The following is a 72,089-nucleotide window of genomic DNA, read 5'->3' on the forward strand; positions in this document are numbered from 1 at the left end:
GACATGCATTTTTCTGGATTTTGTTGTTGTTATTCTGTCTCTCACTGTTCAAATAAACCTACCATTAAAATTATAGACTGATTATTTCTTTGTCAGTGGGCAAATGTACAAAATCAGCAGGGGATCAAATACTTTTTTCCCTCACTGTATATGAGCAGAAAGCTTAACTTCTTGTTAATCTAACTGCACTGCAAATATATAAACGCAACATGCATCAATTTCAACTATTTTATTGAGTTATAGTTCATATAAGGAAATCAGTCAATTGAAATAAATTCATTAGGCCCTAATCTATGGATTTTACATGACTGGGCGTAGCCATGGGTAGGCATAGGCTCCCAAGTGGGTGGCATAGGCCCACCCACTTGGGAGCCAGGCCCAGCCAATCAGAATGGGTATTTCCCTACAAAAGGGCTTTATTACAGACAGAAATACTCCTCAGTTTCATCAGCTGTCCGGGTGGCTGGTCTCAGATGATCCCGCAGGTGAGGATGCCGGATGTGGAGGTCCTGGGCTGGCGTTGTTACACGTGGTCTGCGGTTGTGAGGCCGGTTGGACATACTGCCAAATTCTCTAAAAACAACATAGGAGGCGGCTTATGGTAGAGAAATTAACATTAAATTATCTGGCAACAGCTCTGGTGGACATTCCTGCAGTCAGCATGTCAACTGCTTGCTCTCTCAAAACTTGAGACACCTGTGACAAAACAGAAATACTCCTCAGTTTTAGAGTGGCCTTTTATTGTCCCCAGCACAAGGTGGACCTGTGTAATGATCATGCTGTTTATTCAGCTTCTTGATATGCCACACCCATCAGGTGGATTATCTTGGCAAAGGAGAAATTCTCACTAACAGGGATGTAAACAAATTTGTGCAAAACATTTGAGAGAAATAAGCTTTTTGTGCGTATGGAACATTTCTGGGTTCTTTTATTTCAGCTAATGAAACATGAGACCAACACTTTGTTGCATTTATATTTTTGTTCAGTATATTAAACGGAAAGATTTACAACTATTTGCAAGTGTAGTATGACTCCTTTTTAGGAACTGCTCATGATATACATTTTACCGGGAGCAAATGAAAGTGGTGTTTATAAAGATTTATGGTGTTTGTAAAGATTAATAATAACATGATGTTTAGAATGAGTATGTTGTTGCTGTTCTCTCTGCAGTAAAACAGCTAGAGTTCCTCTCTATAAAGGACGTCAGTAAAATACCTCTTGCTCGAGGGTACCGGGCCACCAATGGTTATTGTAATGTGCTCTGGTAACAGACCTGGGTTCAAATAGTATTTGAAACCCTTCAAATGCTTTGAGTGTTGACTTGAGCCTGCCTGGAGTGCCGAATGGTCAGGGTTTGCACTTTTGGTATTAATCAATTGGTTATATTGCACCAGGCAAGCTCAATCCAGTACAGCTAAAGTATTTTGAAGAAAACAAATCCTATTTGAACCCAGATGTGTCTGGTAAATAGAGTGCAGAGAGGGCCAGGGGTGACAGGGGAGAGCTCTGCTAGTTGTTAGGGTGGTGTCTGCTCTGCTGTGGTGGGAGGCGGCTGGAACCTTCCTTGCAAGAATGTGGGTCCCTCTCCAAAGAAGCTGACGTCGGACGTGGCCTTGCACAAATAAAGAAGCCAGGATGATCTGACATGTTGTTTTGTATCATTTGATCATTTGTAGGATTGTAAACCCAATCTCTTTGATGCTTTTGGCCTTTTGAAAATACTAGAATGCATACTAGACGCATACAAGAATGTGGTAACTGAAAATTATGAAGAAAATAAATAATGTTTTGCATGCAATCACTTGAAAATAGTGGACTTACTGGACTGTTCACTGGTAACCTTTAAGTCTAATGTCAAGAAATCACTTTTATTTTGGTCTATGCATAGTTATGCATTGTCCATTGCCCTTTAGCGGGGTATTTACCATTATTACTTGGCATAACAATCATACATGAACCATCCATACCTGGGTGGTTCATCCCATTAATACCATACCATTGTTTATTTATTTTAATTAGAGTACTTCTTTTCATCACAATGAAGTCAATTCACTCATAACCCTGAATAAATCTTTTGGTTCTATATGGCAAAAGCTGTTCCATAGCAGCTCTGTTCTAAGGTCTGTAGTGAAGGAAAATAGTGAATAGGTGTGAAGAGACATACTGTATAGCCAGTGATGTCATCCGTGGCTGGGCTCCTCCCAGGCTGGTGTTGTTAGAGTAAACAGCTGTGGCCATTTAGCCAAGTGCAGCAACAACACCTGTTCAGGGCGGTTGGAAGTCTAGGTCTAGACAGGTGTGTCACCCAAACCTACACAGCTGTGTCTTACCAGACAAGGTACGAGTGATTTGGGCAAACGTTGTTATTTTTCTTTCAATCAGTCTTGTCAAGATGCATCAAGGAAATATAGATTGACTGGCCCACCTGTAAGAACGTACTCACACAGGAAATTAATTTGAGTTGTTATTGGTGAGTATCTTAGCGAGGCAAAAGGCATGACATTGTACAGTATGTCGACTTATTTTGAGGTTATGAGGTCAGTGTTATAAAGTGTAAACATACAGCAGCGAGTGCAGGGTAGATAAACACCATACTTGAGAAAATGCAGTGTTGGTGGGAGGGCAATGAGTTGATCCACAATGGGCTGTATGTACTATGAGGAGAACTGTGCAATGGTGCACTGAGACTGGATCAACTCTATTGCCTTCGATCAAGAGAGAGGACAGAAAATGCTTTCTCCCACTGCAAAGTGTAACTTCACTTACATAAGTCAGAGCGCCAAGAAACATCTGGAAATCAACTACTTCATGATCGGGACGGTGCCAGTAGTTTGAGAAGCAGCTGCTTCTCTGTGAACAGGCAGGCCTCACAAATAGCCCTAAACACATTGTTCTGTGCAATTCACAAACCTCCAAAATCCAACCAAATCAAATAAATATACAACAGAGATGAAACACAGAAAGAAGAATGTATCGATCTGTTACGTGGGACCTGCCCACCATGCTGGATATGTAATGTTCAAAATATTTGTCTTTGTTTCTGGATGTCCTGATTTCAACTCAGATTGAGGATTCTAAGATGGAATGTATTTTGAAGCCTGGCAGAGAAGAATGAAACTGTTTTACCATTGCAAAAACAAGCTCACGCGTGTGTGGCCATTCCAGTAATCAATCATTTGAGGGGAAGAATACCAGAGCCTTTGTTGTGACAGATCACACATGGTCATTACTGTACTGTATTAAAACGTATTCATGATTAAGTTAAGATTTATATACCCCGGTAAGGGAATAGCTACTAAATTAGTTAATGGAAATTCTGACAGTAGTAAAGCTACAAATGCTATGCTTAATACAGTCAGAGGAACAGTGGAATGATACAACGTTTTTAATGTTATTTTCAATGGCATCACACTGCCTATGTTATTGGCTAATTAATAAAGTTGGAGACAAACAAAAGGCTACCATTTATAATGTAACCAAACAAAAGCCAGATTGGCCTACATGGACTCCAGTCCTGCGGGATTATATATATATTTTTAACATTTCAATTGGTCTTCAAAACTATTTTATGGACAGAGAAGTATAGAGACAAAGAAAGCAGGAGAATAAACTGATAGCAAACGCCCAACAACCGTCGGTCCTTTCCCACAACTTATTACTATGAAGAAACTAAACCGTTTCTGGAGGATATGTCTTGCCTGTTCAGAGCCCATCAACCGGTGGCCACTGGGTGGCCAGAATGGATTAATTCACTCATAGGCCTTTCACACAATTATCCATCTTGAATCATCACAATTGTGAATGAATGCATGAACACTTCAAAGGGCCTTTGGTGGAATAATACAATAAAATTCATGGGAATCCAACCTGTCACATTGAGTGCACCTCATACAGGGGGTTGCTGGCGAAATGGAAGTGAGGACCCCTGAAATAAACTTAGAACACCTTAACTGGCATAAAAGATAACTAGGTTTTGTATTACAGTAAATCTAGCTGATTATAGTTACTTCTTACTTACGTATCATGTTTAAAGTTACACTTTATGTTATCATGCCTCTCCATGACCTAAATCTCTAAGCTTGACTGACGAAGCAAACTCAATCTATTACCTCAACTTGACCAAATAGGCTTTTACCCCCTCTGTGAACTGAAGGCAAGTTCATGCCTGATTTGATCATGATCATGACTTTGAGGGGGGATTCGTGCTGAGCGCATGTAGACACCCCACACTAATCCACTAATTAGACCAGCCCTGGAGGAGCCTGGGTGCTATGGCCTTGAAGGACCAGGGCCAGGGGTGGCTGGAGGGACTACTGGCTGCTGTGGGTGGCTGACATTCCCACAGTGTGGGCCAAGCTGGCTGGTGTTGGTGTGGTGGTTCCCACGTTAAGCCTGTCTGTCACATTGACAGCTGATGTGAAAAGGAGACTGGGGCCACAGGGCTTACTATTGGATCTCTCTCTTTGTCAGGAATCAGGTGGGGGGTTCTGTCTTTTGGATACTGGGGGTTGGGGAAATGGCCTAGAGGCCATTCTTAAGAATAACATGGAAACCAGATGCAGATCCTTAGCTTTTCTTCCATGTAATGAACATTGGATTTTTCAGTGATAATTAACTTGCTGTTTTAATTTATAACAACAATTTCAAATTGTATTTTTCAGTGGTAAGAAAAGCCTCTGATTCAGAGGGGTTGGGTTAAATGCGGAAGACACATTTCAGTTGAATGCATTCAGTTGTACAACTGACTTGGTATCCCCCTTTACCTTTCCCTTTCCCATATCACAACGATTTATTTACTTTTAGCTAACAGGTTCATTTGGCAGCCCGAGTTGATGTCTATAGGGCCTGAGTGAATGAGTTCTGAGCTGAGGGAGATGGCCCCATAGCCCAGTTAATATGGGGAGCAGAGGGGACGCTGGGGGATGTGACCTCTGGTTACCCATAGTTCCTCTCTCTAATTACCAGTGCCGACAGCCTTCATTCACTGCTGCCACGTATAGAAGAACGGCCTCATCAAAGGCCATCTTTGTCCCTGACTGACACCCTGTTCTCAGAAGAGATTATTGAAGGTTCCTATACCGCCTCTCCTGGAACTCATTGTGCCCCTGTGACACTACAGCCGCAGGTCATGCAAAGACAGAGAGAGATCCCTGCTAAATTCTTATCTCTGCAAAGGAATAAAGGAGAGCTTGTTTAAAAAGTCCTGAGGAGCTGTACTGGGTTCACTTGCCTTGATTTGTTTCTGTGTTCTTTGCCAAGAGTTGGCTACTGAGTCTGTGTAATGTTATCATATACTGTTCAGAGGACACTAGGACTTAATTCAAATGGCTACTACCCCATTCTTCATTGTCTTCTTTAGTGTGTGTGTGTTTGTTTATGGTTGTGAGTGTGGTGTGTTTGGGGGGCTCTTTCCACCAACCACAGAGACCTCACTTGAACTGGAAGAATAGAATAGGGAAAGTTGACATGGAAGGAAATGTGTGCCCAATTTTCGCATTTGTTCGAGACATCGGGAGCTTTCTACTCGGACAATCACCTTATTGTCTAGGAGATGCTCGGTTTCCATGGTGCTCCGTCCTGCCAGCATCTTAATAACCCAAGGAGAAGTGTCTACTGCCAAGGCAATCTCTTTTTCTCTTCTACGATTAAACAAGCCAACCGTTTTGTCATCTATTGAGAGATGAAAGCTATGAGTGGCACCATACCTGCCACTGACAGCTTTTAACTATCAGTTACATTCACAGTCAATACATGTATGTGTTCAACCACTACATTCACCAGAATGACCAACTAGAGTTAAACTGATAATGATTGTTGTCATTTGTTGTCATTAAAATAAAAATGGTAGTTACTCTCTGTAAGGTAGTATCCATTATTAAATGTAACAGTATGATTAATATAATTAGTAAGCTTTGATTAAGAACTTCATCATTATCTTACCAAATGGCTTTGCAGGTATGTTATGTATTTATATTACTTGTATTATTTTATTATTTCTTTGTACTGTATTTGTCTAAAAATCATCTGCATGTATTTATGACTTTCTACTGCAATGGAAATGAATTGCCCCAGGGTAACACAGATGCTCTACTCCAATGTTATGGTGCAATATAATTGAATTGCTGCTCATGCAACATATCACATGGATAAACATTTAGACTTCCCCACTCAGCATAATACCTCATACAGAACTCCTCAAGAATCTAAAGTATTCACTCAAGTGTGACTGAGCAATATAACCCAGAATATAAAAAAATACGTTATTCGGCCGAGAGTTATTTGAGAAATACCAAGTTTTACAAGGTGGAATTTCCGAGAAGAATCCCTACAGTGGGGAAAAAAAGTATTTAGTCAGCCACCAATTGTGCAAGTTCTCCCACTTAAAAAGATGAGAGATGCCTGTAATTTTCATCATAGGTACACGTCAACTATGACAGACAAATTGAGAAAAAAAAATCCAGAAAATCACATTGTAGGATTTTTAATGAATTTATTTGCAAATTATGGTGGAAAATAAGTATTTGGTCACCTACAAACAAGCAAGATTTCTGGCTCTCACAGACCTGTAACTTCTTCTTTAAGAGGCTCCTCTGTCCTCCCCTCGTTACCTGTATTAATGGCACCTGTTTGAACTTGTTATCAGTATAAAATACACCTGTCCACAACCTCAAACAGTCACACTCCAAACTCCACTATGGCCAAGACCAAAGAGCTGTCAAAGGACACCAGAAACAAAATTGTAGACCTGCACCAGGCTGGGAAGACTGAATCTGCAATAGGTAAGCAGCTTGGTTTGAAGAAATCAACTGTGGGAGCAATTATTAGAAATGGAAGACATACAACACCACTGATAATCTCCCTCGATCTGGGGCTCCACGCAAGATCTCACCCCGTGGGGTCAAAATGATCACAAGAACGGTGAGCAAAAATCCCAGAACCACACGGGGGACCTAGTGAATGACCTGCAGAGAGCTGGGACCAAAGTAACAAAGCCTACCATCAGTAACACACTACGCCGCCAGGGACTCAAATCCTGCTGTGTCCCCCTGCTTAAGCCAGTACATGCCCAGGCCCGTCTGAAGTTTGCTAGAGTGCATTTGGATGATCCAGAAGAGGATTGGGAGAATGTCATATGGTCAGATGAAACCAAAATAGAACTTTTTGGTAAAAACTCAACTCAGTCGTGTTTGGAGTACAAAGAATGCTGAGTTGCATCCAAAGAACACCATACATACTGTGAAGCATGGGTGTGGAAACATCATGCTTTGGGGCTGTTTTTCTGCAAAGGGACCAGGACGACTGATCCGTGTAAAGGAAAGAATGAATGGGGCCATGTATCGTGAGATTTTGAGTGAAAACCTCCTTCCATCAGCAAGGGCATTGAAGATGAAACGTGGCTGGGTCTTTCAGCATGACAATGATCCCAAACACACCGCCCGGGCAACGAAGGAGTGGCTTCGTAAGAAGCATTTCAGGGTCCTGGAGTGGCCTAGCCAGTCTCCAGATCTCAACCCCATAGAAAATCTTTGGAGGGAGTTGAAAATCCGTGTTGCCCAGCGACAGCCCCAAAAGATCACTGCTCTAGAGGAGATCTGCATGGAGGAATGGGCCAAAATACCAGCAACAGTGTGTGAAAACCTTGTGAAGACTTACAGAAAACGTTTGACCTGTGTCATTGCCAACAAAGGGTATATAACAAAGTATTGAGAAACTTTTGTTATTGACCAAATACTTATTTTCCACCATAATTTGCAAATAAATTCATAAAAAATCCTACAATGTGATTTTCTGGAATTTCTTTTCTCATTTTGTCTGTCATAGTTGACGTGTACCTATGATGAAAATTACAGGCCTCTCTCATCTTTTTAAGTGGGAGAACTTGCACAATTGGTGGCTGACTAAATACTTTTTTCCCCCACTGTATCTGTACATGATACACCCAGGAACCACAGACTATAATTCCAATACAGAGCTCCCCAGAAGACATAATTCTTAGCCTGCTGGAAAATTCCACTACATGATGACAAAAGAATGTCCTATGATAAGAGATGTGTTATTCTTGATGGCGAATAACTGTTTATAATTTCCTTTTAAAGTCAAATGGGATTTTTATGATTTTTCATGTATTTCGCTCATGAACAATGACATATGAACAATGACAAGCACAACCATTGAAGATCAAAGCATTCAGTTAAAGATATAGGTCTATCATTCATTCACAATTACACACCTCTCTACCGAGTTAGCCCTAACCCTAACACATTATAAATGTTATAGGCAAACATCCCAAAGCACCTGCCTTGTGTTTGGCCTTGAAACATTAGCCAATGGAGACAAACAAAATGTCTGGCAGAGAAAGAGAGAGAGTCTGACCTGTTCAGACAGTCAGACTCAGGATCTATCCAATATGGCACCCTATTCCTTATCTTTTTTTACATTTACATTTAAGTCATTTAGCAGACGCTCTTATCCAGAGCGACTTACAGGAGCAATTAGGGTTAAGTACTTATACTGTATAGTGCACTACTTTTGACCAGAGCCTATGCTCTATATAGGGAATAGGGTGCCATTTGAGAGGCAGCCTCAGTCAGTTCCAAGTCAGACAATGAACTTAGGCTGAGGTATCTCCTAGTCCTTGCATCCAGGCCTTATATAACAGTGGAGTTGGGGGAGTATGTGAAGCTTTTTGCCAGAGGAGCATCTCTTCCCCTCTACAAGCTGAGGAGAGGAGAGAGCGGAATGTGGACAGGCTGTTCCCTGTTGACAAGAGGGGGAAACAGGGAAAACATGGAGGATCAGAGCCACGGCATGGGATAATGAATGATTCACCAGCATCATTAATGGAGCTGTCACTGAAGACTGAAGGGAACCAGGGGATGAAAGGAAAACATTCTCCTGTCTCTTTCTCTCTCCCGCTTTCTTTCTCTTTCTTTCTCTGTTTTCTGTCTCTCTTACAATCTTTCCCTTTCTCTCTCAAATTACTTCTTCATTTCTCTGTCTCTTTCTCTTTACAGATGAAATATGCCCATTTTACACAATGTGCCATATGAAAGATTTGTTGTACACAAGCTTGTACACACAGTCAACATAATATAGATTTCTCAATATCTCAATATTACAAATCAATAGCTTTACTCCATGTTTTAGTAATCTCATAATTTTTATCTTATCATTTGCGTGTAAAAGATTCAAGATTGAATTGGGAGATACAGTGGCTGAGTAGACTTTTACTGCCCTCTGGTGTATCAAAAACAACCTACTAACAACTGCCATATCTAATGCATTGTCTGTACTGTAGTAGAAATGTCGCTATTTATGGAAGTCTATCACATAAATACAGACCCAATCTGATTTTAAGATTATATTGCAGAAATCAGAGGAGCCTGGTGGGAGGAGCTATAGGAGGATGGGCTCATTGTAATGGCTGGAACGGAATACATTTGACAATATCAAACAAATCAAATATATAAAAACCATGTTTGACTCTGTTCCATTTATTCCATTCCAGCCATTACAATGAGCCTGTCCTCCTATAGCTCATCCCACCAGCCTCCTCTGGCAGAAATCCACTTTGAGGAGCTGTACCTTTCCAGGTGTAATGTCCAAAGGTTTCCACTGGAGGTCAGATTTGACAATCTTTTCAAATTTAGTGGGTACAGAGTCATACACACTTTAGACACACCATACAACAATGTGACTCAAGAGACAAATGTTGTACTTCTTTATTTGCGCACATAGGTGAAAATATGATATGTACAAAAATTATACGAAGATTTGTACTCCGAGCAAGTAATAAAACAATATTGGTTGCTATTGGCTACTTCAAATTTCAGGTGCTTGTTGAGTGTTTAAAAAATGTTTACCCACAGGAAGGAGATGCTGGGTTTGCATTACTTTGGGTTTGCTTTACTCTAATATCCCAGAGCCACGTAGAGTGTGAGTCAGCCAGTAGTAATTCCTGGCAGGTCTTCAACATCCCTTCCTGTTGCCTATTAGGTGTTGGGTGTTCAATGAAGAGCCGTGCACCAGGCCACCAGCTTATCTCTCTGGTAGCAATGAGTCACTGATAACGCCACACAACTGTCAACTAGCAAAACAACATCCCACCACAGCAAGACCAGCTGAGCTAACACAGTCTCACCATAGCCGCGTGATGGTACATAGTATTATCTTGTTACAGACAGACTGGTTAACAAGACTGTACAATAGCTATCTATCACCCAGAGTTGTTTTTCCTGGTAAGGTCACATGGTCTAAAAAGACGCCAGGCCCGAACCATAGCCATATAGCCTATCATCACTTTACTGTAGTCCAACGGTGTAACAGATCCTCACACAGGTAACAGGTATCTAGGCTTACAGTAATTAAGTAATACGCTAATTGTGATGTAAAGCTTTACTGAAATACTTAATCTTCATTATTAGGACTTGTGCATCCATTCAGTGAGAGAATGTCCACAATATGCTTTATCACATTTCAATAAGAATATGTTCCAGTTTCAACCTACAGGGTGGAGGTACCTCTATTCTGTGAATTATGGTAGCCATATGATTGTGAAGGGTGAGGTAATTGGTCTGTTTTAATTCAGAGTTTGTCTTCTCTGATTGGTTGCAGCTGTGACTATAGGCAAAGATAATCTATTATATTGACAAGATAGCCAAGTAACCGCTCTATCAATGGAAATACATGTCCTCAATGATTGCAGGCGAGATCAGGTGGGACCATTCTAGCCAATGAGAGGGCAGATATGTGTGTGTGAACAACAGGCACAACTAAGTTGTTTTTTCTCAAAGTTGCCGGAATGTCACGTGCATCCATATATATCAGTACACATTACAAAACTTCTACTCGATCAAATAAGCCTCACGTAATTCGACACTCTCTCATAGACCTCCAAACAAAAAAGGGCTTATCTCACTCGGACAGGTTTTGGGCAGAGTAAATCCTCTCGCTTCGCCTCTTCCTCTCTGCTATAGGGAATGCGTCTCCATCTGTTTCCTTCCAGATGGTGGTTCAGACAGGGACAGAGCTGCTGCTTTCCAACACCACACCTAGCAGTCAAAACAATGTTCATTCACGGTATCGGGGTTCTAAAAAAACATGAACAAAGGCTCCAAAAACACCCAACAGAGGAGGCTGGTGGGTGGAGCTATAGGAGGACCGGCTCATTGAAATGGCTGGAATGGAATACATTTTCCGGTATCAAACAAATCAGACATGGAAACCACATGTTTGACTCTGTTCCATTTTTTCCATTCCAGCCATTACAATGAGCCTGTACTCCTATAGCTCCTCCCATCAGCCTCCTCTGACACCCAAATACTGTGAATTCGGAAAGTATTCATACCCCTAGACTTTTTCCACATTTTGTGACGTTAAAGCCTTATTTTAAAATTGATTATACCCCATAATGACGAAGCAAAAACAGGTTTTTAGACATTTTTGCAAATGTATTAAAAATAAAAGCCTGAAATATCACATTTACATAAGTATTCAGACCTTTTACTCAGTACTTTGTTGAAGCACCTTTGGCAGCGATTACAGCCTTGAGTCTTCTTGGGTATGATGCTACAAGCTTGGCACACCTGTATTTGGGGAGTTTCTCCAATTCTTCTCTGCAGATCATCTCAAGCTCTGTCAGGTTGGATGGGGAGCGTTGCTGCACAGCTATTTTCAGGTCTCTCCAGAGATGTTCGATTTGGTTCAAGTCCGGGCTCTGGCTGGGCCACACAAGAACATTCAGAGACTTGTCCTGAAGCCACTCCTGCATTGTCTTGGCTGTGTGCTTAGGGTTGTAGTACTGTTGCAAGGTGAATCTTCGCCCCAGTCTGAGGTCCTGAGCGCTCTGGAGCAGGTTTTCATCAAGGATCTCTCTGTACTTTGTTCCGTTCATCTTTGCCTAGATCCTGACTAGTCTCCCAGTCCATGCCGCTGACAAACATCCCCACAGCATGATGCTGCCACTACCATGCTTCACCGTAGGGATGGTGGAAGGTTTCCTCCAGACGTGACGCTTGGCATTCAGGCCAAAGAGTTTAATCTTGGTTTCAACAGACCAGAGAATCTTGTTTCTCATGGTCTGAGAGTCTTTAGGTGACTTTTGGCAAACTCCAAGCGGGCTGTCATGTGCCTTTTACTGAGAAGTGGCATCCATCTGGCCACTCTACCATAAAGGCCTGATTGGTGGAGTGCTGCTGAGATGGTTATCCTTCTGGAAGGTTCTCCCATCTCCACAGAGGAACTCTAGAGCTCTGTCAGAGTGACCATCGGGTTCTTGGTCACCTCACTGACCAAGGCCCTTCTCCCCCGATTGCTCAGTTTGGCCGGGTGGCCAGCTCTAGGAAGAGTGTTGGTGGTTCCAAACGTCTTCCATTTAAGAATGATGGGGGCCACTTTGTCCTTGGGGACCTTCAATGCTGCAGAAATGTTTTGGTACCCTTCGCCATATCTGTGCCTCGACACAATCCTGTCTCGGAGCTCTACGGACAATTCCTTTGACCTCATGCCTTGGTGTTTGCTCTGACATGCACTGTCAACTGTGGGACCTTATATAGACAGGTGTGTGCCTTTCCAAATCTGACCGGTCGCTCCTACCAACTGGCGTGGCGAGAAGCTGTCTCCGCATCACGTGCTCTCACCACTGGTGTCCCCCAGGGCTCAGTTCTAGGCCCTCTCCTATTCTCGCTATACACCAAGTCACTTGGCTCTGTCATATCCTCCTATCATTGCTACGCTGACGTCACACAACTAATCATCTCCTTTCCCCCTTCTGATAACCAGGTGGCGAATCGCATCTCTGCATGTCTGGCAGACATATCAGTATGGATGACGGATCACCGCCTCAAGCTGAACCTTGGCAAGACGGAGCTGCTCTTCCTCCCGGGGAAGGACTGCCTGTTCCATGATCTCGCCATCACGGTTGACAACTCTGTTGTGTCCTCCTCCCAGAGTGCGAAGAGCCTTGGCGTGAGCCTGAACAACACCCTGTCGTTCTCCGCTAACATCAAGGCGGTGACCCGATCCTGTAGGTTCATGCTCTACAACATTCGGAGAGTACGACCCTGCCTTACACAGGAAGCGGCACAGGTCCTAATCCAGGCACTTGTCATCTCCCGTCTGGATTACTGCAACTCGCTGTTGGCTGGGCTCCCTGCCTGTGCCATTAAACCCCTACAACTCATCCAGAATGCCGCAGCCCGTCTGGTGTTCAACCTTCCCAAGTTCTCTCACATCACCCCGCTCCTCCGCACACTCCACTGGCTTCCAGTTGAAGCTCGCATCTGCTACAAGACCATGGTGCTTGCCTACGGAGCTGTGAGGGGAACGGCACCTCCGTACCTTCAGGCTCTGATCAGTCCCTACACCCAAACGAGGGCATTGCTGGCTCCCCTACCTCTGCGGAAGCATAGTTCCCGCTCAGCCCAGTCAAAACTGTTCGCTGCTCTGGCACCCCAATGGTGGAACAAGCTCCTTCACGACGCCAGGACAGCGGAGTCACTCACCACCTTCCGGAGACATTTGAAACCCCACCTCTTTAAGGAATACCTGGGATAGGATAAAGTAATCCTTCTACCCCCCCTTACGCCAACGCCCCCAAAAAAAAATAATAATAATAATAATAATAATAATAATAAAAAAACATTTAAAAAAAAAACATTGTAAAGTGGTTATCCCACTGGCTATAAGGTCTGCTAAATGACGTAAATGTAAATGTAATGTCCAATCAATTGAATTTCCCACAGGTGGCCTCCAATCAAGTTGTAGAAACATCTCAAGGATGATCAATGGAAACAGGATGCACCTAAGCTCAATTTCGAGTCTCATAAGTGTATGATACTTATGTAAATAAGGTATTTCTGTTTTTTATTTTTTATAAAGTATCAAACATTTCTAAAAGCCTGTTTTCGCTTTGTCATTATGGAGTATTGTGTGTAGATTGCTGATGGAAAAAAACATATTTAATCCATTTAAGAATAAGGCTGTAACGTAACCAAATTTGGAAAAAGTCAAGGGGTCTGAATACTTTCCAAAGGCACTGTATGTATTTTTAGAAACGGCAAAGCTCTCAGTATAGTGATTCAGGTCTTTAGATGTTGTCGGCCTACACATGAAATTGTGTCATTCTGAACTTTATCCACAACGTTATATTCCATTTTGTGTGATTGAAGTTGTTTCCCGGATAGCATAGCACCGCCTGGAATTTGATAAAAGGCATTGGCACTTGAATTGGAACCGATGCTATGGTCAGTTGACATGAAAATAGAGCCCTTTGCCATGCACACCAGTGGTGGGTTTGGCGTTGAAAAACAGAAGCTATGCAGAGAAGTACCTCATACCTATGGTCAAATATGGTGGTGAATGTTTTATGTTATGAGGATATTTTGCTTCCACTGGTCCTGGGGCCCTTGTCAAGGTCAACGGCATCATGAACTTTATCAAGTACCAGGACATTTTAACCAAAAAACCTGGTTGCCTCTGCCAGGACGCTGACACTTGGCCGCAAGTGGATCTTCCAGCAAGACTATAACCCCAAGCACTAATCAAAATCTACAAAGAAATTGTTAATTGACCACACAATCCAAATTTTGCAATGGCCATTTCAGCCTCTGGACTTCAACCACATTGAAAAAACGGTGGTTTGAATTGAAGAGGGCAGTCCATAAGAGCAGACGAAGGATATCAAGGATCTGGAAAGATTCTGTATGGAGGAATGGTCTAAGATCCCTCCCAATGTGTTCTCCAATCTCATAAAACATTTCAGAAAAAGGCTCAGTGTCACTATCCTCGCAAATAATTTTGACCCCTATTTTTCTATTTGATTTTTTACTTCTTAAACAAAATCTCTTTCTCTGAGCAATTGTATTAGTATAAAAATAATTAAATCTCCCAATTTTTTGGAGCGTAAAATATAACGTTTTATTTGTATAATTTTTTAATAAAGTATTTCAGTAAAGCTTTACATCACAATTAGCGTATTACTTAATTACTGTAAGCCTAGATACCTGTTACCTGTGTGAGGATCTGTTACACCGTTGGACTACAGTAAAGTGATGATAGGCTATATGGCTATGGTTCGGGCCTGGCGTCTTTTTAGACCATGTGACCTTACCAGGAAAAACAACTCTGGGTGATAGATAGCTATTGTACAGTCTTGTTAACCAGTCTGTCTGTAACAAGATAATACTATGTACCATCACGCGGCTATGGTGAGACTGTGTTAGCTCAGCTGGTCTTGCTGTGGTGGGATGTTGTTTTGCTAGTTGACAGTTGTGTGGCGTTATCAGTGACTCATTGCTACCAGAGAGATAAGCTGGTGGCCTGGTGCACGGCTCTTCATTGAACACCCAACACCTAATAGGCAACAGGAAGGGATGTTGAAGACCTGCCAGGAATTACTACTGGCTGACTCACACTCTACGTGGCTCTGGGATATTAGAGTAAAGCAAACCCAAAGTAATGCAAACCCAGCATCTCCTTCCTGTGGGTAAACATTTTTTAAACACTCAACAAGCACCTGAAATTTGAAGTAGCCAATAGCAACCAATATTGTTTTATTACTTGCTCGGAGTACAAATCTTCGTATAATTTTTGTACATATCATATTTTCACCTATGTGCGCAAATAAAGAAGTACAACATTTGTCTCTTGAGTCACATTGTTGTATGGTGTGTCTAAAGTGTGTATGACTCTGTACCCACTAAATTTGAAAAGATTGTCAAATCTGACCTCCAGTGGAAACCTTTGGACATTACACCTGGAAAGGTACAGCTCCTCAAAGTGGATTTCTGCCAGAGGAGGCTGGTGGGATGAGCTATAGGAGGACAGGCTCATTGTAATGGCTGGAATGGAATAAATGGAACAGAGTCAAACATGGTTTTTATATATTTGATTTGTTTGATATTGTCAAATGTATTCCGTTCCAGCCATTACAATGAGCCCATCCTCCTATAGCTCCTCCCACCAGGCTCCTCTGATTTCTGCAATATAATCTTAAAATCAGATTGGGTCTGTATTTATGTGATAGACTTCCATAAATAGCGAAATTTCTACTACAGTACAGACAATGCATTAGATATGGCAGTTGTTAGTAGGTTGTTTTTGATACACCAGAGGGCAGTAAAAGTCTACTCAGCCACTGTATCTCCCAATTCAATCTTGAATCTTTTACACGCAAATGATAAGATAAAAATTATGAGATTACTAAAACATGGAGTAAAGCTATTGATTTGTAATATTGAGATATTGAGAAATCTATATTATGTTGACTGTGTGTACAAGCTTGTGTACAACAAATCTTTCATATGGCACATTGTGTAAAATGGGCATATTTCATCTGTAAAGAGAAAGAGACAGAGAAATGAAGAAGTAATTTGAGAGAGAAAGGGAAAGATTGTAAGAGAGACAGAAAACAGAGAAAGAAAGAAATAAAGTATTTTTTGCACATCTTTATCGAGGGTTCCAATATTTATGGTCCTGGCTGTATATTCTCTCAATTTGGAAGGTATCATGTGGAGGATATGCAACCTCCTGAATGCAGAATGTTATGCTGATCGTGCAGCTTGTGCGGACATTGTTTCTCCTCTGACTTTCTAAGTGATTTTTCTTTAATGAGTTGGATGAGAGGGATTTGCTCCAGACACCCAATAGGGCCCTCATACCCGTCATTCGCAGTAGAAAGAAAATAAGATATTGTGGAAGGAGATCGGGGTGCCATCGATTCTATTGACCAACATATAATCGCTTGATAATAAAGTGGACGAACTAGAAGCTTGTATATCCTACCAACGGGACATTAATAACTGTAATATCTTATGTTTCACCGAGTCGGGGCTGAACGACGACATGATTAACATATAGCTGGTGGGTTATACACTGTATCGGCAGGATAGAATAGCAGCCTCTGGTAAGACAAGGGATGGCGGTTTATGTATATTTGTAAACAACAGTTGGTGCACGATATCTAAGGAAGTCTCGAGGTTTTGCTCGCCTGAGGTAGAGTATCTCATGATAAGCTGTAGACCACACTATCTACCAAGAGAGTTTTCATTTATATTCTTTGTAGCTGTCTATTTACCACCACAAACCGATGCTGGCACTAAGACCGCGCTCAATGAACTGTATACGGCCATAAGCAAACAGGAAAACGCACATCCAGATGAACTGCTCCTAGTGGCCAAGGACTTTAATACAGGGAAACTTAAATCAGTTTTACCTCATTTCTACCAGCATGATAAATGTGCAACCAAAGGGAAAAAAACTCTAGACCACCTTTACGCCACACACAGAGATGCGTCCTCGCCTTCCATTTGGCAAATCTGACCATAATTCTATCCTCCTGATTCCTGCTTACAAGCAAAACCTAAAGCAGGAAGCACCAGTGACTAGGTGTCACAGTCGTTGAGAGACGGGTCAGACCAAGGTGCAGCGTGGTATGCGTACATGTTTATTAAGACGAATAAACACTTGACAAAATAACAAAACAACGAAACGTGAAGTCCTATGGGCTATACACACAACAAGCCTAACAGGAACACAAACAAGATCCCACAACTAAGGTAGGCAACCAGGTTACGTAAGTATGATTCCCAATTAGAGACAACGAGCGACAGCTGTCTCTGATTGGGAATCACACCCGGCCAAACATAGAAATACAAATACTAGATCATAAACATAGAATCTAATAACATAGATCTCAAACAACACTCACACCCTGACCCAACCAACAAGAGATCTCTCGATCAGGGCGTGACAGTACCCCCCCCCCCAAAGGTGCGTTCTCCGGCCGCACCAACCTGACTCATTAGGGGAGGGTCCGGGTGGGCATTCAGCCTCGGAGGCGACTCCGGGCGTGACGACCTCTCCCTCTCTGCCTCCCCGTTGCACCCCTGGTCTGGTCTGGACCTCGGCGCGATGCTTCCCCTCTCCTTCCTCCCACGATGCACCAAGCCCTGTCTGGACCCTGGTGTGGGAGGCCCCAAACCTGGAGAGGGGCTGACATCTGGGCCTGGAGTGGAGCCGCTGACCGGAGCTGAACTGGACCCCGGTGGAGCGGACGGCCCTGGTTCCGGAGTGGAGCCGCTGACCGGAGCTGAACTGGACACTGATGGAGCGGACTGCTCTGGCTCCGGAGTGGATCCGCTGACCGGAGCTGGACTAGGCACCGGTGGAGCGTACTGCTCTGGCTCCGTAGTGGAGCCGCTGACCGGAGCTGGACTTGGCACCGGTGGAGCGGACTGCTCTGGCTCCAGAGTGGAGCAGCTGACCGGGGCTGAACTGGACCCCGGTGGAGCGGACTGCTCTGGCTCCGGAGTGGAGCTGCTGACCGGAGCTGGACCGGGAACACGCATCACTGGTCTGGTGCGAGGAGCAGGCACGGGTCGTGCCGGACTGGAGACACGCACCACTGGTTTGGTGCGAGGAGCAGGCATGGGCTGTGCCGGACTGGATACACGCACCACTGGTTTGGTGCGGGGAGCAGGTACGGGGCGTACCGGGCTGGCGACACGCACCACTGGTTTGGTGCGGGGAGCAGGTACGGGCCGTACTGGACTGGATACACGCACCACTGGTTTGGTGCGAGGAGCAGGCACGGGCCGTGCCGGACTGGATCCACCACTGGTTTGGTGCGGGGAGCAGGTACGGGGCGTACCGGGCTGGCGACACGCACCACTGGTTTGGTGCGGGGAGCAGGTACGGGCCGTACTGGATACACACACCACTGATTTGGTGCGGGAAGCAGGCACGGGGCGTACCAGGCTGGGGAGGCGCACTGGTGACACAGTGCGTAGAACCGGAGCAGGATATACTGGACCGTGGAGGCGCACTGGAGACCAGGAGCGTTGAGCCGGCACAACCCGTCCTGGCTGGATGCCCACTTTCGCACGACACGTGCGGGGCACTGGCACAGGGCGCACTGGGCTGTGAATGCGTACTGGCGACACAGTGCGTATCTCCGCATACCTTGGTTCCTCAATGAACACACGCTCCTTTTGTTGCCTGACCAGCTCCTCTCTCCGTGCATCCACTACTTCCTTCTCCCTACGGGCCTCCTGCAGCGCCTCCTCTTGAATGGAGCTCTCCTGCTCTATTCTCGCTATCAGCCCCCGTAATGTGGTGGCCTCCTCTCTTAAACTGCAGATCCGCAGGTCTTGGAGGACCTCTAAAATAGCGGCCTCCTCCTCTACAGTCAGCCCTTTCACTGCCTCCTGCTGCCTCGTCGTCCACCCTGTGTGCCCCCCCAAAATGTTTTATTGGGGCTGCTTCTCGGGCTTTCTTCGTGACCGAGTCCTTTTAAGTAGCCATTTCTCCTCCCTTGCTGCCTCTGTCTGCTCCCAAGGAAGGCGATCCATCCCCGCCTGGATCTCTTCCCATGTCCATGATCCCTTACCATTTAATATCTCCTCCCAAGTCCATGATTTCTGCTCCTCCTGGGCACGCTGCTTGGTCCTTGTTTGGTGGGATCTTCTGTCACGGTCATTGAGAGACGACTCAGACCAAGGTGCAGAGTGGTATGCGTACATGTTTTTAAGACGAATAAACACTGGACAAAATGTGAAGTCCTATGGGCTATACACACAAAAAGCCTAACAAGAACACAAACAAGATCCCACAACTAAGGTAGGCAACCAGGCTACCTAAGTATGAACCCCAATCAGAGACAACGAGTGACAGCTGCCTCTGATTGGGAATCACACCCGGCCAAACATAGAAATACAAATACTAGATCATAAACATAGAATCTAATAACATAGATCTCAAACGACACTCACACCCTGACCCAACCAACAAGAGTTCTCTCGATCAGGGCGTGACACTAGGTCAATAAAAAAGTGATCAGATGAAGCAGATGCTAAGCTACAGGACTGTTTTGCTAGCACAGACTGGAATATGTTCCGGGATTCTTCCGATGGCATTGAGGAGTACATCACATCAGTCACTGGCTTCATCAATAAGTGCATCGATGACTTCATCCCCACAGTGACTGTACGTACATACCCCAACCAGAAGCCATGGATTACAGGCAACATCCGCACTGAGCTAAAGGGTAGAGCTGCCGCTTTCAAGGAGCGGGACTCAAACCCGGAAGCTTATAAGAAATCCCACTATGCCTTCTGACGAACCATCAAACAGGCAAAGTGTGAACACAGGACTAAGATCGAATCGTACTACACTTGCTCTGACGCTCGTCGGATGTGGCAGGGCTTGCAAACTATTACAGACTACAAAGGGAAGCACAGCCAAGAGCTGCCCACTGACACGAGCCTACCAGACAAGCTAAATTACTTCTATGCTCGCTTCGAGGCAAGTAACACTGAAACATGCATGAGAGCATCAGCTGTTCCGGACGACTGTGTGATCACGCTCTCCATAGCCGATGTGAGTAAGACCTTTAAACAGGTCAACATTCACAAGGCCACAGGGCCAGATGGATTACCAGGACGTGTCCTCTGAGCATGCGCTGACCAACTGGCAAGTCTTCACTGACATTTTCAACCTCTCCCTGTCTGAGTCTGGAATACCAACGTGTTTCAAGCAGACCACCATAGTCCCTGTGTCCGAGAACACTAAGGTAACCTGCCTAAATGACTACCGACCCGTAGCACTCACGTCTGTAGCCATGAAGTGCTTTGAAACACTGGTCATGGCTCACATCAACACCATTATCCCAGAAACCCTAGACCCACTCCAATTTGCATACCGCCCCAACAGATCCACAGATGATGCAATCGCTATTGCGCTCCACACTGCCCTTTCAGACCTGGACAAAAGGAACACCTATGTGAAAATGCTATTCATTGATTACAGCTCAGCGTTCAACACCATAGTGCCCTCAAAGCTCATCACTAAGATAAAGACCCTGGGACTAAACACCTCCCTCTGCAACTGGATCCTGGACTTCCTGATGGGCTGCCCCAGGTGGTAAGGGTAGGTAACAACACATCCGCCACGCTGATCCTCAACACGGGGGCCACTCAGGGGTGCGTGCTCAGTCCCCTCCTGTACTCCCTGTTCACTCATGACTGCATGGCCAGGCACGACTCCAACACCATCATTAAGTTTGCCGATGACCCAACAGTGGTGGGCTTGATCACCGACAACGATGAGACAGCCTATAGGGAGGTGTTCAGACAACTGTGATGCCAGGACAACTACCTCTCCCTCATCGTGATCAAGACAAAGGAGATGATTGTGGACTACAGGAAAAAGAAGAGGACCGAGCACGCCCCCCTTCTCATCGACGGGGCTGTAGTGGAGCAGGTTGAGAGCTTCATGTTCCTTGGTGTCCACATCACCAACAAACTAATATGGTCCAAACACACCAAGACAGTCGTGAAGAGGGCACGACAAAACCTATTCCCCCTAAGGAGACTGAAATGATTTGGCATGGGTTCTCAGATCCTCAAAAGGTTCTACAGCTGCACCATCGAGAGCATCCTGACTGGTTGCATCACTACCTGGTATGGCAACTGCTAGGCCTCCAACCGCAAGGCACTACAGAGGGTAGTGCGTACAGCCCAGTACATCACTGGGGCCAAGCTTCCTGCCATCCAGGACCTCTATACCAGGCAGTGTCAGAGGAAGGCCCTAAAAATTGTCAAAGACTCCAGCCACCCTAGTCATAGACTGTTCTCTCTGCTACCGCATGGAAAGAGGTACTGGAGCACCAAGTCTAGGTCCAAGAGGCTTCTAAAGAGATTCTACCCCCAAGCCATAAGACTCCTGAACCTCAATTACCTCGACTAACTGGTGCCCCCGCACATTGACTCGGTACCGGCACCCCCTGTATATAAAGTTGAAGTCGGAAGTTTACATACACCTTAGCCAAATACATTTAAACTCAGTTTTTCACAATTCCTGACATATAATCCTAGTAAACATTCCCTGTCTTAGGTCAGTTAGGATCACCACTTTATTTTAAGAATGTGAAATGTCAGAATAATAGTAGAGAGAATGATTTATTTCAGCTTTTATTTATTTCATCACATTCCTAGTGGGTCAGAAGTTTACATACACTCAATTAGTATTTGGTAGCGTTGCCTTTAAATTGTTTTACTTGGGTCAAACGTTTCGGGTAGCCTTCCACAAGCTTCCCACAATAAGTTGGGTGAATTTTGGCCCATTCCTCCTGACAGAGCTGGTGTAACTGAGTCAGGTTTGTAGGCCTCCTTGCTCGCACGTGCTTTTCCAGTCTTGCCCACAAATGTTCTATAGGATTGAGGTCCAATACCTTGACTTTGAGCCATTTTGTTGTCCTTAAGCCATTTTGCCACAACTTTTGAAGTATGCTTGGGGTCATTGTCCATTTGGAAGACCCATTTGCGACCAAGCTTTAACTTCCTGACTGATGTCTTGAGATGTTGCTTCAATATATCCACATTATTTTCCTTCCTCATGATGCCATCTATTTTGTGAAGTGCACCAGTTCCACCTGCAGCAAAGCACCCCCACAGCATGATGCTGCCACCCCCATGCTTCACGGTTGGGATGGTGTTCTTCGGCTTGCAAGCTACCTCCTTTTTCCTCCAAACATAACGATGGTCATTATGGCCAAACAGTTCTATTTTGTTTCATCAGACCAGAGGACATTTCTCCAAAAAGTATGATCTTTGTCCCCATGTGCAGTTGCAAACCATAGTCTGGCTTTTTTATGGCGGTTTTGGAGCAGTGGCTTCTTCCTTGCTGAGCGGCCTTTCAGGTTATGTCAATATAGGACTCGTTTTACTGTGGATATAGATACTTTTGTACCTGTTTCCTCCAGCATCTTCACAAGGTCCTTTGCTGTTGTTCTGGGATTGATTTGGACTTTTCGCACCAAAGTACGTTCATCTCTAGGAGACAGAACGCGTCTCCTTCCTGAGTGGTATGACGGCTGCGTGGTCCCATGGTGTTTATACTTACGTACTATTGTTTGTTCAGATAAACGTGGTACCTTCAGCCATTTGGAAATTGTTCCCAAGGATGAACCAGACTTGTGGAGGTCTACCATTCTTTTTCTGAGGTCTTGGCTTATTTCTTTTGATTTTCCCATGATGTCAAGCGAAGAGGCACTGAGTTTGAAAGTAGGCCTTGAAATACATCCACAGGTACACCTCCAATTGACTCAAATGATGTCAATTAGCCTATCAGAAGCTTCTAAAGCCATGACATCATTTTCTGGAATTTTCCAAGCTGTTTAAAGGCACAGTCAACTTAGTGTATGTAAACTTCTGACCCACTGGAATTGTGATACAGTGAATTATAAGTGAAATAATCTGTCTGTAAACAATTGTTGGAAAAATGACTTGTGTCATGCACAAAGTAGATGTCCTTGCCAAAACTATAGTTTGTTAAGAAGAAATTTGTGGAGTGGTTGAAAAACGAGTTTTAATGACTCCAACCTAAGTGTATGTAAACTTCCGATATCAACTGTAGCCTCGCTATTGTTATTTTACTACTACTCTTTAATTATTTGTTACTTTTAGTTCTTAATTTTTTTTAGTTAATGTTTTATTGGTAGTATATATATACATATTTCTAATTTTTTTGTGGTATTTCTTAAAATTGCATTGTTGGGCTTGTAAGTAAGCATTTCACTACACCTGTTGTATTCGGCGAATGTGACAAATACAATTTGATTTGATTTGATTTAATACCATCCTGCAAGTACAGACAAACCTCTAACACTTGACTTAAAGCTGACGGGTATAATGCATTATTACATTACATATTATTATGAGACTTTATAAAGTCTCAAACATGCTCATAACAAAATAGGGAATTAAAGCATTACACCTGTTGCCTTTACTTAAAGTGTGACTGAAACTTATTTGATATATAATTTCAAGCTTTTACTGTACATTGATAGCTTGAGGGAAAATTTGGCAGTGTGAAAAAATTGTTGGAGCCCAAATAGGCCTAAAGAATTATTAAAACATGTTTCAGTGTAACAAAATAGAATGCCTTCCGATGTGTCTCGCACAGATGCTCTCCTCTAATCTAGACTGTAGATGCAAATAGTCGAAAAACGTCCTACCAATTATTTGCATGGAAAAAGGTCATTTGAAAAGCTCCATACATTCTCCATCAGTGGAGCGTGTGAAGGATTCCGTAAAAGTTTCCAGAGGTGGAAAAGGCTTGTCTTTAGTATGATTTTGAGCATAGGTACATCTACACTTTCACTGGAATAGAGGACTGGCCTCCTCAATCTTTGTAGTACCAGACCTGAAACTGCAGCATCATGGAAACCGGTAAGGTAAACTGCAACCATAACACTGATTCATAATCATTTATGAAATACTTCCATAGTATATAGTTTTGACAAAACTTTCATCATCCATAAACATTTTATGCCATCTTCTTTAAGGTGGTGATAGTGACATAATTAAAAATATATATTTAGTTTGTTTTTGGTTTATGCTGTCAACTAGCATAACAATCTAGTTTATGCCATTGTCATTTGGGGAAATGACTAGTATCCTTCAATATAAAAAAGTGAATGAATTAAATTAACTGTAAAACTAACATTGTGCTTTGTAAGGTATTGGATTGGTGTATTGGATTGTATTTTTCATACTAACAAAACTGAAAGTATAGTACTGTAGAGTACTGCATCGGGAAATATGGTAACAGTGTGTCATTTGAACATAAATATGATTGTTTATTAATTATATCTAAAGATGGCCATGCTTAGCTGTGACTAGTGCAAAGCATAAAGGACATGATGAAATATTGTTTTGGTGTTTGGTTTCCGGTATCCAACCCTCTTTTCAATTAATAAATAATTAAGTTGGATATCAAATATAGCAAACTGAAACACCTCCAAAACGATATCATTATAATCCAACATCCATTTCTGAATTTCAACATTGTTTGGCCATATGATGATCAACATGACTATAGTAAAATAGGAACTTATCTTACGACTCCATTCATAAAGCTGGGATCTTTTACATACTGTACCGTTTTTTTGCATGTGATTTCCTTTTGCATGTTAAAGTGCAAATATAGTCTATAGTATGCTCACTAGGAATATGTTCATGGGGGATTTGCCTACAAATCTGGTTGGAGACATATTTGCTGTTGAGATTTATGATGTATTTACAAATAAATATTGATACTTTGATACTTCTATCACTAGGCCTACTTAAAATGTGTGAGGGGCTATCCAGTGTATAAAAATGACATCACTGTTAGACAATGACGCTTGTACTAAATTGCTTTTTTTCAACAGTCAATTTGCATTGACCAAAGCCAAAGACAATTTCCATGCCCTTTATACGTATCCCAAAAGGCAATTCAGCTATGCATAAAACTGTGAAAATTCAAATGAATATATGATTGTGGGAATGAATGAGGACTAGCGCTAAGCAGGAGCAGTATATTATCTGTAAAATACATAGCCAGCAATATATTGTACTTGTGTTATATTTGTATTTTACTTTGAGTAAGTACAATTTGAAGATACTTACTTCAAGCTAAATTCAAAAATACTTACAATATAAGTGAGCCAAAACAGAGAATACAATAAGTGCATAGTATGTTTAATTTAGGCCTTGTGTGGAGGCACAGATTAGGGGAAGGGTACCAAAAAATGTCTGCAGCATTGAAGGTCCCCAAGAACAGAGTGGCCTCCATCATTCTTAAATGGAAGAAGTTTGGAACCACCAAGACTCTTCCTAGAGCTGGCCGCCCGGCCAATCGGGGGAGAAGGGCCTTGGTCAAGGAGGTGACCAAGAACCCAATGGTCACTCTGACAGAGCTCTAGAGTTCCTCTGTGGAGATGGGAGAACCTTCCAGAAGGACAACCATCGGGTTGTTATGGTAGAGTGGCCAGACGGAAGCCACTCCTCAGTAAAAGGCACATGACAGCCCGCTTGGAGTTTGCCAAAAGGCACCTAAAGGACTCTCAGACTATGAGAAACAAGATTCTCTGGTCTGATGAAGCCAAGATTCAACTCTTTGGCCTGAATGCCAAACGTCACGTCTGGAGGAAACCTGGCACCATACCTACGGTGAAGCATGGTGGTGGCAGCATCATGCTATGGGGGTGTTTTTCAGTGGCATGGACTGGGAGACTAGTCAGGATCGAGGGAAAGATGAACAGAGCAAAGTGCAGAGTGATCCTTGATGAAAACCTGCTCCAGAGCACTCAGGACCTCAGACTAGGGCGAAGGTTCACCTTCCAACAGAACAATGTCCCTGAGCACACAGCCAAGACAACGCAGGAGTGACTTCAGGAAAAGTCTCTGAATGTCCTTGAGTGGCCCAGCCAGAGCCCGGACTTGAACCCGATCGAACATCTCTGGAGAGACCTGAAAATAGCTGTGCAGCAACACTCCCCATCCAACCTGACAGAGCTTGAGAGAATCTGCAGAGAAGAATGGGAGAAACTCCCCAAGTACAGGTGTGCCAAGCTTGTAGCGTCATACCCAAGAGGACTCGAGGCTGTAATTGCTTCTGTAAATGATATATTTCTGTTTTTTTATTTGTAATAAATTAGCACAAAAATCTAAAAACCTGTTTTTGCTTTGTCATTATGGGGTATTGTTTGTAGATTGATGAGAAGAAAAAAAAATATATATTTTTAGAATAAGGCTGTAACCTAACAAAATGTAGAAAAGGTCAAAGGGTCTGAATACTTTCAGAAGGCACTGTACTTCAAGAGGTTCATAGAATTTGTTCTAGCAATACACTTGAGGCATACATATAGTCCCGTGTAGCTCAGTTGGTAGAGCATGGCGTTTGCAACGGCAGGGTTGTGGGTTCGTTTCTCTCGGGGGACCAGTATGAAAAAAAAAAATTATAATGTATGCACTCACTAACTGTAAGTTTCTCTGGATAAGAGCATCTGCTAAATGACTGAAATGTAAAATGTAATACAAAATGTTAAACCTTTGTTTCAAAATAACTACAATTTTAGGCTATCCTTGTTTTAGGGTTGTATGGAGATCTTTTTAATGATGAGAATGATCTCATAATTTTCAATAACCACCATAGAGTAATGAGTGTAAAATAATGTATAAACTTGTATTACTTCACACTCAAATAATGAGTCAATTGTATCTCTGTGTGCTCGTGTGTGTGTGTGTGAAATATTTCTCTCACTTTTTCTCCAGAGTATTCTAAAAGGGTCTATCAAGGGGTTAGGGTCAAGCACACAGTGAAAGATCTACTGGCAGAGAAACGACAAAATCAAACAAATGGACCAAGATATAATGTGAGTACTCCAAGTAAATCTTGTATGACTCACTTTTGTATTATCTTCTTTCTTTCTTTCTTTCTTTCTTTCTTTCTTTCTTTCTTTCTTTCTTTCTTTCTTTCTTTCTTTCTTTCTTTCTTTCTTTCTTTCTTTCTTTCTTTCTTTCTTTCTTTCTTTCTTTCTTTCTTTCTTTCTTTCTTTCTTTCTTTCTTTCTTTCACTGACATATAACCAGACAGTTGATGTCTGTTGGTGAGACAATAGGGTGTTTTCCTTCAATCTTCAGCCTTATTTACATTTGGGCTTATTTTTTATACTAACGATTCATGACCATATTGCCTACCTATAAGTCCCTCGGCTGTGTATCTTTTTTTCTCCACTTCTCAGCCATGAGTGAAAGTTAAGCCTATGGGTAAATACCAGAACATGGGGTTTAAGAGAGAAAAACAAAGCCAAGCAGACCCATGAAAACCCCACAATGCTCAGGACAACAATAATACCCAATGGCTAATGGTCATGAACTCTAGGAGTCGTGAGGACGATAGCTAACACAAACCCTTTTTGGTCTGCCAGGTTGGTCTATGCAAAGTCAGATTCTTGCACACCTGCCGACCGATATTGTTCTCCATGCAGGCCACAGACAAGCCAGCCATTGTTGCCTCAGACACAGCGAAATCGGCCTATGAGACATCTGCCTGAGCAAACAGGAAAAGCTTTTCATCTCCCAAGCTACCTGTCAATGCCCTTTACAGGACTCATTTATTTTCTGTTAAAATTGGCTTGTCCACTCACTAGACACTAACTACACTCTTCATGGAGAGATCCTGATGAGGGATAGACAAACAGTGAGGTAGATGCCATTAGTTTCAACATAGTAAACCATAAGACATGCTTTCACACTGTGACCATCCTTCCATGCCTGGACTGTATGGCCCTTTTGAAACATCAATATTTATGTAGAAATAACAAACACTTAAATTCATGTTAAATCTCCACAGACTACAGTTTGTTTTGGATATCAAGAAACAACCTTTGTGACAGAACAATACTAAATGTGGTGTTGAATCTAGTTCTAAAAGGAAGATTGCGTTAAATGTGATATGTAATTTATCCCCCCCCAAAATGTGAATGATAAATTAATAATAACGTTATGCATTGCTTTTGCAAAAATGTCACAGGTTTGCCAAAGCCAAAACCAAAACCAGGTTGGAAAGGTTGTCTCAGGGTTCAATGGGTCCAAAGCAAACAGCAGCAAAGATCACAACACCAGGAAGTACTGCTCTTATTGCTTAATAATGATGAGTCACTGTTTTCCTAAACAAAACTAGATCGTTGTTGCCAACATCACCACCGAAACCTCTGCTTGAAAGCAAAAATCTAATAGACTTGGGTTCTGTCATTCTTAATTCACAGTATTAAGTTAATACTACTAACTCAGAGTTACCGGTATCATCTTGTGGATGGATTGGTAAGACCCCAGTTTTAATAAGCCATCAACAGTTTTTGACTTAACGCAAAATTAGATTGGATTTGTGTGATTAAAGACAAAATTATACTCTATATCCAATGATACTGTGTGTTTATGTTTTAATCTAGTAGATTCTCTGTCTTCCTTTGTAAACATGAGAGGTGTATACCCAGGTTCATGGGTGTACTATACGGACTAAAGACACACAGATTTAAAAGGGTAATGGGCCACACTATCTAAAGGTTGCCTAGACTTTCTCTTATGCTCTCTTTCTCTTTCTCTCTTATTCTAGTTTGCAGTCTTTTATCCTAGAGAGAAAGGCCATTGATAGACATTTGCAAACTTTAGCCACAAAGTGATTCAATTCAAGTCGCAACATGGACCCATAGAAATCAAAGGGAAATGTATTTGACAACAGGCATGCTGCCTCAATGACAGGACAAAAAACATCTTACATAATCTCAAGTAATAATGAACTTCAAGTTTTATAATGAAGAATATTAAAGAGATATAACCATACATACACTGCTCTATTAATTTGTGCATTATATACTATATAATATACTATATGCAAAACTTACTGAGGTTTGGCCATTATTAGGGCCAGCCGGCCAACCAGTGTACCTTCACTGTTGTGTTATTGTGGAGGAAAGAGTACTTTTCAAGGGTCTGTTTTTGTTTTATTTGTTAACACTCGGGCATGCACACATCCTTAAAATAATTAATTAGAGTATATATTAATGTAGAACTAAAATATCTGCACACTAGTATGCTCCCAAATGCTCGATCTTATAAGGACAACATTTTGACTGGTAACTGGTTTTCCTTTAGGACAGCCTTTTCACCAAAAACACCTGCATATAAAAACGTAAAGAATGCCAACTTTTCTTTAGCAACTGTCATACAACACATTGCAGCCCAACATGCTTCACAGATCAGCTCTTTATGAAGACCTGTGGCTGGTGATGTTGGTTGGTAGTTGCAGTACCGTTTCAAGGCATTAGCGACACCCCAATTATTATACTTTTTTTGGTTGTGCATCAGCAGTTTTCCTTTTATGTGGTGTCCCTCAACAAAATCTTGCTTAGGGCCCCCAAAATGCTAGAAACGGCCCTGGGTAATTGTTAGCCTCCCCATGCAGGTTTATCGTGTCTCACCATCAGGTGCTTTGCTGTGAACTGGGATAACATCAGGCTTTAACAACATGATTTCCATACACAGCCTTCAGAGAAGCACTGAGGCATAGACCTGGTCCACATGGGGAAGTCTTGGCATGGGCAAATTGCATTCAAATCCAACCCTCAAAATTTGCTTGCCTTCCAGCCAACACAGCCTTAATATCAACTCTTTCATGTTTGTAATATGCAAACAAAAGAGAGCTTGTCCTCCTTTCTAACCCTCGCTGTGTGTGTCTCTCTTTAAAAATAATCCCTGTAAGAGTATATCCCCTTTTCTAACCCACATACAAACATTTATACTATACATTCTAATAAAATTGCTATAAATGTAATGCAAAATGTGTCTCCAATAACCGTAGACAGCATAGAGACTTGTCCTTTCTGCAGTATATCTTTACTTCAGACTCCACGGCACCCAAGAGGACAATAAAGCCAGTAAGAAGTGTATTACACCCCAAAATAAATCATTCTAACTGACTTCTGCATTATAAACTCTTCGTAATGTTATCATAAACGTGACACAATGTCTGCTATAGAAGTTCATGTCATTTTTTTTTTTTCAGTCTGTGATGATAATGATCATGACTTTATCTGTTTTATTTTTATTTCACAGAATGTCACTGTATACGTTGTTACTGTCCATGTCATGTGTTCACATCAAACATGAAAAAAGTCCAGCATTCACTTGGATCACACTTTTTTGGGATAGTCCGTCTGTTGCTGCTCTACAGATTGTCATACAATCAACAACTGCTAGCTAAGGTTACAGTTAGGGCTGGGGTTAGGGTTAGTATATACAGTTGAAGTCGGAAGTTTACATACACCTTAGCCAAATACATTTAAACTCAGTTTTTCACAATTCCTGACATTTAATCCTAGTAAAAGGTCAGTTAGGATCACCACTTTATTTTAAGAATGTGAAATGTCAGAATAATAGTAGAGAGAATGATTTATTTCAGCTTTTATTTATTTCATCACATTCCCAGTGGATCAGAAATGTACATACACTCAATTAGTATTTGGTAGCATTGCCTTTAAATTGTTTAACTTGGGTCAAATATTTCGGGTAGTCTTCCACAAGCTTCCCACAATAAGTTGGGTGAATTTTAGCCCATTCCTCCTGACAGTGCTGGTGTAACTGAGTCAGATTTGTAGGCCTCCTTGATCGCACATGCTTTTTCTGTTCTGCCCACAAATGTTCTATAGGATTGAGGTCAGGGCTTTGTGATGGCCACTCCAATACCTTGACTTTGTTTTCCTTAAGCCATTTTGCCACAACTTTTGAAGTATGCTTGGGGTCATTGTCCATTTGGAAGACCCAATTGCGACCAAGCTTTAACTTCCTGACTGATGTCTTGAGATGTTGCTTCAATATATCCACATCATTTTCCTTCCTCATGATGCCATCTATTTTGTGAAGTGCACCAGTCCCTCCTGCAGCAAAGCACCCCCACAGCATGATGCTGCCACCCCCGTGGTTCACGGTTGGGATGGTGTTCCTTGGGTTGCAAGCGTCCCCCTTTCTCCTCCAAACATAACGATGGTCATTATGGCCAAACAATTCTATTTTGTTTCATCAGACCAGAGGACATTTCTCCAAAAAGTACGATCTTTGTCCCCATGTGCAGTTGCAAACCATAGTCTGGCTTTTTTATGGCGGTTTTGGAGCAGTGGCTTCTTCCTTGCTGAGCGGCCTTTCAGGTTATGTCGATATAGGACTCGTTTTACTGTGGATATAGATACTTTTGTACCTGTTTCCGCCAGCATCTTCACAAGGTCCTTTGCTGTTGTTCTGGGATTAATTTGCACTTTTCGCACCAAAGTACGTTAATCTCTAGGAGACAGAACGCATCTCCTTCCTGAGCGGTATGACGGCTGCGTGGTCCCATGGTGTTTATACTTACGTACTATTGTTTGTACAGATGAACGTGGTACCTTCAGGCGTTTGGAAATTGTTCCCAAGGATGAACCAAAATCAAAAGAAATCAGCCAAGACCTTTTTTCTGAGGTCTTGGCTGATTTCTTTTGATTTTCCCATGATGTCAAGCAAAGAGGCACTGAGTTTGAAGGTAGGCCTTGAAATACATCCACAGGTACACCTCCAATTGACTCAAATTATGTCAATTAGCCTATCAGAAGCTTCTAAAGCCATGACATCATTTTCTGGAATTTTCCAAGCTGTTTAAAGGCACAGTCAACTTAGTGTATGTAAACTTCTGACCCACTGGAATTGTGATACAGTGAATTATAAGTGAAATAATCTGTCTGTAAACAATTGTTGGAAAAATTACTTGTGTCATGCACAAAGTAGATGTCCTAACCAACTTGCCAAAACTATAGTTTGTTAACAAGAAATGTGTGGAGTGGTTGAAAAACGAGTTTTAATGATTCCAACCTAAGTGTATGTAAACTTCCGACTTCAACTGTAGTTAGTTGAAATGTTACTGATAGTCTGTACACTCTTGGAAAAAAGGGTTCCAAAAGGGTTATTTGCAGAGGGATAGGGTACTATCAAGAACAATTTTCATCTGAAGAACCCTTTTTGGAGGACGGTTCTTTATAAGGCAAAGGGTCTACCCAGAACCTTTTTCATGCTAAGTATCGTTTTTCGAAGAAAGGGTTCTTTGATGATTCTTTGGAAGGAAAGAAGGATTCTTTGTAAGGGATGAAGGGTTCTACATAGAACCCTTCTGAATCTGAATAAGATGTTTTTATTGTATATTTTTTTCATTATTTTAAATAATGCCTGAGCATTAGTGTTTACCTCAATGTTTAAACTTTAACATCAGGAGTTTGAGTAATCTGATCAGTTTAAAAAGATAGATGTGAGAATGTTTTAAACTGTACGTACAGTATATGGGAATATTTGTAAATGTATCTGGTATTCCCTTGATCATTTTACATATACAGTACGGACATAGTTGATATCTTTGCCAATATTTATTTTTTTCAAATAAGTATTTTATGTGATTTTATTGAGCAGTGAGTATGAGAATAGAAGGGAGTGTGAGTGAACTTGCAGTGTTTTGTATGATACACAGCAAATTGGCCACTTGGCCAGTGTTACCTAGTGTTGATTTTTCAGTGTAACTTTTATAGTGTTGATTCAGGAGTTGAATTAAGGGGTGTAAGTGTGATTGTGTCATTTTTAAAACACTCAAAACCACGGCCATCATTATCAAATTTCACAGCATGCTCTATTGCAGGTTGATTTTCAGAATTGTTTGTTTCAATATATGTGTTTTTGTATTGATTGGTTGATTAATCTTATGCTACACAAAAATAAATAAAATACATTTTTCTAAACTAATCCAATCTGTTAGTAGTTGGACTTACTGCACCCGTTACTGAGATGGATGTTTCAATTTAAATGATTTAGGTAGTCTCCTTTATCAACCTTCTCTTCTCTAATTCCAATAGGAATTACTCATCACTTTACAAGCCAGCATAATGTGACTTGCATGCCTGATGTGGTCTGTAAACCAGGAGTTTCAACCACTGTGTTAGGGTATACAGTGGCTTGCTAAAGTATTCACCCCCCTTGGCATTTTTCCTATTTTGTTGCCTTACAACCTGGAATTAAAATGGATTTTGGGGGGTTTGTATCAATTGATATACACAACATGCCTACCACTTTAAACTAGGCCATACCAAGACATTTAAATGTTTCCCCTTAAACCACTCAAGTGTTGCTTTAGCAGTATGCGTAGGGTCATTGTCCTGCTGGAAGGTGAACTTCCGTCCCAGTCTCAAATCTCTGGAAGACTGAAACAGGTTTCCCTAAAGAATTTCCCTGTATTTAGCGCCATCCATCATTCCTTCAATTCTGACCAGTTTCCCAGTCCCTACCGATGAAAAACATCCCCACAGCATGATGCTGCCACCACCATGCTTCACTGTGGGGATGGTGTTCTCGGGGTGATGAGAGGTGTTGGGTTTGCGCCAGACATAGCATTTTCCTTGATGGCCAAAAAACTAAATATTAGTCTCATCTGACCAGAGTATCTTCTTCCATATGTTTGGGGAGTCTCCCACATGCCTTTTGGCGAACACCAAACGTGTTTGCTTATTTTTTTCTTTAAGCAATGGCTTTTTTATGGCCACTCTTTTCCGTAAAGTCCAGCTCTGTGGAGTGTACGGCTTAAAGTGGTCCTATGGACAGATACTCCAATCTCCGCTGTGGAGCTTTGCAGCTCCTTCAGGGTTATCTTTGGTCTCTTTGTTGCCTCTCTGATTAATGCCCTCCTTGCCTGGTCCATGAGTTTTGGTGGGCGGCCCTCTCTTGGCAGGTTTGTTGTGGTGCCATATTCTTTCTATTTTTTAATAATGGATTTAATGGTTCTCCGTATTCAAAGTTTCTGATATTTTTTTTATAACCCAACCCTGATCTGTACTTCTCCACAACTTTGTCCCCGACCTGTTTGGAGAGCTCCTTGGTCTTCATGGTGCCGCTTGCTTGGTGGTGCCCCTTGCTTAGTGGTTTAGCAGACTCTGGGCCTTTCAGAACAGGTGTATATATACTGAGATCATGTGACAGATCATGTGACACTTAAATAAAGTCCACCTGTGTGCAATCTAACTAATTATGTGACTTCTGAAGGTAATTGGTTGCACCAGATCTCATTTAGGGGCTTCATAGCAAAGGGGGTGAATACAGTGGGGAGAACAAGTATTTGATACACTGCCGATTTTGCAGGTTTTCCTACTTACAAAGCATGTAGAGGTCTGTAATTTTTATCATAGGTACACTTCAACTGTGAGAGACGGAATCCAGAAAATCACATTGTATGATTTTTAAGTAATTCATTTGCATTTTATTGCATGACATAAGTATTTGATCACCTACCAACCAGTAAGAATTCCGGCTCTCACAGACCTGTTAGTTTTTCTTTAAGAAGCCCTCCTGTTCTCCACTCATTACCTGTATTAACTGCACCTGTTTGAACTTGTTACCTGTATAAAAGAGACCTGTCCACACACTCAATCAAACAGACTCCAACCTCTCCACAATGGCCAAGACCAGAGAGCTGTGTAGGGACATCAGGGATAGAATTGTAGACCTGCACAAGGCTGGGATCGGCTACAGGACAATAGGCAAGCAGCTTGGTGAGAAGGCAACAACTGTTGGCGCAATTATTAGAAAATGGAAGAAGTTCAAGATGACGGTCAATCACCCTCGGTCTGGGGCTCCATGCAAGATCTCACCTCGTGGGGCATCAATGATCATGAGGAAGGTGAGGGATCAGCCCAGAACTACATGGCAGGACCTGGTCAATGACCTGAAGAGAGCTGTGACCACAGTCTCAAAGAAAACCATTAGTAACACACTATGCCGTCATGGATTAATATCCTGCAGCGCATGCAAGGTCCCCCTGCTCAAGCCAGCGCATGTCCAGGCCCGTCTGAAGTTTGCCAATGACCATCTGGATGATCCAGAGGAGGAATGGGAGAAGGTCATGTGGTCTGATGAGACAAAAATATAGCTTTTTGGTCTATACTCCACTCGCCGTGTTTGGAGGAAGAAGAAGGATGAGTACAACCCCAAGATCACCATCCCAACCGTGAAGCATGGAGGTGGAAACATCATTCTTTGGGGATGCTTTTCTGCAAAGGGGACAGGACGACTGCACCGTATTGAGGGAAGGATGGATGGAGCCATGTATCGCGAGATCTTGGCCAACAACCTCCTTCCCTCAGTAAGAGCATTGAAGATGGGTCGTGGCTGGGTCTTCCAGCATGACAACGACCCGAAACACACAGCCATTGCAAACAAAGGTTTCTGTACCAAATATTCAGTTCTGCTTTTCTGATGTATCAAATACTTATGTCATGCAATAAAATGCAAATTAATTACTTAAAAATCATACAATCTGATTTTCTGGATTTTTGTTTTAGACTCCGTCTCTCACAGTTGAAGTGTACCTATGATAAAAATGACAGACCTCTACATGCTTTGTAAGTAGGAAAACCTGCAAAATCGGCAGTGTATCAAATACTTGTTCTCCCCACTGTACATATGCACGCACCACTTTTCCGTTATTTATTTTTTAGAATGTTTTTTAAAAAGTTATTTTTTTCAATCCACTTCACCAATTTGGACTATTTTGTATATGTCCATTACAAGAAATCCAAATAAAAATCCATTTAAATTACAGGTTGTAATGCAACAAAATAGGAAAAGCGCCAAGGGGGATGAATACTTTTGCAAGGCACTGTAACTAGGTTCTGAGAGAAAGGCCTTATGATATATCTAATGTATTGTCATAAGAAATTTGCAAATAATGCTGGTAGAACCGTTCATGGAGGGTTCTAGGAAGGAACCCTTCAAAGGTATAAGGGTTTTTGGTAAAACTGTTCATTGAGGGTTCAAGGTAGAACCTTTAGAGGATAAAAGGTTTCTTGGCAGAACCCTTTATGGAGGGTTCTAGGAAGAACTCTTCATAGAGGGTTCAATGTATACTGAACAAAAATATAAAACGAAACATGCAACAATTTAAAAGATTTTATTGAGTTACAGTTAATATAAAGAAATCAGTAAATTGAAATAAATTAATTATGCCCTAATCTATGGACTTCACATGACTGGGAATACAGATATGCATCTGTTGGTCACAGATACCTTAAAAACAAGGTAGGGGCGTGGATTTAAAAAACAGACAGTGTCTGGTGTGACCACCATTTGCCTCATGCAGCGTAACACATCCCTTTACATAGAGTTGAGCAGGCTATTGACTGTGGCTTGTGGAATGTTGTCCCACTCCTCTTCAATGACTGTGTGAAGTTGCTGGATGTAGGCGCGAACACGCTGTCATACACGTCGATCCAGAGCATCCCAAACATGCTCAATTGGTGACATGTCTGGTGAGTATGCAGGACATGGAAGAACTGAACATTTTCAGCTTCCAAGAATTGTGTACAGATCCTTGCGACCTGGGGCCGTGCATTATCATGCTGAAACATGAGGTGATGGCGGCGGATGAATGGCACGACAATGGGCCTCAGGATCTCGTCATGGTATTCAAATTGCCATAGATAAAATGCAATTGTGTTCGTTGTCATAGCTAATGCCTGCCCATACCATAACCCCACCACCGCCATGGGTCACTCTGTTCACAACGTTGACATCAGCAAACAGCTCGCCCACACGATGCCATACATGTGGTCTGCAGTTGTGAGGCTGGTTGGACGTACAGCCAAATTCTCTAAAACGACGTTGGAGGAGGCTTATGGTAGGAAATGAACATTTTCTGGCAACAGCTCTGGTGGACATTCCTGTAGTCAGCATGCCAATTGCACGCTCCCTCAAAACTTGAGTCATCTGTGGCATTGGGTTGTGTGACAAAACTGCACATTTTAGAGTGGCCTTTTATTGTCCCCAGCACAAGGTGCACCTGTGTAATGATCATGCTGTTTAATCAGCTTGTTGATATGTCACACCTGTCAGGTGGATGGATTATCTTGGCAAAGGAGAAATCCTCCCTAACAGGGATGTAAATACATTTGTGCACAACATTTGAGAGAAATAAGCTTTTTGTGCATATGGAACATTTCTGGGAGTTTTTATTTCAACTCATGAAACATGGGACCAACACTTTACATGTTGCATTTATATTTTTGTTCAGTGTAGAACCCTCTGCGAAGGGTTCTACCTAGCACCAAAAAGGGTTCCCCTATGGGGACAAACCGAAGAACCCTATATGGTTCTACTTAGCACCTTTTTTTCAAAGAGTGTAGATAGTCTGTAGAGCATCTACAGATGGACTATCCAAATGAAGTGTTACCCTCACTTGGATATACAGTGCATTTGGAAAGTATTCAGACCCCTTGACTTTTTCCACATTTTGTTACGTTACAGCCTTATTCTAAAATTGATTAAATTAATGTTTTTCCTCATCAATCTACACACAATACCCCATAATGACAAAGTGAAAACAGGTTTTAGAAATTTTAGCAAACGTATAAAAAGTTAAAAGCAGAAATACCTTATTTACATAAGTATTCAGACCCTTTGCTATGAGACTCGAACTTGAGCTCAGGTGCATCCTGTTTCCATTGATCATCCTTGAGATGTTTCTACAACTTGATTGGAGTCCACCTGTGGTACATTCTATTGATTGGACATGACTTGGAAAGGCACACACCTGTCTATTTAAGTTCCTATAGTTGACAGTGCATGTCATAGAAAAAACCAAGCCATGAGGTCGAAGGAATTGTCCGTAGAGTTCCGAGACAGGATTGTGTGGAGGCACAGATCTGGGGAAGGTTACCAAAAAATGTCTGCAGCATTGAAGGCTCTTCCTAGTGCTGGTTGCCCGGCCAAACTGAGCAATCGGGGGAGAATTGCCTTCAATGCTGAAGTGCCTTCAAAAACCCGTTGATCATTCTTGATAGCGCTCCAGAGTTCCTCTGTGGAGATGGGAGAACCTTCCAGAAGGACAACCATTTCTGCAGTACTCCACCAATCAGGCCTTTATGGTAGAGTGGCCAGTCGGAAGCCACTCCTCAGTAAAAGGCACATGACAGCCCGCTTGGAGTTTGCCAAAAGGCACCTAAAGGACTCTCAGACCATGAGAAACAAGATTCTTTGGTCTGATGAAACCAAGATTGAACTCTTTGGCCTGAATGCAAGCGTCACGTCTGGAGGAAACCTGGCACCATCGCTACGGTGAGGCATGGTAGTGGCAGCATCATGCAATTTCGATCTTGTTTCATCGCTGCAACTCCCCAAAGGGCTCGGGAGGCGAAGGTCGAGTCATGCGTCCTCCGAAACATGACCGGCCTAACCGCGCTTCTTAACACCCGCCCGCTTAACCCTGAAGCCAGCCGCACCAATGTGTCGGAAGAAACATAATTCAACTGAGGACCGCTGTCAGCCTGCAGGCACCCGGCCCACCACAAGGAGTCGCTAGAGCGATGAGCCAAGTAAAGCCCCCCCGGCCAAACCTTCCCCTAACCCGGACAACGCTGGGACAATTGTGCACCGCCCTATGGGACTACCGATCACGGCCGGTTGTGATACAGCCCGGGATCTAACCTGGGTCTGTAGTGAAGCCTCTAGCACTGCAATGCAGTGACTTAGACCGCTGCGCCACTCTGGGGATGTTTTTCAGCAGCAGGGACTGGGAGACTAGTCAGGATCGAGGGAAAGATGAACGGAGCAAAGTACAGAGAGATCCTTGATGAAAACTTGCTCCAGAGCGCTCAGGACCTCAGACTGGGGCGAAGGTTCACCTTCCAACAGAACAATGACCCTAAGCACACAGCCAAGACAACACAGGAGTGGCTTCGGGACAAGTCTCTGAATGTCCTTGAGTGGCCCAGCCAGAGCCCGGACTTGAACCCGATCGAACATCTCTGGAGAGACCTGAAAATAGCTGTGCAGCGACGCTCCCCATCCAACCTGACAGAGCTTGAGAGGATCTGCAGAGAAGAATGGGAGAAACTCCCAGAAATACAGGTGTGCCAAGCTTGTAGCGTCATACCCAAGAAGACTCGAGGCCGTAATCGTTGCCAAAGGTGCTTCAACAAAGTACTGAGTAAAGGGTCTGAATAAAGGGTCTGAAATGCTCTTTCAGTGTTTATTTCATTTTTAATTTGCAAAAATTTCAAAAAACATATTTTTGTTTTGTCACTATGGGTATTGTGTGTAGATTGATGAGGGGGGAAAAACTATTTAATCAATTTTAGAATAAGGCTGTAACGTAACAAAATGTGGAAAAAGTCAAGGGGTCTGATTACTTTCCGAATGCACTGTAAGTTGCAATTCTTGAAGCTTTGTTTTAATTTTCATTATATCATAGCAACATGTCTTAATAGACCACACACTGACATACGTTTCGGTTTGTGCCTTCCTCAGCGCATGTGTGGTGGCATGTTATGTGTTACCAGAATCAGACCTGTTTTCATAATGCCATGGATCCAGGATTTTACGTTTGTCTCTTCTTTCATTTGTAGGGAGGAACATCCAGCCAATCATCATTTGTCCAAATGCCAGGTGAGAAAAATCTCTGGGTAATTATGTAATTATTGATGAGTCCTACTGACCTATTAACTCTCCCAATAGTGTTTGAGGTAAGGGAAGTACAGTATTATAGACAAAAGCTTTTAAATGTCACATTTACAGGCAAAGTTCTGAAAAAGTAGAATAAAACCCATTTACTGGTGAAGGGTTGTGGAAAAGCCCAGGCACAAGATTTTCAATGTTAACAGTAACCACCATAGCTTTGCATGTGTATTCCACTTATCATGTATGCTTTGTTCTGACAGCTACTGCCCACTAGAAACGTTTTCCTGCAGGTATAAGGTTTTATTACTTATTTGTTTTAAGTTTTTATGAGCCTTCATAAGGTTTATAATATGTCATGTCTCTCTATGAAGGACATTTGTTACTGACTCAAAATTGTTATTTAGTCAGGATTTTATGAGATTATAATATCACATTATAAGGGTGTCATATATATTTAGGACAAATCTTACAATGCATTAAAACCATCATAATGCATTGTACCTGGGTGGCAGGTCACCTAGATGGGCGGTAGGTCGCCTAGATGGGGAGGCAGGTCAGCTACAGTGAGGGAAAAAAGTATTTGATCCCCTGCTGATTTTGTACGTTTGCCCACTGACAAAGACATGATCAGTCTATAATTTTAATGGTATGTTTATTTGAACAGTGAGAGACAGAATAACAAAAAAAATAATCCAGCAAAAAATTGATTTGCATTTTAATGAGGGAAATAAGTATTTGACCCCTCTGCAAAACATGACTTAGTACTTGGTGGCAAAACCCTTGTTGGCAATCACAGAGGTCAGACGTTTCTTGTAGATGGCCACCAGGTTTGCACACATCTCAGGAGGGATTTTGTTCCACTCCTCATTGCAGATCTTCTCCAAGTCATTAAGGTTTCGAGGCTGACGTTTGGCAACTCGAACCTTCAGCTCCCTCCACAGATTTTCTATGGGATTAAGATCTGGAGACTGGCTAGGCCACTCCAGGACCTTAATGTGCTTCTTCTTGAGCCACTCCTTTATTGCCTTGGCCGTGTGTTTTGGGTCATTGTCATGCTGGAATACCCATCCACGACCAATTTTCAATGCCCTGGCTGAGGGAAGGAGGTTCTCACCCAAGATTTGACGGTACATGGCCCCGTCCATCGTCCCTTTGATGTGGTGAAGTTGTCCTGTCCCCTTAGCAGAAAAACACCCCCAAAGCATAATGTTTCCACCTCCATGTTTGACGGTGGGGATGGTGTTCTTGGGGTCATAGGCAGCATTCCTCCTCCTCCAAACACGGCGAGTTGAGTTGATACCAAAGAGCTCCATTTTGGTCTCATCTGACCACAACACTTTCACCCAGTTTTCCTCTGAATTATTCAGATGTTCATTGGCAAACTTCAGACGGCCCTGTATATGTGCTTCCTTGAGCAGGGGGACCTTGCGGGCGCTGCAGGATTTCAGTCCTTCACGGCGTAGTGTGTTACCAATTGTTTTCTTGGTGACTGTGGTCCCAGCTGCCTTGAGATCATTGACAAGATCCTCCCGTGTAGTTCTGGGCTGATTCCTCACCGTTCTCATGATCATTGCAACTCCATGAGGTGAGATCTTGCATGGAGCCCCAGGCCGAGGGAGATTGACAGTTCTTTTGTGTTTCTTCCATTTGCGAATAATCGCACCAACTGTTGTCACCTTCTCACCAAGCTGCTTGGCGATGGTCTTGTAGCCCATTCCAGCCTTGTGTAGGTCTACAATCTTGTCCCTGACATCCTTGGAGAGCTCTTTGGTCTTGGCCATGGTGGAGAGTTTAGAATCTGATTGATTGATTGCTTCTGTGGACAGGTGTATTTTATACAGGTAACAAGCTGAGATTAGGAGCACTCCCTTTAAGAGTGTGCTCCTAATCTCAGCTCGATACCTGTATAAAAGACACCTGGGAGCCAGAAATCTTTCTGATTGAGAGGGGGTCAAATACTTATTTCCCTCATTAAAATGCAAATCAATTTATAACATTTTTGACATGTGTTTTTCTGGATTTTTTTTGTTATTGTTCTGTCTCTCACTGTTCAAATAAACCTACCATTAAAATTGTAGACTGATCATTTCTTTGTCAGTGGGCAAATGTACAAAATCAGCAGGGGATCAAATACTTTTTTCCCTCACTGTAGATGCGGTGGCATGTAGCCTAGCGGTTAGAGCGTTGGGACAGTAACCGCAAGATTGCTTGTTTGAGTCACTGAGCCGGCAAGTGAAAAAAATCTGCCGTTTTGTCCTTGAGCAAGGCAGTTAAACTCCACAACTGCTCCCCTGGGGCCGATGACGTCGATTAAGGCAGCCCCCAGCACCTCTCTGATTCAGAGGGGTTGGGTTAAATGCGGAAGATACATTTCCATTGAATGCATTCAGTTGTGCAATTGACTAAGTATCCCCGTTCCCTACCTGCAGGCTGTAAGTAGAGTGTTGCCATTTAGCAGACACTTTTATCCAAAGTGACTTACAGTAGTATGTGCATACCTTTTGGGTGGCCCCAGCCGGAACTGCACCCCACGATCCTGACGTTGCAAGCACCATGCTCTACCAACCGAGCTACACAGGACCACTTGTTACTTATGTTTTCTCCCTGGTTCTCTTTACAACAGGGTCTCACATGATCCCTAGCTACTACGGCATGAGGCGACCTTTCATTTCCGACTCGGACTTCTCTCCCAAGCAGTTCTCGGGCGAGGTCTACTCCTCATCCCTGGGGGGCAAACCTCTGGGTTGTGACCCATCGGCCATGTCGGGCTACTCCTCCATCATCGACAGCTACTACACAGAAACGTTCGGAGACTACCGTAGTGCAGCCTTCACCACCGGAGGGAGCTCCATCTTCCCCAGCTCAGCCCTGTCCACTCTGCTACCACCTTTCACTGGAGAGTCCCCCCACTTTCTCCTGGTAAGGCACTCTGTCAGTGGTCAGTACTGGTGATAGAATGGGACTGTTGAGCTATGGCTTTACATTATGGGCCCGTTTCTCAAATATGGTTTAAAGTCCTGGACTAAGAAGTGTGTTCAACGCTAAATCCAGGAAACACACCCTATGTGTTATTGTTTTTTTATGTGATGTGAGATGGCGCAAAGCATGTAAACAGGGATAAAGGCTGGAGTGGGTAGGGTACATCCAAATAAGCACACATTTCACACAAGCATGAAGGAAAGAATTAATCAAATTACACAGGTGAGAAGTGTGTCCATATGTTACTGATTTGGGTTCAAACCCAGATCTGTGCAATACAAGGCTTTGTTAGCCCACTGAGATAAAGCCCAGACATTAGCTCAGGGAGCCAACACGTCTTCAGGGCTCCAGCAAGGTTAATCATTACACAAGCGTGGTTCCAAACCAACTTCGTTACACATACATCTTAGGGTATTCTGCAATCCGCAATACCAACAAACAAGAGTAATTTTTCCATAATCTCTAACACATCACTATGCTTTCCTCTGTCTGTTGCTCCTGCAGAGAGATTCGTGGGAGCAGCCAGTGGCAGACCCAGTGACCCAGGGAGAGGGCTTGTGTGCAGACGGCCTGACCTCTGTTCCAGTCTCCCTGCCCAGCCCCGACCCTCCCGGGAGCCCGTCACAGTACCGCTGCTCCACCCGCAGCTCCTCCGTGGCCTCGGCACAGCCCTATGCCCTTCACCCTATGGAAGAAGTACACTACCACACCTCTTACCCTTCCGCCTCCACTTTCACATGCCCTTCCTATATGACTGTCTCCAACACCCTAGCCTCCAAGATGGCCCCTCTAGCTAATGAGGACTCTGACAGTACCCTCGCCACACATAGTGACACACACTCGTGGGTGAAAGAAGATGGCGGAAGCTCTTGGTCGCCATATGAGATTCGGAGGTCTTATTAAGTCCATTTGGAAACATCCTGTTCTTCACAGAAAACCAAAATAATGCAGATGCAAGCGACTCAGCTCCTTGTGGTCCAAATATTTGACTTTGTAGACTTTGCTCATCTCTTTATAGAAGTACAAAGTGGAACTTTTGACCCTCCTAAGTCCACTGGTGACATAAGAGTATGTAAGAACTAACTCACTGGGCACACACTGGTTGAATCAATGTTGTTTACACGTCATTTCAATGAATTTACGTTGAACCAACGTGGAATAGACATCGAATTGACCTCTGTGCCCAGTGGGAACCCTTTGCATGGGCACATGACAATGTAAAGGAGCATTTATGATTCAGTTGTTAGACTTAGAATGACTATGCCTGTGTTCAAATGTTTGAAATAGATGTGTTTTTATATAGTCATTATATTAGAAAAACATCGTTTTAATTTATATACTGCCATTGCGACAATTACCAGTTTCCCTGATGAATCAATGTTTCCTGTGTTTTGCTTTTCATTTCAAGAAATAAACAACATAGATAATGTATTGGGCAATATAATGTGTATTATAAATACAATATAATAAAAGAGACTGCAATAAATGCATTATGGTCCTCTGTAGCTCAATTGGTAGAGCATGGCGCTTGTAACGCCAGGGTAGTGGGTTCGATCCCCGGGACCACCCATACGTAAAAATGTATGCACACATGACTGTAAGTCGCTTTGGATAAAAGCGTCTGCTAAATGGCATATTATATTATTATTATGAAAATTAAACATATTTTGTGCTAAAATTACACATAAAAAAAAAACCATTACTTTTCTGTTTGTTGAGTTGTTATAGGGGTTGGGTTAAATGCGGAAGACACATTTCAGTTGAATGCATTCAGTTGTACAACTAGGTATCCCCTTTTCCTTTCCCTTATAATTTTTCTGCCACTCCAATCAATTATGAGGGAGAGCCTACTTACGTATACCCTACACTAGATGGCGCGGTTGTTTCATGTTACCTCTTCTCTCACGGTACAAGCTTTGCGCATGGGGAGGAAATTCCAACGCCAGAAATAAAAAAATAAAAAGTGTAACGTTAAATATTATATAAGAGCACTAGCATAATATTCTTCGCAGTTAGGATAATGGGCCTAAGTCCTACTTTATGGAAGGTGAGAAGTTGATCAAGACCCCAATACAACTACATGGGCTTTAAATCTACATGATAGGATCATTGTATAGGCCCCTACCAGTATAAATCAGGAAAGGCCATAGATTGTATTGGGCATATAGTGTGTGCATTTTCTCAATATATGAATGATGATAATGATAAATCGATACCCCAAAACGGAAATCTAAGCTATGTTAATTATAACGAGGTATATGTTCGTGTTCATTGTTTGATATGTTTGTAAATTGTTATTCAAATGTAATGTAGGCTCACAATGGCAATGGAAGAACACTTATAGGAAACGGTTTTCTCTAAGGCAATGTGCTCATGTTTTCTTAAAAGATTTGAGTGAAAATTGCCTTCTGATAACATGTTTGTTCATATCATATGTATTAAGTTGTAAACTCTTATACATTAAAACAGGCATGGACATTATCCCTATTCCAATAAGTCTATAAATTGAAAATACTTTGACAACATCTAAGTAGGCCTAGGCTACCCAAGTAGAGTAATCAAGGCGTCTTCTCATTGAATTGAAATGATATCAGACATTTGTAAACATAATTTTTGCATTGTAATTCATTTGTAAAAAGTTTTCTAGATTCGTATGATGCTTGGCTACCTTATACATATCCTATATATAGTCTATAGGCTATCTATAAAGTAGCCTAGCCCTGGGATGCCAAATCAGGTTTGACATGTGAATGACTGAAACCTTCAGCCTTTATATTTATATGGATAATGGATATAATTAATGTAACTAAACTAAATAATGTTAAAACCACTATAATACAATTGGTAACACATGGGTGATGTGAGCTCCACTGATGGGGAGCATGCACTTGCTGAAGAAGCAATGGAGTCAGTGATGGCAGACATGGCTGCTGCCATATGCCACGCCCACAACTGAGACATTTAATATTTTATTGTTTAAAATAAGACTAAAAATGTATGGTGATAACGTGTTGATGTGCTTATCCATCCTGAAATACATATGATCTGCGATGTGTAATGGTTGGTGATGTTTAGATAGGACATCTAACCGTTACTTTCCTGTAGTGCCTCACTATGACTGATGACCAGATTGGCAAAAGATGGATAAAATGTTTAAAATATCAATTTCTTTTTGGTTTGGGTATAAAATAGTATTGTATTCTATTAAATTGAATGTTATTTTAAGTGCATATGTATTGATTTACACTGAAAAATATGTATTTTTGAGTAGCCGTTGAATATTCAAATTAAAAGTAACGCGCAATCAAATCATTGTCAAATCATTGAGTTCTAGGGGTTTTAAAAAGTAGGCATGGAGAGAAAATTTCACAAACTAATACATCCCTAGCTATATTAGGATATTATTGTATGCTCTGAGACAGTTTTAAGACTTGTGTGTTGAGAATTTGTGTGACTTTTATGAATATTTCATTATAGCCCATATAACTGAGCCAGAAAAGGACATTGTGGAATCTCATAACTGCTCTTCTTCCAGGACTCTTTCTTAAATTTTACAACATGTCTGGTAAGTTTCTAATTCTTTTTTCTTCAGATCATGGTTCTCTTTTACATTCTTCCTGAAAAAAAGAAAGAAAAAATATAAATGTTAGAACAAAACGATTGGAAAGAATTGACATTGCACAACATGCTGTTTCAGCTTCTATGGGAACTGCAAGGTTCTATGAAAACCTTAGAGATAAAGTATGCAACTCGTGTTTTAACTAATGTGGATTAATGCCATGCCTATTACCTGCATGATGTATGCTATTTTCTTTTACAATATTTTTCTATTGAATCGAACAACGTTATAAAATAGTGTTTTCCTTATTTCTTAAACGTCACTACTTTTGGCCACTTCGTCCACGTTAGGGCGTGAGGATAACTAAACTCAAACGCGATTTTATTTGCATTATTCTTGTCGATTCAACTGTAATTGTAGTCATTGTAATTACACTGTAATATGTAAATTTACAAATGGTAATTTGAAGCAGTAATCTGTGGGATGTGTCTTTTGGGTAGCTTTACTATTTGCCACATTTAAGACAAATCATGATCTGACATTTCAGTATATGAATATTTAAAAGGATGGGTTTGAATAGCCAAGCACACCTCTTTAGATTCTGCGGAGGCAGCTGCTATTATATAAACACCTTTACCGCCAACGTTCCACTCCTGAGATTGTCTCTGACTGCCTTAATGAGTTCTACCATTGTGTGGCGTCGTTTCTGTAATGACTTTAGTCATTGGAGTAGAACGTTATACCCCCTTATATTTAGAACTAAAGCCATGACATACAATCGAAGACGTACATATATGAGTACTGTTCATTTTAGCATAAAAATCCAAAAGCTATGCTACTGCACTAAAACACTAAACATGTGTTAAGAGTGTGTATAGGCAACGGCTCTAACCTATCGGCCTATTACAGTTCAATTACCCGATAATTTACAGTAGGCTATGTTTTGATAGCGTAAATTAGTCTGCAATTTAATTTAAAATCTAGTCCTGCTTCGATGGATGAGTTTTACAGAAAACGGAATGGTTTTACTGCGTAATTGTCAGGCGTGGGACTTCGATAGGCTAACGGGAATCATATTATCATCAAAACAACTTTTATTTTACCCTCGGGTAGGCTAAAGCTCATATTGTTATCCCATAGCCTACCAACGATATGTAGGCTAAGTATGGTGCGTAAAAGTAACTTACTTTTATAATCGGACGAATTTCTCAAGCGAAATCTTCAATTTTCACCTTATTTTCACCGGATTTGTTGAGTCCTTTGGTTTCTTTGTTATTGACTCTTACGAGGCCGCTGTTTGCCCGCTTTACCTGTAGCCTAACTTCACTTCCCTACCTTCACGGAATATGCTACTATCAGCCCCTTTCATGGATCGCAACGCTTAACTTGTGTTTTAGGCCTATGTATGGAATTAAAATAAATATATTATCTAAATAAACTCGAAAAGTTACACTCATAATAGCATTTTAGCACAGCTTTCCTTTGTGCTTGAAATGAGTGTGAAGGAAAGCCGACTGTATTGACTGTGAAATTCGAAACCCGGTCTCTGCTGTGCGAGGTTCTCGCAAAGGTAGTCTACAGGGAAGAGACTACAGACCTAGGTAGGTCAATAATACATTTCTGCCTTTCGCATGGGCAACTTTGATACAATAACTTGGGCAACATTTGAGCGATGCGTAAGGACAGTTGTTTGTTCATATTATATTGCATAATTCGTATGAAATTCACAAATAAGTCTAGGTGTAATACATTACATTAAATACCCTGATACAAACATTTACATTTACATTTTAGTCATTTAGCAGACACTCTTATCCAGAGCGACTTACAGTTAGTGAATACATATTTTTTTTTATACTGGCCCCCCGTGGGAATCAAACCCACAACCCTGGCGTTGCAAACGCCATGCTCTATCAACCGAGCTACATCCCTTATCTTATAGTGATATTGAAATGTGTTTTTAATAATATTTCAATGTTTTTTAATGATTAAGTAGGCCTAACTAAATTGTTGCGTGAAAGTATGCAGCAGGCAGTGAAAGTGCTCGATAGTGGCAGGGTTGGGACCATTCAAGTTTGTTTACAGTAATCATCGATACCATGTTTTTCTCTTACGACAGATAAGCCAAAGGTGTACCAGGGCGTGCGGGTGAAGACAACGGTTAAAGAGTTGCTGCAGCAGCAGAGAGCTCTCCAGACAGCAATTCAAACTGTTAGAATGGTAATTACCACCTCACTCTCTCTTGTCTCGCCCTGTCTGGCGCGCAAGGACGTACGCACGCACGCATGCAGGCGTGCACACACACAAACACACACACGCGTGCGCACACACAAACACACACACACACACACACACACACACACACACACACACACACACACACACACACACACACACACACACACACAGTCTCAGCATAGTTGGAGGTGTTGCTCTCTCCATGAAATCCCCATTGCAGTAACTTCCTCAATTCCGGCAACAGCCACCAACCTTACCCCAAACACGAAGTTGCATGTCTCATTAATGATTGACAATCAGGTCTACTCTCTAGTAGCCTATCAATTGATAATCGTTTAGCAGTAACAGTGGGACATTACGCTGATTATTGGAGCCACTCCCTTAATTGAAAATACATACTGTAGGCTAATAGTTATTGGATCTCTCTCTCTCTCTCTCTCTCTCTCTCTCTCTCTCTCTCTCTCTCTCTCTCTCAATTCAATTCAATTTCAATTTAAGGGCTTTATTGGCATGGGAAACGTGTGTTAACATTGCCAAAGCAAGTGAAGTAGATAGTAAACAAAAGTGAAATAAACAATAAATATTAACAGTAAACATTACACTCAGAAGTTTCAAAAGAATAAAGACATTTCAAATGTCATATTATGTATATATACAGTGTTGTAACAATGTGCAAATAGTTAAAGTACAAATGGGAAAATAAATAAACATAAATATGGGTTGTATTTACAATGGTGTTTGTTCTTCACTGGTAGCCCTTTTCTTGTGGCAACAGGTCACAAATCTTGCAGCTGTGATGGCACCCAGTAGATAAGGGAGTTTATCAAAATTGGGTTTGTTTTCGAATTCTTTGTGGATCGCTGTAATCTGAGGGAAATATGTGTCTCTAATATGGTCATACATTTGGCAGGAGGTTAGGAAGTGCAGCTTAGTTTCCACCTCATTTTGTGGGCAGTGTGCACATAGCCTGTTTTCTCTCTCTCTCTCTCTCTCTCTCTCTCTCTCTCTCTACACACACGCATGAGCGCACACACACACACACACACACAATCAACCCTCCGAAAAGAAGAGAAGAAACAAATCGGCAAATGCCATTATTGTGCTATACAGTGGGTGGTAGGCTACTTGTTAGGTGATGCATCGCAAATGCGTCATTTTCCGGGTATGAAAAAGAACCAGCCAAAAAATCGAACCGTTGCAAATCAAGGGGGACTTATGTTTTCACTCTTTATCCCTTTCTTTTTTCTTTTCCAAAATGAATAGAAATCCCAGAGCTTGGCGAGTCAGGATGTTTGCGACTCCTCCTCCTTGCCAGGTAAGTTCAAATATGTCCATATAAATCAGTATTTCTATACAGCATTCCATTGTCTGACATTATCTTGATCGCAAAATCATTGTATGGTAAAGCATCACCATGGAAAGTCATGAATAAATGTTCTATAGTAAAAAAGTAATGCTTTTGACTGTATCCAAACCTGCTAACGAAAGTACATGTAGCCTACAGTAAAGTACAGTAAAATGCTTTTTTAAATGTCCAGTGGGGCGTTGCAGTAAACCATAATCAAATAAACAAGCTTCGATCAAAAAGACAAAAGGCAATGCATTATGCATCATACATGCAAATAGCTAAATAGCTGTCAATTCCACCATATAAGCCTATTATAAAATATTGTCGGAGCGTCTGAATTGCACATCAGATTCGGTCAGGTAAAATATCTAAATTGACACTTACATGGAGAATCAACGACCACAGGAGAATAGTTGGAACATATATACCTTTTTATAAACTTGCATTCAAATGTGTTTTTTTAGCTGTTGGCTGGTGGTGCCGTGACATCACTTCTGGAGTATTCACTTTTTTAAATTGTCCCTGCATGTGTTTATGTGTGCACCCTCTCACTAATCCTTCTCGTTCATTCCTATAGGCCATTATTTTGATTATTTCCCTGAAGATATGAATTCCAACGGCAGCTTTCATCCGCGTGCCTTTCCAGACAGCAACGTCCAGATGGAGAGCTTCAATAATCAACAATTGATAAGCATGATGATGCTCAACGAGACCTACAGCAGTGGTATTCTGCATCCCGCTACCTCAACAAAACTTTGGTCCCAAGAAAATCACTCCCCGAATATGGACTATTACGTCAATGGCATGGTATACTTTATTCAAATTCGCTTGGGCAATCGCCTGTCTTTGCAATTTCGCGCCGTCAGCTGAAATATTTGACAAAGCTCAGGCTGTTTGTTCGTCCAGAGAGTTGGCTCGGAATAGAACATGGTTTGGTTATACTGTACAACAATATTAATGCACATCTCTGGATTGTTTTTCAGGCTCCCAGCTCACCATCAGGTTCTCTAAATATGCCAAGTCCGGTCGACTACAATAATTATTCGCCACAGGAGTCTTACTCTTCGTCGTGTTACAACTCTCCGGAGAGGATGGACTCGAGTTATGGGTTTGTTCCAGAGCACTACCACTACCAGCACTGCAACCTCCAGCACTGCTACTGCCTGTCCCATTGGTCGGGTACCCAGGAAAGCAGCTCCACTCCAGAATACGTAACATATGGCACAACAGACTGTGTACACGCCTCGCCTGTGGAGGACAGCTATTTCAGGCGGGAATTGTCAAGTTCAGAGATGTGCTACCTTTGAAGATCCATTCGGTCTTTGTTTTCTGTGTAAATACAGTAGAATGTATAGTCAAAACAATGTCTGTAACTCGATGTCAAACGTTGACACTTGTGGCACTTGTTTTGAGATGTAGGCCTGCTTTGCATTTCGGAGTGTTTGCTGGATATGTATGGCCTTGGCGCTATCTAGTTAGTTATTGACTGTGATTGAGATATATATCAAAACAAATCTAATGATGTCATCCTTCTTTTTACAAGACAGTATAATTTTGTCAATTAATTGAAAAGCCTACCCAAAGGAAATTAGCAGCATCATCCCCTTCAACTCAATATTTAGTTTCCCTGTTCATTTGCACACATAAGCTTAGTTAGAAACATAAACTTAAATAGATCAATCATTTTCAAGTTATTGAATCATATTTACTGCTAAGACCAGCCCCTTGTTGGACCCAAATAAACATGTCCAAAAACCACTACACCTGCCACCACATTAACTAGATTGAAAGATAAATGACAATAGACTAGCGATAATGATATATAATTAATATTTATAGCGCTTGTCATTACAAAACAGAAGAAAAACACACAACAATAAGGTTAATATTGACCGTTCTTTACGTGAAAAATTGTATTCTATGGAGGCAGACGCAAGTCCACGTTACATCAGTTCACATCCAACTCAAGAGACGCCTGTCTCCACTCTACCCTCCGAGCGCACCCTCCTCTGCCTCGGGATCCGTATCTCCTCTGAGGCCGAGATAAAGCAGGGTTGAGCAGGGCTAGAAGTAGGCATGCCTGTCCAAAATCAACATATCGTTACATATCACCAAAAAGATTAATCAATAAAATAAATAACAACTTGAATAAAGATTTCATGTTTTTATTACACACAACAGGTCAAAGGGGGCTTAACAAATGCGCACGAGTTTTGCATAATGGAAAGCATAATCCAGTGGCTGCCAATTGCGTGCACAAATCAGAAGTAGGATGTTAGGGTCAGAATTGATTAATGTACATTTCCCCCCAGAAGTTTACTATCACTCTCCTGTCTTCTATTATAAATATTATGTTAGATCAGCAGCAGCAGCCATGATTATTGTAGCATAGGCTCACATCCAAAATCCAAACCTTCTCATGTATGCAGGCTGCAGGCATAATGCAGCACATACCTGCTGTGGTCCTTGACCTCTTATGACATCCAACTCATGAACCAACCAGTTTTCTGGGATAGTGATCTTGTGAAGGGTTCTGGGGTAAGATGTTTCTCATTGGATTTCTAAATCCTCAGTTGAGCACCTTTTTCTCTTTTTATACAAGCTGAGCTGAAGCATGTCTGGGTGTGCTCTCATTAGTTAATAATGAGTTAATAATGAGGAAGCCAAGGGCTGCAGGTAACGCTAGTGTTTGTCGTGTCATCAGTAGATCCTCTGAATAACCTATGAGATACTATCAATCAATCAATCAATTTTATTTTATATAGCCCTTCTTACATCAGCTAATATCTCGAAGTGCTGTACAGAAACCCAGCCTAAAACCCCAAACAGCTAGTAATGCAGGTGTAGAAGCACGGTGGCTAGGAAAAACTCCCTAGAAAGGCGAAAACCTAGGAAGAAACCTAGAGAGGAACCAGGCTATGAGGGGTGGCCAGTCCTCTTCTGGCTGTGCCGGGTGAAGATTATAACAGAACCATGCCAAGATGTTCAAAAATGTTCATAAGTGACAAGCATGGTCAAATAATAATCAGGAATAAATCTCAGTTGGCTTTTCATAGCCGATCATTAAGAGTTGAAAACAGCAGGTCTGGGACAGGTAGGGGTTCCATAACCGCAGGCAGAACAGTTGAAACTGGAATAGCAGCAAGGCCAGGCGGACTGGGGACAGCAAGGAGTCACCACGGCCGGTAGTCCCGACGTATGGTCCTAGGTGCTCAGGTCTCTCAGTTGGCTTTTCATAGCCGATCATTAAGAGTTGAAAACAGCAGGTCTGGGACAGGTAGGGGTTTCGTAACCGCAGGCAGAACAGTTGAAACTGGAATAGCAGCAAGGCCAGGCGGACTGGGGACAGCAAGGTGTCATCATGCCCGGTAGTCCTGACGTATGGTCCTAGGGCTCAGGTTCTCAGAGAGAAAGAGAGAACGAGAGAATTAGAGAGAGCATACTTAAATTCACACAGGACACTGGATAAGACAGGAGAAGTACTCCAGGTATAACCAACTAACCCCAGCCCCCCGACACATAAACTACTGCAGCATAAATACTGGAGGCTGAGACAGGAGCGGTCCGGAGACACTGTGGCCCCATCCGAAGAAACCCCGGACAGGGCCAAACAGGAAGGATATAACCCCACCCACTCTGCCAAAGCACAGCCCCCGCACCACTAGAGGGATATCCTCAACCACCAACTTACAATCCTGAGACAAGGCCGAGTATAGCCCACAGAGGTCTCCACCACAGCACAAACCAAGGGGGGCGCCAACCCAGACAGGAAGATCACGTCAGTAACTCAACCCACTCAAGTGACGCACCCCCTCCCAGGGACGGCATGAAAGAGCACCAGCAAGCCAGTGACTCAGCCCCTGCAACAGGGTTAGAGGCAGAGAACCCCAGTGGAGAGGGGAACCGGCCCGGCAGAGACAGCAAGGGCTGTTCGTTGCTCCAGAGCCTTTCCGTTCACCTTCACACTCCTGGGCCAGACTACACTCAATCATATGACCTACTGAAGAGATAAGTCTTCAGTAAAGACTTAAAGGTTGAGACCGAGTCTGCGTCTCTCACATGGGTAGGCAGACTGTTCCATAAAAATGGAGATCTATAGGAGAAAGCCCTGCCTCCCGCTGTTTGCTTAGAAATTCTAGGGACAATTAGGAGGCCTGCGTCTTGTGACCGTAGCGTACGTATTGGTATGTACGGCAGGACCAACTCGGAAAGATAGGTAGGAGCAAGCCCATGTAACGCTTTATAGGTTAACAGTAAAACCTTGAAATCAGCCCTTGCCTTAACAGGAAGCCAGTGTAGGGAAGCTAGCACTGGAGTAATATGATCAAATTTCTTGGTTCTAGTCAGGATTCTAGCAGCCGTATTTAGCACTAACTGAAGTTTATTTAGTGCTTTATCCGGGTAGCCGGAAAATAGAGCATTGCAGTAGTCTAACCTAGAAGTAACAAATGCATGGATTAATTTTTCTGCATCATTTTTGGACAGAAAATTTCTGATTTTTGCAATGTTACGTAGATGGAAAAAAGCTGTCCTTGAAACAGTCTTGATATGTTCGTCAAAAGAGAGATCAGGGTCAAGAGTAACGCCGAGGTCCTTCACAGTTTTATTTGAGACGACTTTACAACCATCAAGATGAATTGTCAGATTTAACAGAAGATCTCTTTGTTTCTTGGGACCTAGAACAAGCATCTCTGTTTTGTCCGAGTTTAAAAGTAAAAGTACTAGACTGAAGGTGGAGAAGGGGAGGAGGAGGGATGCAATTGCAAACACTGGACACAAGGAGAGTACAATAGTTGAAAGAGGCCTTCAAGTATGGCCCTTTCTCCTGACCTCCAGATGATGCTGAACTTCATATGAAATTAAAGGAATCTATAGGGCCTATGAGCTCCAATTAAATATTGGGCCCTGATGTTATAACTGCTGTCCTCTGCAGACCTGGGTTCAAATAGCATTTGTTTATTCTTTCAGATATGTTAGCTGTGCTTGATTGAGCTTGCCTGGCACAACTGAACCAATGGAACAGTCCCAAAAGTACAAACTCACCCATCTCACACTCCAGGCAGGCTCAATCAAACACTCAAAGTACAGTATATGAAAGAAAATACATACTATTTGAACCCTGGTAAAACTCTTACTGATGGCTCATAGGTTCCTGAGTTTCTATACCAGCCAATTGGAAAAGTTAGCTGTGGTGCGCAATGGCCTAAATTAGTTGTCTTGTACCTTAATTGACAAATGTGACAAGGTGGTTTGGTACTGTTTTGGGTTCTGGCATTGGTGGGAGTGGAGGGGAGGCAGGGTTTTAGGTACAAACAAAGGATGTTAATTGTATGAAAAGGTAGCTCCCCAAGAACACGGTGTAGCTTTTCAAAACAAAGCAGGCATCATCCCTCATATAGAACCCCAACCTCATCGCCCATCACGTTCAGATCATCTAACTGTCTCAAGCCCTGAAGTGTGTTCCCCTTTCATAAACCCTTTATAAGGCATATGAATGCTTCACAAATCATTCATAAGCAACTGAAAGTGGTCCCACTAACATAAAAGGTAGTTCAGCCAAATTACACATTTACATATTGAATTCCCTACCTTAATCCTACTTAGAAATTAGTCTGTCTGGTCTCTCAGTCTTTTCTATTTAGCTAGGTCTCTATGGGCTGGATGAACTCAATGCATTAGAATGATATTGGGGATATTGAGCCCTTTGGGATAAGGAACCACCCTCCATTTATATTATCAGTTCTGCTGTATTATGTACCTGATTTATATGTATCTTTGATTATATTTGCTCCTTGCCTCCTTCTTACAGCTCACTTTTTACACATCTTTCATTCAGAGCATAATGTTTTCCTTCTTCTTTTGTCTGGACAGTCTGGATTTGCAACATAAAGACACAATGAAATGGATAATGAAACAATTACCAAGTACCACACCATTAGTTCCATACAATTTCTCAATATTTTTTTTTATGGGGTTTTATCCTGTCCCGATGCACTGAGAGTCAGCACTCACTCAGGTGAAAAGGAATGTGTCTAAGTCAAATAAATGCTTGTGTGTGTTCAGGGTTCAAAAGTCCCACTACTCTCATGCCAAGTGCCTGATTAACAGTCCTCTGTGGAAATCCCCTGTTACACCTTGTTAATCCTGATCTGCCCAGATCAACCTGCACTTTCACCTGCCAAGACTCATGAGCCACCCACTCTAAAGACAATATGACAGAACACTGCTATTGAGCCTTTATTTTTATATAATTTATCTATTAACCGTGCCAAACACACAGTATGGTTAGGCTATTGTTTAAAACAGTTGGCATTTATGGGAAGCGAAGAGATTATTTATTCTCTGGGAGTGCTGTTTGTTTATAGAGCCTGTGTCATCATAGCCAGTGCTCATTTTCAAAGAAAACTTCTTCATTCAAAATGTATATGTTACAAATCATCCTAAACTAAATTAATTGAGCTACACATACACGTTGGGAAGATTTGAGCATGACATTTAAAACATGCTAATTTGAGGGATATTGACTCACATGTTTTTGGACAGTCACCAACTGCATTCAGGTTAACCAAACCAAAGCATGGATTGCTGTCTCTCCTTGTCCGAAGACTGCTTACAGGGTATGGAAACCATAATGCAATTTAGTAATTTGGGTGATCTGTACCTTTAAAATGTATTAGCTGTCAGCCACATAGTAAAACTAATAAAAAACACTATATTATGGTGCACAAAATATATTAAGGTTCCCTTTTTGATAGGGATCATGATTGGAACATACATACTGTTGCCATTGAGAGTGATTGTTTTAGTATTGGCCTGTAGCAGGGTTAACTGTAACAGTATATTTGACAGTAATTGCCCTTGCAGTACCTGTAATTTCAAACAGCTGCAATAATTGATTGCTGAATGTGGGAAATTAAGGTGCAAACCCTTGTGTCTTAACAAAGTGACCGGTAAGTGGGATGTAATTATGATGAAGGAGTAATATTCCTCTTGGGGCACCACTCAACATTTACATTTTAGTCATTTAGCAGACACTCTTATGCAGAGCGACTTACAGTTAGTGAGTGCATACATTATTTTTATTGTTTTCATGCTGGCCCCCCGTGGGAATCGAACCCACAACCCTGCCGGCAATTCCCTCCCCTACCCTGGACGACGCTGGGTCAATTGTGCACTCATGGGTCTCCCGGTCGCGGCCGGCTACGACAGAGCCTGGTTTCGAACCAGGATCTCTAGTGGCACAGCTAGCACTGCAATGAAAAGAAAGTGAACAACAGCTCACTGTTTGCTGCTCCCACAAGTTATCTTTATTAGTGAATCTCATTCCAACATGAGTGCACCGGATATGAATGCCTGAAGTACCACTTAGATATCAAACAACTATATAACTTGATATAAAATAACGTGTGGCATATAAGGAACAAACATACTCCAGTATGTGTACGTACAGTTGAAGTCAGAAGTTTACATACACCTTAGCCAAATACATTTAAACTCAGTTTTTCACAATTCCTGACATTTAATCCTAGTAAATATTCCCTGTCTTAGGTCAGTTAGGATCACCACTTTATTTTAAGAATGTGAAATGTCAGAATAATAGTAGTGAGAATGATTTATTTCAGCTGTTATTTCTTTCATCACATTACCAGTGGGTCAGAAGTTTACATACAATCAATTAGTATTTGGTAGCATTGCCTTTAAATTGTTTAACTTGGGTCAAATGTTTTGGGTAGCCTTCCACAAGCTTCCCACAATAAGTTGGGTGAATTTTGGCCCATTCCTCCTGACAGAGCTGGTGTAACTGAGTCAGGTTTGTAGGCCTCCTTGCTCGCACACGCTTTTTCAGTTCTGCCCACAAATGTTCTATAGGATTGAGGTCAGGGCTTTGTGATGGCCACTCCAATACCTTGACTTTGTTGTCCTTAAGCCATTTTGCCACAACTTTTGAAGTATGCTTGGGGTCATTGTCCATTTGGAAGACCCAATTGCGACCAAGCTTTAACTTCCTGACTGATGTCTTGAGATGTTGTTTCAATATATCCACATAATTTCCTTCCTCATGATGCCATCTATTTTGTGAAGTGCACCAGTCCCTCCTGCAGCAAAGCACCCCCACAGCATGTTGCTGCCACCCCCGTGGTTCACGGTTGGGATGGTGTTCTTCGGCTTGCAAGCCACCCCCGTTTTCCTCCAAACATAACGATGGTCATTATGGCCAAACAGTTCTATTTTTGTTTCATCAGACCAGAGGACATTTCTCCAAAAAGTATGATCTTTGTCCCCATGTGCAGTTGCAAACCATAGTCTGGCTTTTTTATGGCGGTTTTGGAGCAGTGGCTTCTTCCTTGCTGAACAGCCTTTCAGGTTATGTCGATATAGGACTCGTTTTACTGTGGATATAGATACTTTTGTACCTGTTTCCTCCAGCATCTTCACAAGGTCCTTTGCTGTTGTTCTGGGATTGATTTGCACTTTTCGCACCAAAGTACGTTCATCTCTAGGAGACAGAACGCGTCTCCTTCCTGAGCGGTATGACGGCTGCATGGTCCCATGGTTTTTATACTTGTGTACTATTGTTCGTATAGATGAACGTGGTACCTTCAGGCGTTTGGAAATTGTTCCCAAGGATGAACCAGACTTGTGGAGGTCTACACATTTTTTTCTGAGGTCTTGGCTGATTTCTTTTGATTTTCCCATGATGTCAAGCGAAGAGGCACTGAGGTTGAAGGTAGGCCTTGAAATACATCCACAGGTACACCTCCAATTGATTCAAATGATGTCAATTAGCCTATCAGAAGCTTCTAAAACCATGACATCATTTTCTGGAATTTTACAAGCTGTTTAAAGGCACAGTCAACTTAGTGTATGTAAACGTGTGACCCACTGGAATTGTGATACAGTGAATTATAAGTGAAATAATCTGTCTGTAAACAATTGTTGGAAAAATTACTTGTGTCATGCACAAAGTAGATGTCCTAACCGACTTGCCAAAACTATAGTTTGTTAACAAGAAATTTGTGGAGTGGTTGAAAAACGAGTTTTAATGACTCCAACCTAAGTGTATGTAAACTTCCGACTTCAACTGTATGTGTACATTAGAAAGTCACAGGCACTGATTCACTGTTCATACTCATTCACAGCATATTCTTATTTGTCTTTGGGTTGGAATGTTCGCTGACTTGACACAATGTCACTTGAAAGGATTGTGCTGATATTTCCTATCAAGTCCTTACTTGTGTGTAAGGAAGGCGGGCCCGATACAAGTATTTCACAAGGTTTGATATCTGCACAAACTGTGAAACACGCTCCTTCTGTTCGAACCATAAGGCCTTTCAATATTGACCAAATAGAGGAACACATTCATGTGTTGCTGTGATAACACATTCACACCCATGCCTGTGGTAGGTGGCAGGTAGCTTAGCGGTTAAGAGCACTGGGCCAATAACCCGCAAGGTTGCTGGTTTGACTCCCCGAGCCGACTAGGTGAAAAGTCTGTTGATGTACCCTTGCGCAAGGCACTTAACCGTAATTGCTACTGTTAGTCACACTGGATAAGAGTGTCTGCTAAATAATGGGTGAGGTGAGATCCCTTCCTGAGAAACAGTATGTCTACAGATTTTATTTTAATATGTACAATTTTATTCCTCCTAATTTCAAGAAACACATTTATAGTTTTATTTTCGGTGTTCGCCAAAGCAATATCATTATGAATTTTATATTAGCAGTTTTGTTTTTCAAAACAGAAAAAGTAAGTTAGATACCGCTACAAATGAAGGCTTACTCTATCCGTACATAATAAAAGATGTAACTCAATACATGTGGTGTGTTGATTCTCAGCTGTTGGATCTTTTTCCACATTTATCTGCAGGCCCAGTTGATCATCTGCATTTGGGCTTGTTAGGAAAAGAGCATGCAGAGCAATGTCCTCTGCAAAGTCAAGATCCTCAAGCACTGAGAATGGAGTTCACTGGATGTGGCCCCCTATCCTAATGGATCAGTTAATAGCCGCAATTAAGAGAATGGGTGAGATAATGCATCCTTGGGGTACGCCACAGATGACGGAGAACCAGTCTGTTTTAGGGTTGTTAACGAGAATGGCAAATTCAAATTCCCTGTAGGAGCAGTTAACGAGTAACACGTTTGTGGGGACGCCATGAGAGGAGTTTCCAGATACTGTTTCTGAGCACACTGTCGAAGGCATTTCTGAAGTTGATCAAGTTGAGGTATAAAGTGGCTTTCCATTCCAATCATTGTTGTATGATGTTGAGTATAGTGAATGTGGTCCATGCAGCCACTCCCTTTTCTTGTGAAAACAACAAACCAGAGAAGAGTGTGACTAATCCTTAGGGATTATGCCCTTAGATGAACTGCCATATGTTTTCAAACAGGTCTGTCAGTGCATTTCGATGCAATTTCAGGGGTCGTTCTTGACCATCTCAGCCTGGATAGTGCCATTTCCTTGCCTTTTGACCAGTCCTTAGGGATTGACAAGTCGTCATTGTAAATAAGAACGTATTCTTAATTGATTTACCTGTATAAATAAAGGTGAAATTATTTTTTTTGGAAGAAAAGAGATGATTATCCCTAGATTAATTCCTAGATGTTTTCAAACAGGTCTGTTACGAACAGTGTTTGTTCCTTTTGGGAATGTGTGGGTCAGCAAGGCCATACATGTTTGTTTAAAAAAACTGTCCAGACTAGCACACCTTTCAGAAAGTATGCCCTCTAGCACAAGGAAGCCGGAGCAGGGAGAGAAGAGAGGTGCTGCACGATACATGCCACCATGAAACCTGTAATTCTAATTCTGTTTTTTATTTTTTATTTTAAAGATTTAAATTACAGATTGTAATGCAACAAAATAGGAAAAACGCCAAGGGGTATGAATACTTTTGCAAGGCACTGTATATCCACATAATTTTCCTTCCTCATGATGCCATCTATTTTGTGAAGTACACCAGTCCCTCCTGTAGCAAAGCATCCCCACAGCATGATGCTGCCACCCCCGTGCTTCACGGTTGGGATGGTGTTCTTCGGCTTGCAAGCCACCCCCTTTTTCCTCCAAACATAACGATGGTCATTATGGCATACACAAACAGTTCTATTTTTGTTTCATCAGAACAGAGGACATTTCTCCAAAAAGTACGATCTTTGTCCCCATGTGCAGTTGCAAACCGTAGTCTGGCTTTTTTATGGTGGTTTTGGAGCAGTGGCTTCTTCCTTGCTGAGTGGCTTTTCAGGTTATGTCGATATAGAACTTGTTTTACTGTGGATATAGATACTTTTGTACCTGTTTCCTCCAGCATCTTCACAAGGTCCTTTGCTGTTGTTCTGGGATTGATTTGCACTTTCCGCACCAAAGTACGTTAATCTCTAGGAGACAGAACGCGTCTCCTTCGTGAGCGGTATGACGGCTGCATGGTCCCATGGTGTTTATACTTGCGTACTATTGTTCGTACAGATGAACGTGGTACCTTCAGGCATTTGGAAATTGCTCCCAAGGATGAACCAGACTTGTGGAGGTCTAAAAAAAAATTCTGAGGTCTTGGCTGATTTCTTTGGATTTTCCCATGATGTCAAGCAAAGACGCACTGAGTTTGAAGGTAGGCCTTGAAATACATCCACAGGTACACCTCCAATTGACTCAAATATTGTCAATTAGCCTATCAGAAGCTTCTAAAGCCATGACATCATTTCCTGGAATTTTCCAAGCTGTTTACAGGCACAGTCAACTAAGTGTATGTAAACTTCCGACTTCAACTGTATGTGCTGGTGCCACCCCTTTTACTATTGTTATTGCATTGTGTCAAAAATCAAGATTTTCCTACTCTGTTGTTTTAGTTCCAGACCTACAACCCAGTTCTCTTTAGTCCTTGTAGACCTTTTAAGCCTCAGTACCTGACCTCCAGAAAAAAAATCTTCACTACTTTGTCCAATGACTGTCACGTCTCCTCCCTTTGCTCCCCTCTGGCACTCTGATTCGCCAGTCTACTGAGCCACCGGTCTGAGCGCACCACCTCGGCAACACCGGAATGGAAACCCAACGCACCCTAATCACCTCCAGCGCACCTGCACCTCATCATCTCATCACCACCCCTATTTAGCCCTGGACTGTTCTGGATGATGTTGTGTGTGATTGTTTAGCTTCGTGTCGTTTACTCTATCGTTGTTATTTCTCTTTGTCATTGTTAAGTAAACCTTGACCTTGTTAAGTCCTGCGTCTGCGTCCTGCCTCTTCGAATACTCAGTACTCGTCACAATGACGTTTATGTGGCTTGTCCCTTCTCCTTTAAAAAAGCAGATTTATTGTTGAGACTTTTTTATTTTGGCCTGGTCCAAATTTAATGTATATTATACTCCTGGGTTTTTGGGTATGTGGTGTGCAACTTTTTTTGTCCTGTTTTTCGGTCTTGGATTTTTTAAATCTTAAATCTGATCTTTACAATGATGAGATGTTTGTTGCTGTATGTGTTCCCCTGTATGTTCATGTGTCCAGTAGAGGTATTTTCCATTTGCCATTAGGCCTAATCATCCACAGTACATATTTTTTTCCCCAAGAAGTCCCAGTCTAAATTTGGCCTGACATATTGATCTTTGAAGACTAGGGATGTTTGAGGGCAACTTTTACATTCCCAGTGTTGCAAGAGGGCAAGTCTGAGCATGAACTGTGCCATAGCTATTGCATAACCAATATATTGTGTTGATGTAGCATTTTTTTCACAGATAATTTCTGCCAGTAGATGAAAACGCAAATTGGTCTGAACATTTCTGAATGTATCTCAAAGCAAAAAACATATCTTTGATAACATTTTTATAATTGTAAGGACATTATCCCTCGAAGGTTGATCGCTTGTCCATTTGTACCTCAACGATATACAGTCAGGTCCATCATTATTGGCACCCTTGATAAAGGTGAGCAAAAAAGACTGTATATAATATACATACAACGTTTTATGAGATTGGAGAACTCATTGGGAGGGATCTTAGACCATTCCTCCATACAGAATCTTTCCAGATCCTTGATATCCTTCGTCTGCTCTTATGGACTGCCCTCTTCAATTCAAACCACAGGTTTTCAATGGGGTTCAAGTCCGGAGACTGAGATGGCTATTGAAAAATGTTGATTTTGTGGTCAATTATCAATTTCTTTGTGGATTTTGATTAGTGCTTGGGGTTATTGTCTTGCTGGAAGATCCACTTGCGGCAAAGTGTCAGCCTCCTGGTACTTGGTATTGTTCATAATGCCATTGACCTTAAAGGGGCAATCTGCAGTCACATCATACATTTTTGGACTTCTGAATTAATGAAATGTTCCTATTGATTCTTGAAGAATATAACTTATGAATGCCTCATGAGCTTAGTTCAACCGTCGTACCCTATCAGAACCCAAAATATAAGCTTGTTCCAAACCAATGTTGGTAAACAAAGTAAATGTAAACAAACACTATATAGCCTCAATACATGGTTAAAACTATAATTTTTATATAATGGATGGTCAGTCCTTATATTAATCTGTCTATGAATTTGAGAGTGGTTATATTTCTCCAACCCCATCCCTCAGCTTTTTACCGAAACAGGTTGCGGAGAGTCGCTTTGTTATTGTTTCAACTGCTGATTGTCACTTTAACAAGGGCCCCAGGACCAGTGTAAGCCAAATAGCGCCATTAACATCAAAGATCCACCACCATATTCTATCATAGGTATGAGGTACTTTTCTGCATATGCTTCCATTTTTCGACGCCAAACCCACCATTGGTGTGCATGGCAAAGGGCTCTATTTCCATGTCATCTGACCATAGCATCGGTTGGAGTTTGATAAACAGAATTGGCACTTGGATTGGAACCGGTGCTATGGTGAGATGACATGAAAATATAGCTTTGGCCATGCACACGAGTTGTGGGTTTGGCGTTGAAAACAGAAGCATGTGAAGAAAAGTACTCAAGGGGGAGGGTCCTAGAGTATTGAAAACAGGGGTGCCAATAACTTTGACCCCCATCTTTTTTAGATTTGTTTGTATTACCTGTTAAACAAAATCTCATTCTCTGAGCAATTGCATTAGTATAAAATAATACAATTTCCCCCTTTTTTTAGGTCATAGTTAGCCCATGAGCTTAAATATGAAATCTTTACTCCATGGCAGAGAATGGTTTTGGGTTTTCCCCCATCTCTCAAAGCTATGAAAGAAGAAATATACCTGTTTATGCATACAGGACCATTTACCAGCACCACAATTATATGGTCTCATGGTGCTTCATTTTCAGAGACATTGTTTGATTTTTTTATCTTAACAGTGAGTCTCCATTGAGACCAATATCTCTTTTACAAGGGAACCCTGCATACACACAAGTTACAAAATAAAATAAAATATGATGTAAAATACAATACAATATAATACAAATATTCCAAAAAAACAATCACATTCCTCAGCAAGGAGGTCCCTAAACAAGATTTTGAACTGTCCATGAGGCACCAGAATCTGCAGTTGTAGGGAACTCTGGTTGTTCCATGCATGGTGTGCAAATACACTAAAAGCAGATTTACCTAACTTTGTAGAGACCGAAGGGGTTTCCAGCGTTAGTCATAGATAAAAAGAGAGCAATGGGTCGACCTATTTGATTTCAAAGAGGGCCAGCCTACTTTCTGATAAAGAATGCAGTGATGTGTACTGAACCTATCACCTGTAGTAAAATGTAGTGTGCCATGGTAAACTGCATCTAATGATGCAAAAAAAAGAGGCATCTGAAATCACAACCATTATAACATGGATAGATCATCCAGTGTGAGAAATTGAGGATACCAACCAAAAGGTAGAGAAAAGCAAACATATACTCTTAGAAAAAAGCTGTTACCTAAAGCCATAAAGGGTTCGTTGATTTGTCCCTGTAGCAGAACCCTTTTTGGTTCCATCTTCAGATTAAAAAGGTTTCTTGTTGAACGCTTCCTGTCCTCAAAGAACCCCTTTAGAAACCTTTTGTCTAAGATTTTTCAGGGAGCAAATACACAAATCACATTTTCAGCATTTTCTCTTCCAGCCTTTTACAACTAACTCATTACTTGTTGTGAAAAGGTTTAATCTTTGTGACTGGCACTGTGCCAGTTCTTTTAAACTGTAGACTTTCATTAACTAAATGGAAGGGGTTTGTAAAGCAATCAAATTACTCACTCATTGACTCACACCACGCTGTTAAAGGGGAGTAAACAAATAATTAAAAACAGATAATTCATTTCAGACTGCTGAAGCATTTGTTTTAAAGTGCTACTCAAAACCAATTTCACAGGAATGAAATTTGATGGATTTCACACAACACCTAACTAATCCTTGTCTCCTGAAACCTGTTAGATCATGGAGGGTGCCCACCCGAGCGCTGCCTTTCCGTGATGCTTCTTGGCAACCATAGCTCATTTCCCGCCCTCCGTCTCAGGGCAGCTGTGCAGGCATGCTGGAGCATCTCTTTAGACACATTAAAGGTGCAGTATTCTTAAGAGGATACAGGATATACAGTGGGGGAAAAAAGTATTTAGTCAGCCACCAATTGTGCAAGTTCTCCCACTTAAAAAGATGAGAGAGGCCTGTAATTTTCATCATAGGTACACGTCAACTATGACAGACAAATTGAGAATTTTTTTTCCAGAAAATCACATTGTAGGATTTTTAATGAATTTATTTGCAAATGATGGTGGAAAATAAGTATTTGGTCACCTACAAACAAGCAAGATTTCTGGCTCTCACAGACCTGTAACTTCTTCTTTAAGAGGCTCCTCTGTCCTCCACTCGTTACCTGTATTAATGGCACCTGTTTGAACTTGTTATCAGTATAAAAGACACCTGTCCACAACCTCAAACAGTCACACTCCAAACTCCACTATGGCCAAGACCAAAGAGCTGTCAAAGGACACCAGAAACAAAATTGTAGACCTGCACCAGGCTGGGAAGACTGAATCTGCAATAGGTAAGCAGCTTGGTTTGAAGAAATCAACTGTGGGAGCAATTATTAGGAAATGGAAGACATACAAGACCACTGATAATCTCCCTCGATCTGGGGCTCCACGCAAGATCTCACCCCGTGGGGTCAAAATGATCACAAGAACGGTGAGTAAAAATCCCAAAACCACATGGGGGGACCTAGTGAATGACCTGCAGAGAGCTGGGACCAAAGTAACAAAGCCTACCATCAGTAACACACTACACCGCCAGGGACTCAAATCCTGCAGTGCAAGACGTGTCCCCCTGCTTAAGCCAGTACATGTCCAGGCCCGTCTGAAGTTTGCTAGAGTGCATTTGGATGATCCAGAAGAGGATTGGGAGAATGTCATATGGTCAGATGAAACCAAAATATAACTTTTTGGTAAAAACTCAACTCGTCGTGTTTGGAGGACAAAGAATGCTGAGTTGCATCCAAAGAACACCATACCTACTGTGAAGCATGGGGGTGGAAACATCATGCTTTGCGGCTGTTTTTCTGCAAAGGGACCAGGACGACTGATCCGTGTAAAGGAAAGAATGAATGGGGCCATGTATCGTGAGATTCTGAGTGAAAACCTCCTTCCATCAGCAAGGGCATTGAAGATGAAACGTGGCTGGGTCTTTCAGCATGACAATGATCCCAAACACACCGCCCGGGCAACGAAGGAGTGGCTTCGTAAGAAGCATTTCAAGGTCCTGGAGTGGCCTAGCCAGTCTCCAGATCTCAACCCCATAGAAAATCTTTGGAGGGAGTTGAAAGTCCGTGTTGCCCAGCGACAGCCCCAAAACATCACTGCTCTAGAGGAGATCTGCATGGAGGAATGGGCCAAAATACCAGCAACAGTGTGTGAAAACCTTGTGAAGACTTACAGAAAACGTTTGACCTGTGTCATTGCCAACAAAGGGTATATAACAAAGTAGTGAGAAACTTTTGTTATTGACCAAATACTTATTTTCCACCATAATTTGCAAATAAATTCATTAAAAATCCTACAATGTGATTTTCTGGAAAAAAAATTCTCATTTTGTCTGTCATAGTTGACGTGTACCTATGATGAAAATTACAGGCCTCTCTCATCTTTTTAAGTGGGAGAACTTGCACAATTGGTGGCTGACTAAATACTTTTTTCCCCACTGTACACTGGCAGCATTAGTTGAGAGCCATGATAAGAATAAAATACTTCAGCGCTATTGACATATCGTCTTAACATAGCTGTCGTTTTTTCTTAATTACTATAAAGCAAAGCAAACACAAACAGAAAGAAGCTACAAGGTAGGTCAGGACCCTGTCTCCTCAGATCCACTACATCATCCTAAGGGCGACATGTTATAACAGGTATAAGAGGTTGATAGCCTGATGGAGCATGTTGTCATTGGTGATCGATTCTCAAGATGTCCAAAATATATATTTCCTTTGACAGATAAGACTGATTGTGGTTCCCTTGATGATTTATTTGGAGTTTAAAACACTTTTATTACGCCCCACTGCTAGCTGTGTTTCATTTCGTACATCATTTGGATAAGATAAAAAGATATAATTTTCTGTTTTATCCTCAACTGAAAATCATAATGTTATTATAATCCTATTAGAATCATATATTGAGTAATGGCATTAAAATGAATTTATAAGTTAACTTTAATTAAATAGAAACAGAAAGAGCAGAGGTTTGACTATTATTGACATAATATGTTTGACATAATACATTTTGAAGCCTCACAGACTCTTCAGGATTTCTAAATACTGTAATGTAACATGGCTTTTTTTAAAACATTGAACATATAACACATAACACTTCTGTATGCAACATTTCTCCAAACACAAACCAATAAACTGAATGAACACAAACACACAGTCTTGCTGGACCTTAGACCTGCAGTAGTCGGTGTGCTTCAGGTGGGTGTGGCAGATTTACTGCAGAGCCCTGTCTCTGTCGGTTGCCCCTGGGGCCTGGGGGGTACTGATGGGACAGCCAGATAAACAGAGAACCCTGGGCTTTCCCAATCCAGTACCATAGTTAACTGAAAGCCATAACTTCCGACTGCAAAAGATAACGGCAAGAGAGAGCAAGGCAACAGGAAACGACATGAGCTTTTCATGTTTTATGCCAAATACTCTTCAAAGCAGACCCTAGATAAATATAAATATGGGTTGATTTAACAATTGAATGACATTAGGAAACTATTACAAATATTTGAATACACATCTCAGAGTAACTACTTTTAAAACAACTGTATTATATTATGGCTGTCAGAAAGGAGGTACTTCTTAAAACAAATAAATACCTTACAAGTAATTGAAATAAAAATACATTTAAACTTTTAGCATGATTCGGGACGAATCAATCAATGCATATCTTTCAGTTACAGCATCTATAATACATGACAGCAGTTATTTTTCAGCAAAACATTTTTTTAGTAAATGATAGAATAGAAACACTGTTCCCTTTTTCATCATAAAAAAAGCAATTCACAGTACTTCAATGTACATTACAACATAAAGGATAGTATAACTACAAACATACTGTATATTAACCTGAATTCTGAGCAATGGAAATATAAGGGGTACCTACATAATACATTCATTTATAACCCATACATAACACATCCATAAGCATTGTGGAAGCATTTCATTAATGCTTATGACTGGTGCATCCTGATATATCTTAGACACTGGGGATGAAGATTGAGGAACTGTTCACATATGTGTATTTGTCGTCCTGATCCTGGTCTTCCAGAAGTTTCTCCAGAGGGTTGGGTTCTTCAGCCCCAGCAGGGCTCTGCTCCAGGGGCTGCGGCTGAGGGTCCTGCTGGTGCATGGTGGGGGTCACTGGCATGGACATGGGAAGCAGCTGAGACCCAGCCAGAGAGGCAGGGTGAGAGGCAAACTGCACACCCGATGTAGGGATGGTGGATAGCGGCTGGGCCCATGGGATATAAGTCAGCACTGAGTCCTGGAGGTCCACTTGCGGTAGGGCTGTGGATGTTGGTGCTAGGGTCTGCACCGGCAACAGTGGATGTGTTAGAACTAGTTTGTACAGGTGAAGGTGTATTGTACTATGCTCTGTGGATATGACGCAATGTTTACAGAGTTTACGCTTAATTCAGTTGACACACGATCAAGATTTGTTGCTCTTTCACTCACCCCGAAGTTGGTAAAGAGAGGCGTGTGTGTGTAGGTGAGCATGGAGGATGGACCCACCACGGTGTAGCTGGGACACATTGGCTGCATGTACATGTCAGTGGTGAGGGGCAGGGTGGTGGTGGTTGTGGTGGTGGGGTCATACTGCTGGAGGTACTCTGGGTAGGACCAATGGTTAATGGGCTGGAGAGCAGTAGCTGCAGGCTGGGCTATCCAACCTGCACAGAGGCCACCATCATTGACTGTGGAGGAGTCATTGGATAGGCTATTAGCCACTTCAAACCCGGAAGTCCCTATGGAGATACCATACTGGGTTAGCACTAGTAGCCAATACTAACATACAGCTTTAAACTTATCATCCAAAGTAATAATGGGAATATATACTCCAATTCACTTACCAAGCTGTGCATATGAAGGCAAGTTGTTGTTTGGGACCCCTACCTGTGAAAAATATGTTATGATAAATCTACCTGAAGGAAGGGAATCTAAAACGACTCCAAAAGCGTTTATTATTTAAGCTGAGTTACAATGGTATTTGAGCTTTAAAGCTCAGGAGTTTATATTCAAATGCTGTATGCACATTATCAATGGTAAACCACAGGTGTACATGTGGTGAGTGATTTTAATCATTTTAAATGCCAACATAATTTAAACAGTAGCTACAAATCCACTGGCTTATATGGTAATGTTCCTAAACCCTGTGTGTTTGTGTAGAACAATGTATTAACTTGTATTACTTCACACTCGAATAATGAGTCAATTATATCCATTGGTGTGTGTGTGTGTGTGTGTGTGTGTGTGTGTGTGTGTGTGTGTGTGTGTGTGTGTGTGTGTGTGTGTGTGTGTGTGTGTGTGTGTGTGTGTGTGTGTGTGTGTACGTGCGTGCGTGCGTGCATGTGTGTGTGACGTATATGGGAGTTTGGAGCAAACAGTGGAATGGCAGGAGAGTTCCGGAACAGGAGACTATTCAATTGAATCCAGACATGCAAATTCAATACCAAGCTGGAGAACTTCATTGTATACTGTATATTGTTGTTGCAAGAGGTGTGTCATATTTTCTATGATGTATTCATCTATTACTTCATTTTGTGTTTCTTTTTTAAAAGACAAATACTACACATTTAGTCAAATACACTTCTTCTACTGATCTGCTGGACCTTTCCCTGAACCTCTGAGAACCTCTGTTTTTAGACTATCAAGTACCTCTGAGAACCTCTGAGATTAAAGACTATCAAGTAATACAGTCCATTTAGTTGGCTATTGTTATGAGAATTATTTAACAAACTATTTCAGTGTCTCTGTGCGTCTCCCAAAAGGATCAAGAAACAGACAGTCCCGGTCTGCATAGTCAGAGATGTTTATTCATTGAGAATTCTTGTCACGCCCTGACTCAGGGGAAGCTTATTTGTTGAGTCAGGGTGTGTATATTCTATGTTGTCTAGATCTATGTTGGACGGTGTGGTTCCCAATCAGAGGCAGCTGTCGCTCGTTGTCTCTGATTGGGGACCATACTTAGGCAGCCTATTGGCACTAGTGGGTGGTGGGATCTTGTTCCGTGTGAGGTATGTTGTTTGTGTACCTTGGACTTCACGTTTCGTTTAGTTTGTTGTTTTGTCGTTGTTTATTCATTTCAAATAAACATGTATGCATATCACGCTGCGCCTTGGTTCGACCAGTCTGTAAACGAACAAGACAGAAGATCCCACCAAACGAGGACCAAGCAGCGTGCCCAGGCGGAGAGAGTAGCCATGTCACAGGTGGGCAATTGGTGGTCATGGGAGGAGATATTTGCGGGGAAAGGGCCATGGGTGAAGGTAGATGCCCAGGCAGGAGAGGAGCAACGGCAACACAGAGGAAGCCGGTCGAGGAAGAAGCCCGAGAGACAGCCCCAATAAAACACATTTGGGGGGGCTAAAAGGGTGGTTGGCGGAGCCTAGTGTTAGAGCAGAGCCAACTCCCCGTACTCATGCAAGGAAGCGTGTGACTGGGCAGGCTCCGTGTTATGCGGAGCTACGTGCTGTATCGCCAGTGCGCGTGCACAGACCTGTGCGTCCTGTGCTAATGCCTGTGCGGAAGTAGGCATCCAGCCAGGACGGGTTGTGCCAGCTCTCCGCTTCAGACCTCCAGTCCGCCTCCACAGTCCGGTACGGCCCGTTCCTGCTCCTCGCACCAAGCCAGTGGTGCGCGTTGCCAGCCTGGTCCGGCCTGTTCCTGCTCCTCGCACCAAGCCAGTGGTGCGCGTCGCCAGCCCGGCCCGGCCTGTTCCTGCTCCTCGCACCAAGCCAGTGGTGCGTGTCGCCAGCCCGGCCCGGCCTGTTCCTGCTCCTCGCACCAAGCCAGTGGTGCGCGTCGCAAGCCCGGCCCGGCCTGTTCCTGCTCCTCGCACCAAACCAGTGGTGCGTGTCGCCAGCCCGGCCCGGCCTGTTCCTGCTCCTCGCACCAAGCCAGTGGTGCATGTTCCTAGTCCGGTCCGTGCCTGCTCCTCGCACCAGACCAGTGGTGAGTGTGTCCAGTCCTAAATTGTGAGGCCTCTTCATCTTGGTTTCTCAGTTGTCTGTAGACAGCTCTCCTTGTACTTTGTTGTCTGGTCTAACTCTTACTCACATTGCTAAATAGTAGCTCAATGTCATAATCTTTACTGGTCCTACACTCGCACATTCTAACACATTTCACACAGTTTCAGGGTGTAATAATTAGTCATTAATAATTATTACATCAGCTATCCCTCCTTTTTTTTAACAGGACTTCGATCTTTCTATCTCATTAGGGCCTGTGTGTTTGGAATGTAGTGTTGAGAATGCCATACTGCGTGTGTGTTGTGTGTTGTCAGAGGTAATTCATAGGTTGGTAAGAGGGCTCCTTGGCAAGGCTGTGCTGAGCTGATTTGCATAGGCCCTGTGCCCAGCCCTGCAGCCATGTAGTAACTGTCATGGAAAAACACCTGCATTATATAAGGATAAAATCCCCCTTTTCTACCCTGCTATAGGAATCTGATCTGATCTTCTCCAGGCTCCTTTCAGTTGATGTTGTGCATG

The 72,089-nt window shown here is 42.1% G+C and overlaps 3 protein-coding genes and 1 long non-coding RNA gene across 5 annotated transcripts in view; 3 read left to right on the forward strand and 1 right to left on the reverse strand.

Moving 5' to 3' along the window:
• Positions 1-24,103: 24,103 nt before the first annotated feature.
• LOC121567640 lies at positions 24,104-39,818 on the forward strand. The gene is made up of 3 exons (XR_006001139.1): positions 24,104-24,227; positions 27,096-27,196; positions 39,778-39,818. It is a non-coding gene; the product is annotated as an uncharacterized LOC121567640 (long non-coding RNA).
• A 552-nt stretch (positions 39,819-40,370) lies between these two features.
• LOC121568489 (uncharacterized protein C11orf53 homolog) lies at positions 40,371-44,296 on the forward strand. Its single transcript, XM_041879011.1, has 3 exons — positions 40,371-40,392; positions 42,453-42,748; positions 43,313-44,296. Exons 1-3 carry the CDS (start codon positions 40,371-40,373, stop codon positions 43,709-43,711), a joined length of 717 nt encoding a protein of 238 aa, XP_041734945.1. The 3' UTR covers positions 43,712-44,296.
• A 3,590-nt stretch (positions 44,297-47,886) lies between these two features.
• linc.pou2af1 (lnc RNA pou2af1) lies at positions 47,887-51,492 on the forward strand. Its single transcript, XM_041877810.1, has 5 exons — positions 47,887-47,968; positions 48,487-48,587; positions 49,869-49,920; positions 50,531-50,760; positions 50,937-51,492. Exons 2-5 carry the CDS (start codon positions 48,585-48,587, stop codon positions 51,258-51,260), a joined length of 609 nt encoding a protein of 202 aa, XP_041733744.1. The 5' UTR covers positions 47,887-47,968; positions 48,487-48,584; the 3' UTR covers positions 51,261-51,492.
• Positions 51,493-67,362: 15,870 nt separating this feature from the next.
• The window catches only part of LOC121567625 (POU domain class 2-associating factor 1), a 9,962-nt gene continuing 5,235 nt past the window's right edge, over positions 67,363-72,089 (reverse strand). Inside the window, exons 3-5 of one of the 2 annotated variants that reach the window (XM_041877808.1) lie at positions 69,453-69,495; positions 69,058-69,296; positions 67,363-68,911 (exon numbers count right to left, since the gene is read on the reverse strand). In XM_041877808.1, coding sequence (XP_041733742.1) covers positions 68,579-68,911; positions 69,058-69,296; positions 69,453-69,495 — 615 coding nt within the window. In that variant the 3' untranslated portion in view covers positions 67,363-68,578. Of the gene's footprint in view, positions 68,912-69,057; positions 69,348-69,452; positions 69,496-72,089 lie in introns of both variants that reach the window. The other variant, XM_041877807.1, reaches the window with a different exon arrangement.

This window comes from Coregonus clupeaformis, chromosome 6 (assembly GCF_020615455.1).
Source record: "Coregonus clupeaformis isolate EN_2021a chromosome 6, ASM2061545v1, whole genome shotgun sequence".
Taxonomy (NCBI): Eukaryota; Metazoa; Chordata; class Actinopteri; order Salmoniformes; family Salmonidae; genus Coregonus; species Coregonus clupeaformis.

Bases quoted from the DNA above. Each gene is read 5' to 3' on its own strand.
- LOC121568489 (XM_041879011.1), top strand. From the start codon at position 40,371: ATGGGGAGGCAGGTCAGCTACA. The intron at 40,393-42,452 runs GTGAGGGAAAAA...TCTTTACAACAG, and splicing joins GGGGAGGCAGGTCAGCTACA to GGTCTCACATGATCCCTAGC. The intron at 42,749-43,312 runs GTAAGGCACTCT...TTGCTCCTGCAG, and splicing joins AGTCCCCCCACTTTCTCCTG to AGAGATTCGTGGGAGCAGCC.
- linc.pou2af1 (XM_041877810.1), top strand. The intron at 49,921-50,530 runs GTAAGTTCAAAT...TCATTCCTATAG, and splicing joins CGACTCCTCCTCCTTGCCAG to GCCATTATTTTGATTATTTC. The intron at 50,761-50,936 runs GTATACTTTATT...ATTGTTTTTCAG, and splicing joins ACTATTACGTCAATGGCATG to GCTCCCAGCTCACCATCAGG.